The sequence below is a fragment of the Suricata suricatta genome, chromosome X, assembly GCF_006229205.1.
Source record: "Suricata suricatta isolate VVHF042 chromosome X, meerkat_22Aug2017_6uvM2_HiC, whole genome shotgun sequence".
NCBI classification, from domain to species: Eukaryota; Metazoa; Chordata; class Mammalia; order Carnivora; family Herpestidae; genus Suricata; species Suricata suricatta.
In genome coordinates this window covers 49,538,802-49,604,853 of record NC_043717.1, presented here as the reverse complement: position 1 = coordinate 49,604,853, position 66,052 = coordinate 49,538,802, and the positions used below count along the sequence as shown (strand labels likewise).

Here is a 66,052-nt window from a genome sequence, read left to right as displayed (position 1 = left end):
TCATCCATAAAATAGGTTATTAATTATAGTATTGTTGTAAAAAGTAACTGAGCTAATGCATAGAAAGTATGCAGCACTGCTTGGCGTGATCAATGCACACCAAACGTTAGAGGAAGAAAGGCATGCAAACTGTGTAAGCAGTGCTTGGCATATGGGAGGCACTGCATAAATGTTAGCTACTGTTATGTTGATGCCCACCTGAAGATTTTTTGTGAACAAATCAACTTTAGTTTATAGGAGGCAGTAAAAAGACTGAACTGGCCTCACAGACAAGTGAAACCATGAGAAAAGGCACTCCAGCTTCATTCATTCTCCCCACCCACCTCACTGACTAATATTTTCCCACCCACCCAACACTGAGTCACACAGGCCCAATTTGTTCAAATCTAGCTCCAGTACTAACTAGCTTAGTATAATATTGGGCAAGTACCTTACCTCATTTCTCTGAGCCTTAGCTTCTTTACTTCTAAAATGGGGACCAAAATATACTTACCTTCAGGGTTTTGTGAGTATCTAGTGAGAAAATAGGTATGTGAGTTTTATCAACCACACCGGAGAGAGGCTGTGTTTTATTTTTCTGATTCCTCTTTTTTTCCTTGGGCCCTGGGCCCTGCCTCCATTCTTAGCACCCTGTCCCCTACCCCCATCTCATCTTCCCACCCTACCTTCTCTTCTTCCCCTCTTCATAAAGCTGTCACAAGCCAGGACATGGCCATTTACTCCATACAAGCAGCACTTGTTTATGCCAGCATTATTTTGCGACCTGGACAATGTGTCCCACTACACGGATAAGCTGGAACCACTCATTCAGCTGCTGAGTCAAAGAAAAGAAGGCTGGGAACCTCAGGGGCTCTTCCTCCTAGTCATGAGCCCTGGACTATATTGCTTTCCTTTTGCAGCAAAGAATTTGTCCAGGTAAATAGAAACCAATTAGAGGCCCTGACAGAAATTTGCTTGCCTCTCTAGACTAGGAAGCATAGCTAGGGTAGAGTTAGAAAATGAGAAGACATATCTACACTCCAACAAGGGAGGCAAGAAGTGCCCCTACAGTTGCACATGCTAGATCACCTGCAGCACAGTCAGTCATCCAGCTGCCTAGGCCTGACTACCTTTCCCCCTGAGCTGTAATGTTTTTACTTTAATACAAGCTCTGTGCTGCCTTCTACCAGCGCCAACTTATGATTAGGCATTATAAAGGCACATTTACGGTGCCAGAAAACATTTTAGTCTTAATTTAACTTCAGAGGAAAAAAGGAGTATAATAATACCAAATATATAACAAATAGTGCAAGGCAAATAATGTTTACCTTTATACCAATGCAGTTGTAAAATATAATTTTAAATATTGCTTATAGAGGAATGGCCCATGAAAGTCCAGATGCAGCCTTCATCTCTGCTCAATCCCAGGCCCTCCCCATTGATCGAGGCACCACCTGCTTGTCTTAGAGGTGTGGTGGCAAGCCAAGGCCACCCTATAGACTTCTGAATCATTGCTGGAATCTAGGAGGCAAGGCAGGGCAGAGAAGGCCGACTCCCAGCAAGCTGTGAGGGTGGGCTGGGGGCGGAGAAGGGCAACCTCCTACATCCCTGTTCATCCTAGCATCCTTGGCCTTCTTCCCTCTCTCCTGGCCAGCATTCCTCACACACATTTCCTCCTTTGTTCAACAGCTTTCATACATACCACTCCCAGTTCACTCCCCACTGCCCCTCACAGACACACACACTCAAGCCAACAGCAGGAATTAGAAGTGTTCTATCCCTTTGCACTGGGCTCCAGTAGAATGAAGACTGGCTTAGGATGAGGCACCTGGATGGCTCAGTTGGTTGAATATCTGACTTTGGCTCAGGTCATGATCTCACGTCCATGGGTTCAAGCCCCGCATCAGGCTCTGTGCTGATAGCTCAGAGCCTGAAGCCTGCTTCTGATTCTGTGTCTCCCTCTCTGTGCCCCTGCCCCACTCATGCTCTGTCTCTGTCTCTGTCTCTCTGTCTGTCTCTCAAAAATAAAGAAACATTTAAAATTTAAAAAAAAAAAGAGAGAGGCTTAGAAGTCTGGGCAGAAGTCCCCATTCAGCCCCTTACTTGTTGTGTACTCCAGGGCAAGTCACTTTATTTCTCAGACTCTGAGATCTCCAACCAGAAAAAGAGGGTGCTAAACCTCATAGGAGACTTTTGAGGTTGAAAGGACATCTTGTATTGGAAAATGCATGGCATGGTGCCTACTCTATAGTAGGCACTCAGTATCCTTGTATTCCCTCTTAGGCAGTAGAAGGGTTTGATGCTGTTCTCACCCACTCCAGCAGGCTTCCTCAGGTTCCAGTGCACCCACCCTCACACTCCCCACCTCATACTTTCTCATGTCTCCCTGCTCCTACACACAAACACATAGCCACATTCAGCATACATTCTCTGACACTGGCTCTTCTAGACCAGATCTTGTGATGGATATTGGGGCCACAGAGATGACGCTCACTTGGTCCCTGTCCTTGATGTCATAGTGTAAGCAAAGAGACAGGCTTGTTAATTTGAGGTTTCTTGTGTGTGATAAAAAGTGGTTTTTGAGTGTCCATTCAAAAAGTGCTTCAGGAGCTCAGAAGCGGTTTGGTTAGAAAAGGCTGGCTGAGTCTGGAAAGGAGTAAATAGCTAGAGAAGTTAAAGGAGGGCATGCCAAGTAGAGGGAACCTTGTACAACAAGGGCTTGAGGTGAACAAGCCAACATAATAAAGGGTGATGAAACTCTCCCTTTATGCCCATTAAGGTACTAAGCATTGTGCTAGGTGCATGTGCTCCACTCAACACCCATTTTGCATATGAGAAAACTGAGGCTTAGAGAGCAAAGTAGCTTGCTCAAGATCACACTGCTAACAAGTGGCAAAGCCAGGACTTGAACCCACCTCTGTGTGTTTCCAGATGCTTTCCACCAAGCCTCCCTGCCTCTCTGAGGTGGGAAGTATAAAGGACTCAGAGTTGAACTTCACTACAATCCTAATCCCAGGTGCTCCTGTGCCAATGGGGGTCATGTGACTCATACCCAAAGAACCCTAAGAGGAGACATTAGCATGATGGAAGCCTTGAAACAGAGGCAAAGGGAAATGATGACACAGAAGAGGGAGTCAACAAACCTTGCCGTAAACTTTAGGGACAGCGTCATGGTGAGGATATATTGGAATTGGGCGTTGCCAGGTTGATGAGGTTTGAGGGTAATAGCACTTTGTCATAATTGACCTACATTGCTAAGTAATCTTCACATCTCTCCAAGTCTCATTTTTTATTTGGGAAAACTGGGCTCCCAAAAGGATAAAAAAAACTTGCCCACAGCCTCACAGCTAAGAACTGACAGATGATACTTGAGCCTGGGTCCTCTAAATCCAAGACAGTTCTGTGTCTCCTCATGGCAGATATAACTAAAGCAGCATTTCAGGCATATGGCTGAAGAAGGGAAGCGAAAAGAAGAAAGTTGGTGAACAGGTCAAGGCTACCTTGTGGGGTTCTGAATGTCACAGTCTGAAAAACATAGGATGACACTGGATTTTTCGAAGATTCACCTAGTACTAAGTATAGGTGGAAATGGGTGGGAGAAGAGAAAAAGGAGGTAAAAGCTTCTTCCTAATATATTGGTGGAAGAGCATGCAATATGAACTGGGTGCCTCAGACACTGGGCAAAAGCTAGGTACAGGTGACATGGTAGCTCAGACAGCACGTGGCTAACTCCCCTTTAGGCCTACATGATCTAGGCTCCTACTTACCTCTCCAATGCCATCTCCTTCTCCTCTCCCCTTGCTGTCTGCATTCCAGCATGCTAACCAGCTGCTCAGCCCCCGAAATGCCAACTTTGTCTCCACCCCAGGTCCACTGTACTTGCTCACTATTTCCTCTGCTTAGAACTCCTCCCCCTAGATCTTTGCATTGCTGATTCCTTCTCCTCTCTTAGGGCTTGGCTTACATGTCACTTCCTCAGAGGCCTTCCCTGGTCAGTCACCACTGACCTACTCTCCTCGACTGCCTTCATCACCCTTATCATAGCTGAAGTTAGCTTGTGTATGTGTTTCTTGTTGACCTCCTTCTACTCACCAATCCACTAGGATGTGTGCTAAAGGCAGGTGGGAACCTTTTCAGTCTTGGTCATTGCTGTATTCTCTGCACCTTGTATCTGGCATATGGCAGAGATTCTGCATATTGTTGAATGGCAGAATGGATGAGTGTTTGGATTGATGGATGGATGCCTGTATGCATTGGTTATGGGGGAAGGTGAGAGAGAGGGAGGAGTTCTGTCTGAGCTGTGCAGCCAGGAAGATAACAGTCCTAACAGAGGTAGACCAGGCAGCAGGGAATAGACTATGTGTGAGAAGATGAGTTTGGCTTGGACCTGGTGAGTCTGATATGCAGATGGGGTCTCCAAGTAGAGAGGCCTACTTATACAGCAGGAAATACTGACCTGAGCTCAAAAAAGTGATGGGGTTCTGGGAGTGATGGGGGGCATCTGCACAAAAGTATAAACTGGACCCATAGATGTCAGTGAGTTCCCTTATGAGCAAGCTGAGGCAGGGAGGAGGAAAAGGAAAAACTTGAGAGGAATGATTGAGGTTGAGGTGGGACCGAGGGAGAAGAGAAGTAGAAGGGGCAAAGAAAGAGGGCCAAGAGCTGCAGTCAAAGAATTGAGAAGAGTGTGGAGGAAAGAGGGCTTCGAGAGGAAAGATAAGGCCACAGAGCCAAATGCTCAAAAAGAACGTGGAGTGGAAACCAATCAATAGTTAGGATGCAAAAAGGCCACTAGGATTTTTTGAGCCTAATGAGGAGGTAGGTATGTCCAGAATGGTGGCAACTGAGGTTACAGAGGTATGAGAGCCAAGGAGGAAGATAGGGCCCTGATGCCAAGCATAACATAATGTGCATACCCACTCATCCACCCAAGCCCAAGCCCTCTGCCCAAGCCTGACTTGCAAGGAGGAGGCAGGCAGGTAGGAAGAAGGACAGGGGAGACTACCATTTATTGATGTCCATCATGTGCTAGACACTGTGCAGCCACGTTCACAGCCATTGGTTCATTTAACCCTGATGACAAAATTACAGTGTATAAACAATTGTTAACTTTATCTTCTGTGAGGAAAAGGAAATCAAAAACGTTAAGTGTCACTTAATATCACAGTCAGGAAATGATATAGCTAGATTTGAACCTGAGTCTGTCTACCATCTACCCTCAGCCACTCTAGGAACAGGGCATTGGAGACTAAAAACTCCCGACAGATTGTCTAATTCCCAAGTGAGATTGTCCCACCGTCTGGCTTCTTTGAGATGCTGGGTCAGGAGAAACACAGGAAGGGAAAATATAGGCAGCAGGATTGGGAATTTGAAGGTGAACATTGTCTAGCATCAGAAAAAGGAAGAGATCAAGTCAGGGTAGGCTGAGGTAATGACTGAGGGCTAGAAATGTTCATAAACAGTGCTTGCCATGTGTGTGGAATTGAGAGTCCCCATCATTATGACACTCACTCCAACATCTATAGGCCATGGTGGTCCATTCATTGACTGCACAGTGGGCCAGGCAGAGTTGCAGCAATGGGAACCTCTGCTTTGTTCAGGGAAACTACACTAAGGCCCAGAGAAGCTCCCTTCCTTGGGGCTAGCTCTCCCAGAATGCTGAGATGGGGAACTACACTGAATAGCTGGTCCTGGGCAAGAGTCCAGAGCTGAAAGTTTGGAGGAATTATTTGGCTCTTCCAAGAATCTCCCCCATACAGAACTCTATCTGTCTCCTAGTGACCATCACCTAGGTGGTCATTTTCATATTACCCATTAACAGCATGCTCAACTTCATCCTCTGTACCATCACTAAAGCCTCCTTCCATGACCAGGTCAGGCAGTGCTTGTGCCAGAATGTCCCCCCTGGCTGCCTGCCTCAAACTACTGGCCAGAGCTTTACACTGGTGTCCCTTAACACCAACACTGCTTGAGCCATCTCCCATATCACCCATACCCACATGTGGGGTGACTTCATTGTTTTCCCAAAGGCAAGATGCTGACAGGACCTCTGTTCCACCTTGTTCCAAAGCTAGCTGAGATCCCCAGGCAGCAGCAGTTAAGAAAGGTTAAAGGGATGTAGGGAAAATTGAACCCTAAAAAAAGAGAATGAAAGGTGACAGAGAAGTGGGACTTGACAGGTACCTCAACCTGTTCAGGCTGAGTGGGTCAGGGCAAACTGAACACTTACTGAGCCACGTTTGTGCCCACATGTTGCTGGCCTGTTTGGCCCATGAGGAGGCTGAGGTTCCGATACAGGGAGAGCAGCAGGACATTTGCCCCAGGCTAGTCAATAGCACTCTATTGGTGTAAATATAGATTGAATTGCAAAGCTTATACTCCCTCTCTAGCTGCCCTTAGGAACTTGGGAACTTTATGGCTAAAGAAGTGTGGCAAAGAAAGCCTTTTCCTATCAAGAAGTAATGACACAGGGGCCTTTCTAGCTCCCTGGGATTTTCAGGTCACCGGAGCCAGACCAGGGGCTGCCTTCAGGCACTCCAACCTTTCTTGGGCTGGCTTATGGGGAAAATGGTCTTGAAGCCTTCAGCGGCTTCACTGGGTTTCCACTCTTCATCTTTTTCTTTTTTATTATACTTTATTGTCAAGTTGGCTTCCATATAACACCCAATGCTCTTCCCCACAAGTGCCCTCCTTCATGACCATCACCCTCCTTCCCCTTTCTCCCTCCCCCTTCAGCCCTCTGTTTTCAGTATTAAAGAGTCCCTCATGATTTGCCTTCCTCCCTCTCCCTTACTCTTTTCCCCCCTTCCCCTTCCCACGGTCCTCCGTTAAGTTTCTCCCATTAGACCTATGAGTGAAAACGTATGGTATCTGTCCTTCTCTACCTGACTTACTTCGCTTAGCATGACATCCTCAAGGTCCATCCACGTTGCTATGAATGGCCAGATTTCATTCTTTCTCATTGCCATGTAGTATTCCATTGTATAGATAAACCACATCTTCTTTTTTTATATATATAATCGTTTATTGTAAAATTGGTTTCCATATAACACCCAGTGCTTCTCCCCACAAGAGCCCCCCACCATGACCATCACCCCTTCCCTCCCTCCCCCTCCCTCTTCAGTCCATGGTTCCTTTTCAGTATTCAGTAGTCTCCCTTGATCTGTGTCCCTCACTCTTCTCCACTCTCTTTCCCCCTTCCTCTCCCCATGGTCCCCTGCCAGGTCTCTCCTATTAGACCTATGAATGCAAACATATGGTATCTGTCCTTCTCTGCCTGACTTATTTCACTTAGCATGACACCCTTGAGGTCCATCCACTTTCCTACAAATGGCCACATTTCATTCTTTCTCATTACCATGTAGTACTCCATTGTATATATATATCCCCTCTTCTTGATCCATTCATCAGTTGATGGACATTGAGGCTCTTTCCATGATTTGGCTATTGTTGAAAGTGCTATGAACATTGGGGTACATGTGCCCCTATGCATCAGCACTTTTGTATCCCTTGAGGTAATCCCCAGCAGTGTTACTGCTGGGTCATAGGGGAGTTCTATTGATAGTTTTTTGAGGGACCTCCACACTGTTTTCCAGAGCGGCTGTACCAGTCTACATTCCCAGCAACAGTATAGAAAGGTACCCGCATCTATGATTTGTTCATTTTAGCCATTCTGACAGGCATGAGGTATCTCAGTGTGGTTTTGATTTGTAGTTCCCTGATGAGTGACACAGCATCATTTCATGTGTCTGTTGGCCATCTGGATGTCCTCTTTAGAGAAGTGTCTATTCATGTCTTCTGCCCATTTCTTCACTGGATTATTCATTTTTCAGGTGTGAAGTTTGGGGAGTTCCATGTAGATTTTGGATACTAACCCTTTACCCAATATTTCATTTACAACTATCTTTTCCCATTCCATCGGTTGCGTATTAGTTTCCTTTATTGTTTCCTTTGCAGTCCACTCTTCATCCTTAAGCTTCAATTGTGTGTAGCAGGTGAAGGAAGGACAACATAGCCAGGGACATTTCTCCCCAGGGCCACTGTCAGGATACCTGAGATCATGCTTGTGGGCCACTCAGACTGGGGACCCTGGCCAGATCAGTGGATGGAATCTGCAGCTTCTGCCCAAGCCTTGGATTCTTGGAGTCTCACCTTCCCCACCCTCAATTGCCTCCCAAATTGAAGAGCTGAGGCCCTCCCATTCCTCCTATGGGCTTGAGTCCTACACCAGTAATGTTCACAATTTCTGACCCTAACACCAAGCCCACATTGTAACCGACCATCAGTCCCTAACCTATCATCTCAGTAAAGACAGCCACATAGCCAGAGTGCATCTCTAGTAATGCTTTATTGTTCTGCTGAGCGGTCACATGGTTCCTGGTCTCCACTTCCCTCAGCTTAAGTGCCCTGACCCCTCAGGCTTTCAGGACCCCTGCTTGCACCCACAGATTATAATATAGTCTGGACAGAATACATATGCATATATAAATGTGCATATATATGTATCTATCTATCTATCTATACAAATACATATATATATATATTCTGACTGTACAGTGTTTTTAGGTACAAATAAAATAGGCTTAAAAATTACAACATTGCCTGGGATCCATCCCACTTCAGTTTATTGAGCTGAAATAAAAATAAAGCAGTAGTTGGCATTTGAATATCATTGGAAATTCCACATAAGCCAAGATGGGTAGGATGGATCAGGTTTGGATCAAGCCCCAGCTGGCTGAGATAACACTAGGCCCTTCCATCTGCCTGGCTGGCTGGCTGAGGCAGGGGCCAGGTCTCTGCTTGAGGAAGGGGCTGTTACGTCAGCCAGCTACCACAGGCAGGAACAGCAGGAGAAGGGATATGAACACAGATATGTGTCTCCTTACCACCATCTGTTTTTGCTTGGCCTGTGCAGTGGGAGTGAGCTTGTTGGCTCTCCAGACATAAGAGTATGTAACCAAAGGCCACACAGGACACAGGGAGTGGCAGATAAAGTATGGTGCCCAAACTAGGGAGACTGGTTCATTGGTCTCCTGAGACCTGAGAAAGGAAGCCCTCTCCCCCCACTACCATATCCCAAGCTATCCCAAATCATCATGTCACCTACTAGGAACCTGTCAGTGCTCACTCTTTAAATCAGTTTTATAAAAATCAGCATTGTATTTACACAAATATAACAGCTCATAGTGGTTGTAGCTGCCCTATGCTCATCTTCTCTAGTCGAATTTGTGTGGAAAAACAAGTTCAGGGCCAGTATTAGGCCCCAAGGCAGGATCAGAGCCTCCTGCCAACCTCAAGGGGATGCTAGCACCAAACAGGATGACTTGGCCTCTCAGAGGGGCAGACAGCATGAAGCATGTACTGCTCCGTACCTCCTTCCCCTGCAGGTGGAGGAGCTGGTAAGGCTTCAGATTGATGGTGGCTCCATGGGCCTGGAGGGAAGCAGAAGTCTTCCTGTTCTTAAAATGACTCCTCTCTCTTGGGAGGACAGAACACAAGCTTGGGAGTGGAGGTGGAGTGGGGATGGGGCACTGAAATTCTCTTCTCCTCCCCTGTATGTGTGAAGGAGTGTCAGGAAGTAGAGGGGACAGTCATCTGGAGCTTCAAGGGCCTGGCTCTGTCCCTGGAAGCAACAGCTGGGGGCTGCTCTGCTCTCTTTACCCCCTCATTCCCTTGGTGCCAGGGGGCCTGGGTGGCACCTCCCTGGGACCAAGCTGAAGCTCACAACTTTGTCTCAGGGCCAGATGCCTGCAGCGTGGGGAAGGAGTCCCGGATCTTTGCCACTTCCATGGCACACAGGTGCCCAAAGACTTTGTTGTACCAGTCAGGAGAACGACCCCTGGGGAGACAGAAGCAGGCAGGCATGAGCTGTGTGTTCTTCCCTGTAGCCCTTCCCAGGAGGAAGAAAAAGCCTTCCCCCAGCCCCCTGAGATCAGTGGCATGGGGCAGAGGTGGGAAGAGTGCCAGGGCTAAAGGGGCCTGGTACCTGAGATCAGCACGGCAGATGTGAGTGAGCCGGGAGCGGCCCAGGCCACAAGGCTCCATGAGGTACTGGGAAGTGAGCATCATGGCCCTCACCCCTGACTCTGGCACAGGTTGCTCGGGATCCAGGGACTGGGAAACAAGCAGACAGCCACCACGGGGCAGGTTGGAGCGCCACATCCTGTGGGGAAGGGACACACACATTCATGTTCCTGGTGTCCATTCCCACTCCACCTCCCTGGTCTCCCAAGCATAGAAGGATGACAAACCAGAAGCCCTTACCGGAGCACCACAAAGTCGCGGCAGGGATGGGGTGCCATGCTGTCAGTGACATAGTGGTACAGCTCCACACCTGGCATTAGGGCTTCCAACACCTGGGCCCGCAGCAGGTCCTCATCCCAGAGGGCCCTCTCCCGCAGAACACGGTGCAGCACCACAGCTGGAGGGGCTGCCACTTCTGTGGATGCCTTCCACACACGCAGGGGGTGCCCATCAGGTGCCTGGGAACCATGGGAGTGGGAATAAGGGACAACTGTCAGAGTTGAAGAACACCCACCCCACCCCCCAGTTCCAGCCTGCCCTCACTTCAGCCCCTGAAAAGGGAAGGCTGTAGGGCTACTGTGCTAACCCCAGCCAGATCCAGGCACAGATCCTGTGTGTTCCCTGTCCTCTCTCTCCTCTCTGCATATCTGCTTCTCCACCTAGTCAAAAGCATAAAGAGATGATGAGACATAAGTTTTCTGGGGCCTACTAGGCCCTACCACAAAATGGACATAGTGCTTGGAACTTCTGGAAGTGAACAGGAAGAGATGATGGTGATCATGCTCAAGGAACTCACCATCTGGTGCAGGAAGTAGAACATGGGCACAGCAACCACAGCTGTCATTTATTGGGTGTTTTGTATGTGCCAGGCACTGTGTGAGCTTCTCATCCCGATCCCATTATGGGAGTTTTAGACTGGTTTATACACAGCAAATCTCAGAATTGCAGTCTTACTTGTAATGAGAATCCAAGAAAGAAGATGGCTAGTGCCAAGAGGAGGACAGAGAAAAGTCATCTCCAGTTTGGGACATGACAGGAGGCTCTAAATGAAGGAAAGTACATATCAAGTCGAGGCTTAAAGTGGCTTGGGAAATGCAATGCTTGGCGCAGGTCAGTCCAGGCAGCAGGAAAGCAGGGGCAGAAGCACAAAGGTGGAAGTGTACGGAGCTCACTTGTGTATGACCGTGGTGCAGAAAGATATTGGGGGTGAGGTTCTGCAAGTAGTGCCTTGTCTGGAATGGGGCTTTGGTATAGGAATCCTGGCAGACAATGCCCAAAAGAAGCCTCTGGTCTCACTTGGTTCTCAACTCCTTAAGGAACTTGCTTTGCTGGCTGACACCTTCCAAGGCCAAGCTGAGGCACAGTGAGACTAGCAGGGGAGCTCCTTCCTTTGGGATTCTTGGCCTCCCCTGCATGCACCATGCCCAGCCCCATGGCAGCCACGGACAGTGTGCTACTCACTTTCCGACAAGCCAGCTCCGTGTGCTGGGGCCCTGGCATACTCATCCAACCCTTGAAGCATTCAGCAGCATCACGCAGCAGCTCCTGGACACTCTCTTCCATGTAGAGACTCAGGCTCATGCCAGCAGCTTGGGCCTGCCGCAGCTCAGCCAGGGCTGGGCCAGGAGGGCTGAGCTCAGCTGCACTGTAGGAACCACACAGTTGCAGCACCATGTCCTGGGGAACCTGGGAGAGCACACATACACGAGGACCATGGGGAGCAACAGAGGGTGAAGGACCATCATTCCCAGAGCCCACTAGCTCTCTCAGCTCCATGTTAAGGGGGTGGACAGGCCTGACTACTGCAGTGAGGCAGATGAGAAACCTTGTAGGAAAAGAGTTGGATGTTGAGGGGCATGCATCAAGTTAGGCCCTCTCCTTATCTTGGGGTACAAATCTCTGGCCTGATAGTTCCCCTAGGTGTGGGCCTAGAGTTACTCACTTGGAAAAGTTTCTTGCAGTCACTGATCATGTGTGATAGGCCCTGGGTAGCAGCCATGTTCTCACTCAGGTCCCTAAGGCCTGGCCGGCCAACCAGGCTGTGTTTATTCCTGATCCTAGAGGGAAGGGCAGGGAGGAGAGGATGGCACATGGACACAAGACAAGATGGCTGACTGGTTGGCTTCTAGCTTCCTTAAACACAAAACAACCTGCTGCACTTTTAGAAGGCCCTGCTTCAAAACATCCAACCAGTCTCAGGCCTCTGAAGTGTCAGGCTGACCCCTTGTGGTGATGCTGGGGAACTGTAGCGCCGGCCATCAAGGACCAACAGTCCAAGGAGGCCCAAACCTTCCCTGCCCGGCCCTACCCGGTTTTACCTGGGCGAGGTGCTATCCTTCTTGGAGATGTTGAGATGGAAGATGGAAGGTGCCAGGCACACTGCTAGGTTTCCAGCTGTCATCTGGTTTTCTTCAGCAGAGGCAATGTCACTTAGGAAATAGAGCAGGGTCTGTAGGACCTCTCGGTTCTCATCGGGGAGCAGCAAGGTGGCAGCTTGTGCTGCTGCCAACCATTGATCCTTGGGGAGGACTGTGAGGAAGGAATGGCAGAACAGCTCTCTTATTCCCCTAGAGCTTGTGGCAGCAAGTCTGATTCTAGGAATGCAGAGGGCACAGAGGTCCCAAGGGAGGTCAGTCAGTGAGAGGAAAGGGTAAAGATGGGCTCTGGAAGGTCTCTGGGTACTGGGTTAAGCCCCACTCTGATATACAATGTCACCTTAGGTAAGCGCCTGCCTTTCCTCAGGGCCTCAGTCTATCTTTCCATATAATGGGTTTAGGGAATCAAATGTGAATGTCCTCCAAGGGCCTTTCCAACTCTGAATAGCAAATCTTCCAATGAGCTTACGGATGTGGATAGATTTGCCCACACCACGTTTATCTTTCACAAGCCCCAGGATTCAGGGAGATTAAGAATGGAGCAGGTTATTGGGGATAGATGCACGTAACTCACACTGATAGATCTGCAGAAAAGTGGTGGTGAGCTTGCTGGTGAAGATAGGCTCTGGTAGGTCCCGGAAATACTGCTTCAACAAGTCGGCCACATCATAGGCCGACTGGCCCTCATAGCAAACATTGTCAGGGGAGGTCTCATTCATTTGGCGCAGGTTCTGGATCCTGGACTTCACCCCAGACTTGCGGAAGATGCCCACCTGGCCCATGCAGGGAAAGGAGGTAGGGAGACATGCAGGGCAGGGGTGGGGTGGGGAGGAAGATTATGAGGCCAGCCCTGGATTGGGTGTCAGGAGAGTAGGCCACCCCAGGGACTTCTAAGCCTGGCAGGTTTCTTGCTGGGCAGGGTAGGAGAAAATGGCAAAACCAAAGAGAAGGATTTTTTATAGCCTTTGGGTCAAGGAGAAAGATGGTTTTAGTGGGAATGAGCAGGAAGAGAGGGACTTAGGCTAAGGTAAGCTCCAAAAGATGGGGTCTACAGTACCTGGGCTGGAAACAAGCTGGCTGAGAGCTGGGAAGAGAGGAGCTTCAGCTCCATCCTTGCTGGGCCTTCCTAAGTCTCAGAAAGGTCTCTAGTGGGCCAGAAAGGCCATAGCAGCTCCCCTCCCCAATTCCTCAGCCTTGGATTTCCTCCCCAGTGCCATTTCTTTGTAGGTTCCCTGGCAGGACTCACCTGGTCCAGGCACTGGCTGCGTAAGTAGCGCATGGCTTGCTGAATGCTCTGTGGCAGTGGCTGGCCTGTGCGCTTCACATGGATAAGGGGTGGCACCCCAAACACGTGCTGGCCCCGGTAGTCCGGGGTCTTATTCCTTTTCATGAACTTAGGCACTGACCTGTTTGGAGGAGTGACAAGAGATCTGTGAGAGTGTGAGGTAGGCCCAGACACAGCTTGGAGACGCTGTAGTCTCAGGGGGCTCAGGAGGGAGTGAGGGAGGTAAAAAAACACCAAGTCCCCAGAGTCAACATTCACTGAGCACCTGCTGTGGGCCCGGCCCTGGGAAGTCACAGAGGAATACAAGGAGCTCTCCATCTGGTTAAGGAGATAACTGTGTTAACAGGCCAGGAGTAGACCAAGAACTTAGGGGAAGATCCATGTGGAAGGGGAACTATACCTAGTGTATCAGAGAAAGATTCAGGGAGGATGTGGAAATTCAACAGGCTCTTGAGGGATAGGTATGTGTTGTCCCAGAGGAGAAATGAGGAAAAGGCATTTCAGGCAGAGAGAACAGCATGGACAAAGGCAAAGAGGTATTCAGGGAAGGGCAACTACTTTAGTGGCCTATATGGTAGCAGTGTTTGAGAGTGGCAGGCTAGAGAACCCAACAGCTAGGGTAGGGCCAGAACATGAAAGCATCATAATGGTAAGGAAGCTAGCCCCTATTGTTTGGCAATGGGGGTGGAGACAGAAGGGTATTCATCAGGAGAGCAGCAACCAAAGCTGTATTGTAGGACAATCTCACTGGTAGCAGCCTGGAGGTTGGGATGGAGGAAGTACAGCTTGAGGACCTAAGGTCCCCTACTCCCCACTCCTCCTCACACATCGCACACATACTCATGCACATCCCATGAGCATCCTCCACAGACATACAGAAGCCACTCTGACCTCTCAGGCCATGGCCCCTCCAGCTTCCTGGCACTATTGACTTTTGGCTCCTCCTGCTTGCACCCACCTTTGGAGGATGACCCTCCCAGGGTTCTGGAGTGGGGGCAGTGAGGGGGTCAGGAGCACTCACCAGACCCATCCTGGTTTGTGGGGCACAGTGTACTTCTCCATGAAGGCAGTGAGTCGCAGCAGCGAGCCCTTGTGCAAGAGGTGGATCTGGCCAGCAAACTGCCGGTTGATCTCCAGTGACTCTGAGTTGAGGCTTGGCCGGTGTGAGTTCTGGAAGCTGTGCCAACGGAGCTTCCTGGTGAAAGACAAGGGAGTGCAGAAGGGCCAGAGGAGCAGGTCTGGATAAGCCTTAAGAATGGATGAGTTCTTCTGATCCCTTTATTCTCCCAGAAGAAAGCAAATGCAGAGAGGGAGATGGGCCCACTGTCAAAATTGCTACTGGGCCCCAGGGTGGAAAACTTTAATCTTAGTTTCCAGGGCTGCCCAATCGCTAAGATGCTGTCAGGGAGGGTGGCACAGATTTCAGGCCCATCTAGTGCCAGCAAGTAGTACCACCTCCTTACCCTTCCAAGACTGCAATGTAGGGGCAGTTCTGATAACCCAGAATGGTAAAAGTCTAGTGGACCTAGAATTTGTTCAAGGCCATAGCAGAGGCAGGCCCTGAACTTAAACTGGAGACAATCAAGAACCTGCCCCTGGGCCTGGGGACCACGAAATGTCTTGAAAGAGAGTAGTGTAGAGAAGAAAAGGAGGGAGTGGAGACAGGGGAAAGAAGAAAGAGAGGAGGAGGGATGGGGAGCAGGAGAGACTAAGAGACACAACAGAGTCCTCTGCCCCCACCCCAACTCAAAACTCCCACCTGAACGGTCTAGTAAGTGAGGCCCCAACGCCTGAATCTCGTCGTTCACATGGTGCTGATGCCTGAAGTCCAGTTGGTGAGCCTGCAGCCTCAGCCTCATTCATGGAGTTTCCACTACTGTCCAGTTCACTGGAGGAGGCCACAGTGTCAGAAATGGAGTGTCTTTCTTCCACAGACAGGCTGGAGGCAGAGGTGGGTTCCCCACCTGAATTTGCCTCCTGCTCATTATCCTGGGCTGGGCCTGGGGCCTTGACATAGACCTCGGCCTGTGCCTGTTTTAGGGGCTCAGCCTGAGCCTGAGTCTGAACCTGAACTGGGACTACTGGTTGAACATAAGCCTGGCCCAGGGCTGAGGACTGTCTATGGGCCAGAGACTCTGATTGGGCTAGAGTCCCAGCCTGCCCTTCGACCTCAACTGTGGCTATTTCTACTGATGAAGTGACCTCCTCCTCTGCTTCCTCATCTTCTTCCTCTTCCTTATCCCTAGTCCCCAGGTCTGGGTAGACGGCCTGAGTCCAGAGCTCTACCCGTTGCTGAAGCCCCCACACATGCTGGAGAATGTCATCTAGGTGGGTGGAGCTGCCCCCACCCTCCTCATCTTCGGCTTCAGCCCCAGCCACTACAGGCTCAGCTGGGTACAGCTCAGGCATGTTGTCATAGGTGCTGGCATGACTGCCTGTGGAGCCACAGGAGCCCCGGCGCCCTTCATAGCCCCAGGGCCTACCTGGCTGCCAATCTGCCAGGCAGTGTCCATCCTCAGGAAACAGGCTCTCAATGGACAGGGAGCGAGGGAATGTGCCTGGTTTGTGGTCCCTGGGCACATGCACGAGGCAGTCACCCCGGTGCACCTGTTGAGTATGCCGAAACATGGCCACAGGCCAGGCCTCCCAAGCCCTCTGAGCCTTAGTGCCACTGTCACCAGCTGAGGTGGCTGTCCTCTTCTTGGCCCTGTAGAATCCAGCTGAGAGGAAGCCATGGCGACTGCAGAAAGAGGAGGCTTTGGTGGTCTTCTTTGAGGTGGCTAGGCTACACTCAGGCTCTGCTTGCTGGCTGCCACTCTTTTCCTTCCGCCTCAGAGAATCGAGGTGCTTAAGGAAGCTATGAGAACAGTGCTTCTTGGCTTTGTCCTGGAGACCATCTTGGCCCTGGGTGGGCCTGAGGAATTGCTGGTCACTTGGGCTGGGGGCACAGCTTAGAAAGGGCAGTTCCGCTGGTTCGGGCAATAGGCTCACGGTGATGGCTGGCAGGGAAGTGGCACTAATCTCAGTGAGGATGCTCTCACAGCAGGAGGTCATTGGAAGGCCAGGGCTCAGTGGGGCCAGTAGGTCAGAGGAGCCCACATGAGACCAGCAATTACTTTCTCGCTTGAAAGCCCAATGGTTGCTGATGGTACACTGCTTTTCCTCTTCCGAGTCTTCATTCTGGGGAGGGAACCACAGGGTCAGATCAAAGTAGTCCTCAAGTACTTATTTGTACTCCACTCCGTGTTTCCAAACTCTTAGAGGACTTTGAGATAAAGGGCACCAATTTCTGACTCAAGACACGTCCTAGATAGGGAGCTGGCTCTGGGAGTATCAAAGTAAGCCAGGAGTCAGAGACAGAGCCCAGATGGATGGTAATGGTCATCTCATTAATCTAATCCCTCCTCATTTTACAGATAGGAAAACTCAGACCCACAAATGAGAAGTCACCTGCCTAAGGTCATGCAATGTCTTGTAAGTCAGTGACAGAGCCAGGGTTAGAATCCAGGTTGCTCAAGGCCACTAAGCAGTCAGTTGGTCGAGTTGGGATTGGGCCCCAGGGGTTGTTTCCTGCTTCCCAGGCTAGGGCTCTGGCTGCTTCGCTGACCCTCCTGGCTCTAGACCTCTGGTGGCGAAAGCTCCAGAGGAAACTAACAAAGCCTGACCCCATGGAAAGGTGAGGTCATCAGGCCAGCATTCGAAGGGCTACATGTGAACTAATAGTCCTCTCAGTTTCTGCAATCCCACATTGGCAGAGTCAGAAAGGCCTCTTGAGTGTAAAAATGGGGAAAATGGGGCTCAGGGGTGTAAGACCTCCTGGAGACACAGTTGGGGATCTTGACTTCTAAGATCATATAGGCCATGATTTTCCCACCATGTTATTCTGTCTCTACTCTCTAGTGAAGGAACTGTCACCATCACAAAGCAAGTAGTGGGGGCAGATAGATTTCCCTGAGGAAGGGTCATCACTCCGTTATTAGTAATCTCGATGTCGATAGGTGTGCTGAAAGGGGTGGGTATGGCATGGTGTTTATTCTCATACTCTAAAACTCTAGGCCAGGCTTGCCAAAGCCCATTAGGCTCATAAGAGCCTCCTATACCGCACTCCCACGCTGGAGCAAGGGACTGCTCTGTATATTCCAGACACCCAAGACACTGGATCTAGTTTTGCAAGTGGTCCATGTATATCCTGGGTTCCCCATGGTGCCACAAGACCCCAGACCCCGTCCTTGTCATGACTCACCTGTTTGCATTGAAAGTGAACTTCCAGTTTCATCGAAGCACAATTGTTCAAGGTCATCAGCCTTCTATAAGAAAATAAAGCAGTGCTCACCCAAGCTTCACAACAAAAGCTTGCAGGGCAAACCTATCGAGATGGTCCCAAGACGCCCTCCATGACTTTATATGCTAAAGCCATCAAAACCTCTCCCAAGACTCAGTGATCATGAAGGTGTGCCAGACACAATGCTAGGAAAATTATGGCATCTGTCCTCTGGAAGCTTATATGTGTAAGAAACCACTGAAGAGATGGCACAGGTTTGAGAACTGCATAGATAGAATACATGGTAAGCACACAGAGAATGAGATAAGGAGGTTCCATGAAGAGGGGGTGGGCAGTCAGAGGAGGCTTCCTGGTGGGCAGAAATGGGATTTGAGCGGGGAGCAGGGACTCCTATCCCAGGCTCCCACAAGAGGCTGTGACAAGGTAGAGAGGGAAACAGTAAACTGACCAGTACTAATGTGACAGAGGAGACTGAGGCTGATAAGGTCAGTCAAAGCCAGACTGAAAAGGTGTCTCGTGCTAAAAAAGTTTTACTTTTCTCTGCAGGTAGTTGCACACTCTAAGCAGAAGAGTGCCTGCTTGGAGGCTGAATCTAGTGACTGTAAAGAGTCTGGATCAAGGCGAGGAGGGAACAGCATGAAGGCCAGTTAGTTGGCTACTGTAATGGATCCAAAAAGTCATGGTTTGGCCTCAAACAAGGCCCAAACTAGTGTAAGCAGAGAGGGGGCAAATCAGAGGAATGTCTCAGGAATCTAACTGAAGGGAGAAAAGAATCAAAACTAGATTTTTGACTTCCCAGCTAGAGTGCCTGGGTAGTGAGGTGTCACAGACACAGAAGACAGCTTTGTTACAGGTTGGGCCCCTCTTCTGTTAGAGGGGATGGGGATTTTTTTCTTTCCATGAAGAAGCTGCAAGCCAGGCCCTGACCTCTCAGGCCTGGCCCTTAGTGCCCCCTACCTGCACAGAGCCCACAAAGAGTCCTCGTCCAGAAAACCGTGGTCCTTCTTCACAGAGCCAATATCCAGGGGAAATAGACCTTCTGTATGGCAGAGAAAAGCCAAGATGAGTTGAGGGCAGTATAAGTCAGAAACTCAGTGCCAGCAGCCCTTGAGTCGCAAGGGAGGGGGCAGGGAAGGGAAGAGGCAGAAAGGTAAAATCTGAGCAGAAGAAGCAAGACTAGAGTAAAGGAAGAGCCCAGGGAACTTGGGTTGACCATTGGGGACAAGTCCAGGGCTGAAGGAAAGGAGGGCTGAGCCTGGATAAGAGGACCCAAGAAAAGACAGGTCCATGGGAGATGGCAGGGCTGAGGCCTTGGGTGGCTGCCAAGAGCCAAGCTGGGCTCCTCCAGTCCCCTTTAAATCCTGGGTACTAAGACAAGGAAGCTCCTCTCTGGCCCAAGATGAATTGGGGGGAGTAGGAAGAGAGTGAGGACAGAAAGGATAGTGTGAAGCCAAACAGCACCTCATTTCTTCCTGCTGCTCAAAGCAAGGGAGCCCACTCCTTGGGATTTAGGAAGGGGAAAGGAGAGAGGAAGATGCAGTAAGAGGATAGAGCATCCAGGAAATTCCATACCTCTCTCTGCCTTACTGGTAAAGCATTCTCATTTATTCACTTAACTAATATTAATTGAGCACCGACTTGGTACCAGGTACTGGGGCTACAACAGTGAATGAGATAAAAAATGATCCCTGCCTTGATGGAGTTTACACTCTTATGGGGACAAACAATAATAGCAATATGGGAAACAAGATAATATGGTTCTGAATGCCATGAAAGACATTAGCCGGGTGATGGGGTAAGAGAGGCTGGAGGGGTGAGTGCTACTCATAGAGAGGTGGTCAACAGAAGGCTTTCTGAGGTGGTGACCTCTGAGCTGAGTCCTGCAGAACAAGAAGGGGCTGGCCATGTCTAGATCCTGGGAGGAGGGTTCCAAACAGGACTAACATTAAGGCTTCGAGGAAAGAAAGAACATGGTATGAGCAAGTGAGCAAGAAAGGAGCCTGGAATGTAGTGAGCGAAGGGAAGAGGAGTAAACAGTAGTTGGGTCATATAGTCTTGTCAGTCAGAATGAAACATGTGAGCTTGCCTCATTCTGAGTGTCCTGGGAAACAGCAGAGGAGTGACAGAGCACAGAAGTGACAGAGTGAAGCCCGAGGCTCACAAGGTCCTTCTGGCTGCTGTGCATTGCAGAGTAGAGGTGGGAGATGCCTGAGTGGCTCAGTTGGTTAGGCTGCCAACTCTTGGTTTTGGCTCAGGTCATGATTTCACAGTTAGTGAGTTCAAGCCCCACGTCAGGCTGTGTGCTGACAGGGCACAGCCTGCTTGGGATTCCCTCTCTACCCCTTCCCTGCTCTTGCTCTCTCTCTCTCTCTTTAAATAAATAAATAAACTTTAAAAAAATTTTTAAAAGAGTGGAGGAGGAAGCACAGGAAAGAAGCTGGTGCACTATGGCAGGTATGTGATGACAGCAGGTCACACAGGATGCAGCAGTGAAAGTAGCAGGAACTGCATTGATCCTAGACATACTGTGGAGGGAGAAGGAACTTGCTGAAAGATCAGATATAGAGGATGAAAGAAAAGAGGAATAGAGGGTGATTCCCGGATGCAGGGCTTGAATATGTGGTGGTGCCCTCAGGAGTTGGAATTTAGACCTGTTACATTTGAGATGCCTGTAAGACATCCAAGGAGATACTGAACTGCTGGCTGAAAAGACAAATCTTGAACTTGGGAATGAGGCCTCACAGAAATATTTGGGAGTCTCCAGAATATAGGTGGTACTTGGAGACAGATCTCTTGGGAAAGAAATGTTGAGAGGTAAGAGGGACCCAGATTGAGCTTTGGGACATCCCAACATTTAGACATCAGTGAGAGAAAGCAGAGTTCTCTATAAGAAGACTAAAAGCAGCATCTAGAGAGACAGCAAAGACAGGTAAGTGTTCCAGAAAATGAAGTGAGTGGCCAAATGCTATTGAGAGATTAAGTAAGGACTGGGATGTGATCAGTGAATTTGATCATATGGAGGTCACTGGTGACCTGGACAAGGATTATTTTATTGGCAAGGTGGGGTTGAAGGTAGGGTACAGTGGGAAGTGTGGGAAGAAGGAAAGTGGAAATGACAAGTACAACCAACACTAAAGAAAAACAGAAAAATGAAGGAAACAGAGAAATGAGGCCATGGGGAAGTGAAGATAAGATCATGGACACAAATGGCATCCTCAGAAGTGGTACTATGCAAGGGCCCTGGTCAAACACAGTACTTTAACACATGGGTGACATCAGAGCTTATGAGAGCCAGAGTGATCCAGTAGACATGATAATGTAACTATAGGAGCAGGGCCAAGGTACACAGCTTCCTGTGTGGTTGGAGAAAGGATCTGATTGGCACCATTTTACAGATGAGAAACAGAGGGATATGGCAGGTTGGGGTAGAGAAGGGGTAGCAGCTGAGTACCTTTACCTTCAAACAGCTGAGCATACTGAGGGAATCCTGTTGCTCGGAGCCACTTGCATGCTCTTTTGGCCTCAACTTCTAAAATGGAACAGAAGGAGAGAAATAGGCAGAGAAATGGTTAGGTGGGTGCTGGCGCTGAGTCACCCTGGGTGTATGCTGCCTCACCTCCAGAAGACAAGCACCTTTAGTTGTCATGATCTGGAAATGGCAAGAAAAGCATGGAGAGGGCTGGCATATTTGCTCCATATCACAGCCAGCAAGGATTTACCCTGTGTTCCCCATACCCTACCCTCTGTATGTCCTGCGAGGCCTTTTGTGACCCTCATTTCCCTGCCTGTCTCAATACCCCCCTCACTCTCCCGTCCCTGCCCAAGAATAGAACCCACCAGCAGCAACTCTTAGGAAACTCTGGAGTCAAGGAGTACTGCTGGGGGAGGAAGCCACAGCTATGTCTTCACCTTCCCCTCCTTCAGGGAGCCATCTGCTTCCATGGCCCTGGGTAGACTATCCTAGTCCAGCTAGGGACACAATTATCATTCTCTTTCCCACCATCATACAGCACATTCTCTAGCACTTTGATAACCAAATCTCACTTAACACAAACAATATGCTGTGAAAGAGGTTTTACTATCCACATTTTATAGATCTCCAGACAGTCTCAGAAAGGAAGAACTCATCTACAGTCTCACAGCTGACCAAGGCAGCAATGCTTGGGGCCACAGTTCAAGCTCAGTCTCCCTTCCTCAAGGCCCCTACCTTTCTTACGTGGCAGCTTCCCCAGTGCTTACCCTTCCCCATCTCTCATAGGTTTCCACCCCTCCCTCCCCAGGGAGCCTCCCAAGACTGCTCCAGCTCTCCCCCGTGGCTAGACTCAGTGTGTACCTGTGGGAATCTGGGAGGGCAATGGCTGGGTTAGCCTCCCACCTCAGCTCTAGGAGTACCCAGCACCACTGCCAGCCTCAGTGTAAACATGCAGCTGGACCAAAGGAGGCTCTCCTGGCCAGGATAGGCTGAGTGCCAGCAGCAAAATCCTGGGACTGCTCAGGCAGCCATTTGTCTCCTACCCCCAAGCACTGCCAGGGAATTGTCGATCTGGGACTATGGGATCATGCACTGTGGGGTTTGGGGGTGAGGGAGGCTGCCAGCTCAGCAGAGCTGCTCTGGCCACAGAGTCATACTCCCAACATCTCCTTGATTTCCTTAGTGCCTGTGACCAGGTGACTCCAAGGAGGCTATTGGGGTTTTTCTGAGACAGAAGGAGCTCTTTCTTTCCAGTGCTCTCCCACAGGGAAATCCAGGATGAGATCCTGGCAGCTGAGACGGAGAAGTTAAAAGAGAAAACAGCATTTCAGAGGACGCCAGGTGGGCACACAAGGGAGGGAAGAGTGCAGGAAGATGGAAGTTGGTCAGAAAAAACAATGGGGTTCTCAAAGGTCACACACTGATGAGTATTTGAGGGGGCAGAAGAGAAGGCTCTGGAGCCCCTGGAGGCCCTGAAGGCTTTTGGGGCAAATAGGATTGGGGCAGGGATGAAGAATATCTGTGCATTTCCCAGAGTGAGTGCATCAGGTCAGTGCCACCCCAGCATCTGCCTCAGCACATAGCTGTAGCCATGTTTGCTCATGTCTGTGATCCATGAAGATTGATGTGAGGCGGTGCACCTGTGCACACCTCACTATAAGGTTCCTCAGTCTGTGCACACACTTGAATCTGTGTGGGCATGTGCTCATGTTTTTCATTACTGCAGCTCTCCGACCTATGATAAAGGAATCTAGGATCTAGGAATCATCAGGATTTCAGAGAGGTCCTGGAAAGTGTTTGTTCCCACAGAGCTTAGCTAACAGTACCTCAGACCCTCTGGCAGGGGGCAATGCAGACCTAGCAGAGGATACAGGTCCCTAGGCAAGTGGTGGTGTGGAGGAACTGTGGTAAGAGCTGTTGGAAAGGACCTCATACAAGCCCAGGAAGCATCTGAGGGACATGGTTTTGCTGGAGGACAGCTGAGTCAGCTGCCACAACCACCTCCCTGTCTCCTGATCCTACCACACCCCCAGGAGAAGGCCGTTATTCATCTAGAGCCCCTCCTAGCAGCCAGCTCTGCTTTCCCATCATTAGGACAGAGAGAAGGTACCAAAGGAAGGACCTGATAGGAGTTCCCAGAAACACAGGCACAGGCATAGAAGGAAATAGTGACCCCTAAAGGGCCATGAGTCTGGTACCCCAGGTAGGGAAGCCAATCCCCACAGTTAGTCCTGCATGCCAAGAACACACGCTTGAAGTCCACTGCAGCCCTTAGTCATTCATGGCTACAGGTAGAACAAAGAGGAGAGGGAAGGAGAGAGGCACTTGCCTGCCCATTAGTCCCGAGCTCCTTCCTAAGCCTGAAGAAGGTGGGAGAGTGCAGTAAGAAAGTCCTGCATTTTATACATCTGCACCATCTACCTGAGCCACAGAGGCAGAGCCCACAGGAGAGTGGTGAGTGCCTGCTTCTCTAATGCTAGGCAGTGGCCCTAGCCAGGGCTGGTGGGAAGGAAACCAGTGCACCTGAGTGGGCACCAAGTTCTTTTGCTTCTACTTAGAACCTCTAACCCAGTGCTATTCTGTGATTCCTGGATCAGCAGCATCAGCATCACCAGGGAGCTGGTTAGAAATGCAGAATCCCAGACCTACTGAATCAGAATTTACATTTAACTAGATCCTGAGTTGATCTGCATGCACACTAAAGTTTGAGAAGCACTGGCCTCCATCACTTAGGTCAAGGATATTGATGCACATTAAAATCATCTAGGAAGCTTAAAAAATATCAATTTCTTGGGACCACATCCTCAGAGGCTGATTTAATCATTCTTTGGTGAGGCTTTCCATGCCAGCACTTTTAAAAAGCTACAGTATGGGGCATATTGAGGACCAAGGAACATTCCCAATTCCCAGAGTTACATGTCACAGCTGAGACTATGACCCTAATCTTCTATTTTTTAAGTTTTTATATAAAATTAATTATTAATTTAATTAATTAAATTTTAATTTTAAATTAAAATAATTCCAGTTACTTAACATACAGTATTATTTTAGTTTCAGGTGTACAACATAATGAGTCAACAATTCCATACATCACCCAGAGCTCATCACAAGTACACTCCTTAATCCCCACTCCCCTATTTCACCCCCCCCCACCAACTCCCCTCTGGTAACCATCAGTGTGTTCTCAGTAATTAAGAGTCTATTTCTTGTGTGTGTGCTTTCTTGTGCTTTCTCTCTTTACCTTTGCCATCTGTTGTTCCCTAACTTCCACATATGAGTAAAATCATATGGTAATTATCTTTTTCTGACTTATTTCACTTAGCATAACACTCTCTAGCTCCATCTATGTCATTGCAAACAAATGGCAAGATTTCATTCTTTTTGATCACTGAGTAATATTCTTCTGTGTGTGTGTGTGTGTGTGTGTGTGTGTGTGTGTGTGTAAGATGTTATATATCTTCTTTACCCATTCATCAATTGATGGACATGGGCTACTTCCATATCTTGGCTGTTGTAAATAATGCTGCCATAAACATAGGGGTGCCTTATTCCTTTGAATTAGTGTTTTTGGATAAATAGTAGTGCATCTGCTGGATCATGGGGTAGTTCTATTTTTAACTTTTTGAGGAAACTTCATATGTTTTTCCACAGTGGCTGCATTACCACCAACAGTGCACGAGAGTTCCTCTTTCTCCACATCCTCACCAACATCTGTTGTTTCTGGTGTTGTTGATTTTAGCCATTCTGACCAGTATGAGGTGATATCTCATTATAGTTTTGGTTTGCATTTCCCTGATGGTAAGTGATGAACATCTTTTCATGCATCTGTTGGCCATTTGTATGTCTTCTTTGGAGAAATGTCTTTTCATGTGTGACATTGACCCCTTAATTTCCTGTACAGCTTTCTCCTTCCCATTGTATTATGCCACTTGCCCTCAGAGGCCAGGTAAACAAAGGGCTTAGACTCAAAAGAACAAACTTCAGGTACCCAAACTTTTCCAACCTCCTGATGTAGTGGAGTTACAAGCCTGAGTTGAAATCCTGGTGCTGTCAGTCACTAGCTATCTGACCTTGGGCAAGTTGTTTAACCTCTATAAGACTCAGTTTCCCCCTCTGTAAAATGGAGGTAATAGAGTTGACTTGGAATAGCTACTGAGAGCATTAAATAAAGTACTGGAGAGGGGGGGAAATCCTGACACATAGAGCAAGTACTCCCCACCAACTAAAGAGTCCCAGGAAAGAAAGACAAAGGAGAAAGAGGCCCAATTAGCATTCCCTTTGGGTCTAGAAAGTGGCTGCATCCACATTACTGTCAAAATTGCATCTAAATGGCTGCAGGAAGTGAGGTTAGTTAAGAGGCAGAAGTTTCAAAGTAGCCACAATAGCTCCAAAAGACAAAGGATCTAAGGAGTTTGAATTGGGGCTATGAGTTGAATCCCCAGCAAGTACTCCCTGGCAGGAATCTGGAGAACATAATGAGTTATTACCCAACAGGATGACAGGGACACTGGTTCCCAACAATATACCACCTCATGGAGGGTTTGGGAGGCCCTGAGGCTCCCTCCCAAATGGAGCAGTCAGAGATAAGGGATGAGCTAAAGTGCTTTGCCCTCATCCCTCCCACCCATCCCAGTCTGTCCAGGCTGGAACCAGGAGTGACCACTCACCCCGAGTAGAGTCCACTCACCTGAGGTTGGGGCCCAGGTATCCTGGACTGAGGACCGCCTTACATGCCTGGTGGGGAGAGTGACACCAGGCAGCCTGAGGTGAGTAATATAGGAATGTCTGTGACCCCTAGTCCTGCTTCTATGTACAGATTTCAGCAGTTTCAACCACTTAATTCTGCAGGTCATGCTCTGGCCAAGGCTAGGTTGATATGCTGGGACAGGTCAAGGATGGTACTCATCTGGCACAAGCAGGATTTCACTGAGATTTTTTTAATGTTTATTTATTTGTGGGAGAGAGAGAGAGAGAGAGAGAGAGAGAGAGAGAGAGAGAGCATGAGCAGGGGAGGGGCAGAGAGAGAGGGAGACACAGAATCTGAAGCAGGCTCCAGGCTCTGAGCTGTCAGCACAGAACCTGATGCGGGGCTCAAACTCAGGAACTGTGAGATCATGACCTGAGCCGAAGCTAGACACTCAACCAAATGAGTCACCCAGGCGCCTCAGGATTCCACTGAGATTTAAGCCCAGACTCTTTCTCTGGGGAGGGTCTCAGCTAATCTGAGCCATAAAAGTTGGGGGAAAGGGCATAAAGGAAAGCTCCAATGTCATTTCAGGCCTCAATGCCATACCCACGAGTCTCCTGGAGGGAGTGTCAAGGAAACATGGTTGAGCAGCAACAGATGACTTCAGAGGCCAATGACAGGATGTGCACCTACACTGACATAGGTCATGCACCAGCGATCCTCTCAGCACAAAGCTTTTTTTCCTATTCAGAGAAGGATGGAATGGGGAGAAAAGCAGGGCTTTTGTTCTTGAGAAATGCTATGTGAACAAGAATAGAGTTTATGCGCTCAGGAAAGAAGCAGCAACATCCACACTGAGGAAATGCAGTAATGCTCAGAGATGATAACTGAGTGGAAGAAAGAGCTTTTTGCAATGAAGTGGGCTCCCCGACCTGCTGCTTAGTTATTTTAGGCAACTTGCTTCATTCCCTAAGCTTTGGATTTTGATCTATACAGTGAGGACTAACAACGTTCCTGCCTCCCTTCACAGTTACTGTGTGGATTCGGTCAGCTTTTGCCTGGTTTTGCAAGTGGCTATGTGAAAGCTATCATTAGAGAGTGTTAACTTTTGTTAAGGTTACTTGAACTTGGCCTCTCTTTCCTGAAACTAATATTACACTATATGTTAACTAACTGGAATTTAAATAAAAACTTTTTAAAAAGACTACCTGAACTTGGTATTCACACATTCACATTCTTTAATAAGGCTCAGTTCAGATTGTGTCCTGGTTTTAAAACAGTAAGAATGAGCTGGGAGGAAAATAAAAGGCAACTGGCAACTAAACTGAGGTAGGTCAGGCCACACCCACTCTCTTCATGCCACATTCGGGGGACTCCCACCTTGTGGTCACTCAGTGGGCTGCGAGAGAGCCGCTCAGACTCTACTTCTGCCGACTCTTTCCCAACCCAAAAGCCAGCTCAGGCATGGATACCAGGTAAGACTCAGGGCCCAGGATAAGCAGTGTGGATGTCACAGAGGCCCAGATCAAAGGATCCTTGTCACTGCCGAAGCAGTAACCTCTCAACTCGGACTGCACATTATAATACGGGAACTTTAAAATGGTGGCGCCTGGGTGGCTCAGTCAGTTGAGTGTCCAATTTCAGCTCAGGTCATGATCTCATCATCTATGAGTTCGAGCCCCATGTCAGGCTCTGAGCTATCAGAGCATGCTTCAGATTCTGTGTCTCCCTCTCTCTCTGCAGCTCCCTTACTCATATCCCCTCTCCCTCTCTCTCAAAAAAAATAATAAATAAACATTTTTAAAAATTTAAAAATTCCAGTGCCTGGGCCCCTGTCATGACCAATTAAATTAGAACGTCTGGGAATAGGAATGGTTAGTTTTCATTTGTTTTTGAGAGCTTTCCAGATGATTCTAAAGTGTAGGCAATATAGAGAACCACTGCCCTAAACAAACGTGGCCAGCTAAAAAGCCACAGCATAGGTTTATGGAAAGATTCTAGCCACAGGAAAGAATTAGGCCTATTCTAATCACTGGTTCACGTTCTCTCAGCCAGAGTGAAGGAGCAAGAAAGCAATGAGCATATGGTAGGACAGGGGAGGGCAAACCTGTGAGTATTTGTGAAGGTAATTCAAACAGCTGACCATAAGGAAGCTTCCAGCAATTGTGTTGATTTCCTTTACCTTACTTTTTTTCTTATTTGGAAAGGCATCTCCTTCAGGGCCCTCAACATAGGAGTGTCTTCAAAATAAGGTCTAGTATCATCATCGTCTCTCCCACCTTTAGTGAGCACAGGTAGAAAAGCCACCATTGTGAGGGAGTGGAGAAAGATCTGGGGTGCCACTGTCTGTGTGATGACCCAAGTGTCTAAGGTGAGTTTCGTGAGGTCAAGCTGGTATTCAAGGTAGGCAGAGGGGCCCCCCACCACTCCAGGCCCTGCTACTACACCTGGGAAATGCTATGTCCTGGAAAAAGGCTTCTCAGATCATTTCTCTTGGTTGGTGCAACACCCTTTTCCTTTGCCTATCTCCATTCCTAGAGAGGGGTCCTGCTTAAGGAAGAGTTATTGGCTTTTTAGCAGATGGCTTGGATCTCACTTGGCCCTAAGTGGCTATTACCAGCTCCTTTCACCCTCCCATTAGGATACATCTAAGGACCCCAGGCCACAAAAAGTGTGCCTACCCAGCCTGGATCCTTGGATTCCTCAGAAGTGGGTCTTCATTCAAATTTTCACACATGCTGCAATAGGTGATTGTCTGGCTATGCCCCTAACTCTCCCTGAGGAACAGTGGGAGGGGAGCCTTCAAAAGAGCTCATACTAACAGCTGTCATGAATTTCAAGATGCCAAGACTTCTTTTCCTGATCTTGGAAGGGACATTTGAGAGGTCTGCAACACTCTGTCCACAGGAAATTGGGTATGCTCGTTGTCTCCCTGCTACTGCTGCTCTTAGCTGTAATTACAATTCTTACTAGATTCTTACAGGAGAGGGGCACAAATGGAGGAAAAGAGACAAGACCAAAATAGCTCTCATCCCACATTCCAAACCTCACAGGAGGGGTACCATGGTAAGAGCTGTTGGATTTCAAGCAACTAGCTTGGCTGTACTAATCACTGGCTGGCCTCTGGCTTGTTAGGTCACAGGCAGAACTTAGGGCCCCTACTGCACCTGTTTGGACTGCAGCCTCAATCTCAACCAGAGCTACAGCTGGATACCAAGCTCCTGGGCCCATATGAGCAACACTTTTGGAATCTGCCTGTCAGAACTGAGGCACCACCAAGGCACACAGCCCAGGAAGGGACAGTACCATGGGACAGAATGGCAACATTAGTGAAGCCACTGAATCTTCTTGCTGGCTAGTGGCAGGTTCACACGTGTGGCTCTCCATTCTAATACCCTTCTCTACTTAACACTCAATGTCTACACCAAAGCCACAGGGCCTCAGGGATTCTCAACCAGAGACAATGTTATGCCCCAGGGGACATGTGGCAATATCTAGAAACATTTTTGGCCATCACAACCAGGGAGAAATGCTATTAGCATCTATTGAATAGAGGCCAGGGATGCCACTAAATATGCTACAGGTCACAGGACAATCCACACAACAATAGAACGGTTGACTCCAGACCTGATGTGTGAAACTATGAGGGTCAGCTCCACCTTACCTGAGGTCCTCAAGCATTTCCAGGTATCCCCATCCCTCCTCGAGGATGTCCTGAGGGATGAGGCAAAGAATGGATGCATGATTCAGTGCAAGTCCCTTGTCTATGGACACTGTCAATCCTTTGGAGGCAGGGTCAGGTTAGTCAGGGACTGGTGGAAGTTCTACTTTGGAGTTTTCATAAATATGGAAGTCATACAAGAAACCCCCAACCTTACACCTCTCCCCATAGAAGCTGTAGTCTGAGATTTGGTATGTAGCTTTAAGTGAGGGAGGCTCATGAAGGTTCTGTGGCTAAATAAGACCTCTGGCCTGCTGGGGCTGCTTGAAAATTTGGGTACAGTCTGTGGTCTCCTAAACTGTAACTTGATACAGCAAGGTTAAAACAGACAGCTGACATTCTTGCCTAGCCCAGGGCTTCCTTGCGACAGTGAAGGTCAAAGCTGCCACCTTCTCTATTGCAGTGGCTCCATTAGCTTTCTTGCCACCAGGGGATCCTACCCAAAACCCAGTCCCCAAGTGCTCTGACAAAGTCATGGTGATAATGAAAGACAGGTGTTTTAATAAGTCATGTACTACTCCCTCACTTCCAGTTCCCAGCCTGGAGGCAAGAGCTGCTAGCCTAACTGGTCTGATGCAAGTGTTAGACCAGTAGTAACTGCTCTCCACTGTGGTATGGGTGGAAAGATTACTGAATTGAAGGTCAGGAGAACTATATTCTAGCCCCAAGTGTACTAGAAACTTGTTGGGTGACCTTGGGAAAGCCACCAACACTGTCTGGGCCTGTTTCCCCATCTTCAAATAGCCACTGACCAAATCTAGATCCAGAGCAGGGTTGTGTGTGATTAGCAGTGGCTGAATCAGTAGAGGGAGCTGTCCTCCTATGCATTCTCTTCTGGGAGACTCCAGCAAAAGTCTTGGATGGAGACCAAGACCTAACTCATCTTTCCCCTCCAACCTGGCTTTCTCTCCAGAATTCCTGCCTCCAAAGGCACTAAACTCCCAGGCTTGAAACACTAGTCATCCTGTTCTGTCCTTTCTCAGCTCATGTATTTAGTCACCAAGTTCTATCAACTTTTCTATCAGGTGGTCACGGTTTCCCGCACCCAACCATGTTCTAGGTTCTCATGCCTGGGTTACTTAAGCCTTCCAAGTTCCCAGGCCCTAGTCTCTCCTTTCAATAGATTTTCCTGCCAGCTTCTTCTTAAAAGAGCCCAGCTCTGACCTGGCCACTCTCTTACTCTGCAACCTAGGAGGCTCCCCACTGCCCACAGCCCAGGGTAGACACCAAACTGTTTTCCCCCGGCACTTGAGGCCTTCTACACTTTAGACCCAGCCTGACTTGAAGCTGCAAACTCACATTATGCATCAGGATTGAGGTAAAACATTCCCTCCTATGAAATCTTCCTTCCCTAACCTCTCACTAACCTCCTACCACCCAATGGCTCATTTAAATTAAATGACCCCTTACACATTTCCATTACCTTCTCAGCAGCAGATGAGACTGTCTCCCCCATTGAACTGGAGTTTAACTGGGTCCTCTTGGTCTCAGTATCCCCACTGCAGTGTCATCAGAGCTACAGAATGTTCTGGCAACACCAAGATAGGAAGTCCTGTTTTCCAACTAAACAGTGTGCAGACCTGTGACTCCACCCATTTCTCTGGCATCACTATAGCAGAGACACAGAACTGAGGACACACCTATAACTCAGCCAACTAGATAACTTAGCAGAATACCTTGCTCCAGTGTAGAAACCACAGGGCCAGGAACCAAGGCCCAAAGGTGTAAAAAGGGAAAATAACCTCTGTGTGAGGGTGAAGGCATTCTGGCCTCAAGGAACACTGAGCTCTTCCATCCCAAGCTCCTATGAGGGCATCCAGGCCCACTTGAGAAGGGACATGTGCCATCTCTCACTTCCTCTCTTGGCCTGAAATGTCTTGGCACACACCCTTTTTGACCCTGTGCCACCACTTCTACCTCCCACCCCCCTTAGTTACTTCCTTTTCCTTTTGCTGAAGCCAAATATAAACTCCTGGGCAGGAAATGCCTTGAAGGAGCCTGGCCCCACCCTAAGACCCAGAGAAAATTGCCTCTTACAGGAAGAAAATGGGCCTGAGAGAAGTAGCCTTTCCAAGAGGGGTCTGTTCCCTCTCTGGAAGCCAGTAGATACAGGCCTCCCTTAAACCCTGTTGCCAAAAAGAGGGCTTTGATTCTGAGCATAAAAGAGAAGGCAGGGGTATTGGCTTTGTGGGCAAGGGGTGACAACATACATGTTTAGGCCATATGGAATGAAAGGAAGGAGAATCCAAAATGGTGGTCTAACAGCTGTGTAGTGTAGAAGCATAGAGGTTTTGGGATACAGAGGGAAGACTAACAGGCTAGCAATCTGCAAATGTGGTTTTTAGCCTTGACTCTTGCTACTTCTTAATTTTAGTTGTGTTCATTATTGATAACGATATTTATGATAGTGAATGTAATTATTAATAATAATTAATATGAAACACTAATATTTACTGAGCATGTACTATGTGCCAGGCCCTGAGCTAAGGACTTTACACAGATCACATTGGGCAAGACTTAACTTCCCTGGGCTTCAGTGTTCTCATCTGTAAAATAAGGATATGGTTATAGCACTGATAACATGAGGTTTCTGCAAGTATAAAATGAGATAATATTTATGTCCCAGGCATAGGTACTTTTTATATGGTTTATATCACTGATTTTAACAACACCCCCATGGGGTAATTGCTATATTTCTATTTGACAGATGAGAAAACTGAGGCCCAGAGATAGCTAGTGACTTGCCCAAAGTCAGTAGCTAGGAAGTGGTGTGTCAAGATGCAAATCCAGGCAGTCCAGTTCCAGAGTCCTCCAAGTCCACCAAGGTAGAATACTCTTCATAAAACAGGAGAAATCACCTTGGCCATAGACACAAACAACATATATAGGGATTTTTGCAGTATGAACCCTTAGCCTGAAGTGACTTCCCATCAGTAGAGAAGACATTTGACTATCCACATCACATTTGGTCCCAATGACAGACCTGTCCAAAGCAGGCCTACTGCACAAATGGAGGAGCTGAAGCTACAAAAGGTCAGCTGGCTTCTATTGGACTACAGATGGGGACCAGGAGCTTGTCTAAATGACCATAGCCATTCTGTTGATCTGTTCCCATGTCAGTCTCCCTAGGCTCTCCCCTCCAAATCCACTCCTACTTGGTTGTGCACTTATTCAACCAGTATTACCTGAGCATCTACTTGGTGCCAACAACTATGCTAGGCACCAAGGTCTAAAACTGAACAAAAGCCAAATTCCCCTGGAGTACCTGGCCAGAGCTGCTACCAGGTCCATACTTACCAGGGAGGCGGAAGCTAAGATGGGCTGTCCTTTGAAGCACTCCCTGGAGCTTGTTTGACAGTAAGATAGCAGAGAATGAGCTCAAAAGCAAGGGAGCTGACAGCTGGTACAGCCTGGGGAATGGAAGACTGTAGCACCCAAGGGTCCTAAGATGGGAACACTGTGGGGAGGGCTAGAGCTTCTGGGCAAAAGCTTACCTCTCTATATTCCTAATACCATCATGGGCCACACCAGCTGAAGAAGGTCATAAAAGTTAATCCAGCCAGTCTCCTGCCTTCCCCTAACCACCCACACCATAATGAAATATCATTGTCAGTAGAGCTCATTATAATGTCTCTTCTTCCCTGATGCCACCCAGCACCCAGTTCTCTGCCCCCAGTGCTGGAAGATGCTAATCAGGCAGGCCTACTGCTGTCAGAACTACCTCCCCAACTTTCTCCTGATCACCCTCCCCCAACAGTACAGCTCTGCTATAGAGCATCAATACTCAGCCTTTTGCTTTTTCTCTCCTCTCCAACTGTCCACCTTGGTAGGGAAGGGGCAGGCAAGGACCTAGGGGCTATCTGCCTAGGAGTGACTGATGACTGGTGGGTACAATAAGCAGTTAGGGGCAGAAGGGAGGCACAAGCCTCAGCTCTTGTCCCCTGGCCAGGCATCTGGGAAAGGGAGAAGGAGAAGTGTGGCACTATTGTTAAGGGTGTGAGTGGTAGAGTCGGCCTGCTTGGGTTCTGATCTCAGCTCCATCATTCTCTAGCTATGGGAGCTTGAGTACCTTCTTGATTTAACCTTTCCTTACCACTGTTTCTTCTGTTTCCTCTCCTGCCCCAAGCTCCACTTTACAAAGTGGGGATGATGATAGCAGAATTACAGAATTATCATAGGAGCTAAATAAGTTCAAATGTGCCAAGCAGGTGTTATCAGGGTTACTAAAGCCTGTTGCAGTGCCATAAATGCCACTAGAGGAGGCCAGAGGGAGGGATCCCCCTATAGGTGGGTATGATCAAGGAATGCTTTCCTGGCGAAGGTGGGATCTGAAGTGACAGAGAAGTCCAGATGTAATGCCTAGGGGGCAGCATGTTTAAACTCTGCACATCCCTAGGTCAGTGAAAAACAGCAAGTGACTACTAAACAATAATAGTGAGAATTCTTTTTATATTATTGTATTTAATACTCAGCAACCCAATGAGGTAGGTACATATCGCCATTTTATAGCTGACAAAATGGAGGCTCACAGAGGTCAAGTAATTTGCCCAAAGTCACCCAGTGCTGTTTATACCAGAGCCCCTGCTCCTCACCATGACACTTTCCTGCCCCATCCATGTATACAACTCAGCATGTGTTTTGCTTCATCTCCACTCTAGCCCCTTTCCCACATGCCCCTCTACAAATGTTGTTCCCATTTAGATAGCCTTGCTCAGGTGGGGGCTGTTCAGGCCAGATGTCTGGGGCCAAGTGCTTCCCAAGCTCCGTGCTCCTAGCCCCAGCCTGACTTGACCTCGTACTGGAGCAGAAAAGCTGGCTGCAAGCGCATGTCTCACACCTCAGACAGGCCAACCTTTGGCCAGCCAAGATAAAGGACAGGAAATCCTTGGCCACCTCCCCTGGAGACTGTTTTCTCTACCATGGGAACAGAGTTGCGGCCTGGGCAGAGGTTCCTCTGTGGTGAGGAAGCTGCCGAGTCAGCCCCAGATGCCTTGGCTGCTAGGAGCCGTTAGGGGAAACAGGGATGGCTGAACATCAGAAGACCTGCGTTCTAAATCTTCCCTCTTTGGAGACTATGTCCTTCGCCTTTCTGGGCCACAGGCATGTATCAGCAAAGATCACACTGCTTATCTTACTGGGCTGCTCTTAGAACAGAATGGAATCATAAAAGTGAAAGTGCCTTGGAAATGAAAAGAAATGGGAAGACTCATCGTTTTCATCATCATCAACTGCAGAGGACAAATGGCTGAGTTGGTATTTCTCCTTGTCTAATTGACCCTTCTAGGCCTGACTTCTGGCTCATACTCATTTCCAACTTCAATGCTCCTTAAAATATCCCCTTCCCCCCACCTCCACCAGCTCATGGGAAGAAAGCATGTGGCAGGAAAACAGGATATACTGGCAGCCCCCACAGAATACACTATAGTCAACTTGTCAAAGGTGAGCACCTCCTCTCACCAGCCTTGCTCTTTGCTACAAGGACAACAAGAAGCAAGTCCTAGCCCTCGAGGGCTCCCCAGTCACGAAAGCTGGCTGGACCTGACCAACAAACAGATCAGAGAGCTGTATGAGGTGCTTGGTCCCAGGACTCTGGGGATTCACCTGTTAGAGTCACCAGAAAAAGATGATAGAGAAACCTTAACAGAAAAGCTCAGACTAGAAATAGAGAGGAGAATAAAGGGCTTCCAGAGCCCCATTTCCCATCCCCAGGGCCACAAATAGTAGCATGTGCAGATGGCAATAACGAGGCTGACAAGGGGACTGGCCCCAAATCCCTGGAGGAACTGAGGGTGTTTGGCCTAGAGAAGATGCAGGAGGGTGTGGATTCTATCCTCAGACCTCTGAAAGTCAGAGAAGACAATTGCTAGGTGGTCCTAGGGGGCAGAGCTGGGATCCAGCATTACAGAAGCAACAGGGATACAGAATTCAATCCAACATAATTATGCAAACACTTTTGGATAGTCTATAAATGAAAGCAACTGCTTTGAAACATCATGCTCCCACATAGTGAAGATGGGGGAACAAGAGCTGCACAAATATTTGGCAGGAAGATTGAGGTTCACAAGGATATTTGGACCTCTAAAGGCCCTTCTCCCCTGAGCTCTGTCTGCTTCCTACCTCTGGGGTATTATGGGAGAAAACACAAAGGTGTTTGGGGCTAGCTAAGCCCTTGGCCACTTCCCACAGAGACTCGGGATCCCAGGAGCATGTTAGGCTGATACTACCCAGGGAGAGCAGGTCACTCATTAACTTGTGGCAGAATGGGTCAGAGGGTAGCCCCTTGCGATGGATGGATACAAACATGGGGAGGGGGCTAGAGAGCAAACTGTACAAAAGCTCATGCTCAAAGAAAATCCAAGCTGTGGCAGTTCAAGGCCTGGCCAGCCCAAACTGATCAGCCAACTGGGACTATTTAGTGACCAAGCCTGGCAGAATTTAAAGCGAATTGACTTTTTCCTTGTGGATAAGCGAAAGGTTTTGACTGGGAATACATAATTTTACAGGTGGAATGGAACCTGAGAGACCACCGAGTCCATGCCACTTGCCCTGACGATTTTACAGGTGTGGAAACTGAGGCACAGAGAAAGCAATGTCTTCTCTAAAGTCACTCATGTAGAGGCAGCTACAGAGAAGCACAACCAGATGCCTGGCTTTCTGACTCTATAGTAGGCTTACATGGTGAATGTTGGTTCCTTCTCTTCTCACTGAAACTGCAGAAAACTGCTTGTGGTCCAAAGCTTTCCAAACTGGACCTGTCCTGACCCTTCTCAATTCCCACTGCTTGTCAAGATACAGGCTCTTGGAGGAAGGTCTCCTCCTCTACTATGGAGGCCTCAGCCTTATAGCAGCAGTGTGGCTAACAGTTTATGCCCCTGCCTTGTGCACAGGAACCCAGAGCTGTACTGAAAAGAGACACATGCACATAGCCCCACTAATGGGACAGGTCCTTTGGGTGGGCATTCAAATTGACATTAGGGGCTCAGGTGTTCCTGGAAACATCCCCAGCCTCTTCTGACTCTGATGCCTAAAATCCCCCTTACCCCACTGCCCATCTGAATCCCTATCAACTCAAAATCCCTGACCCTCTCAGTACCACCCAAATAAATGTGTGTCCTTCAGTAATGTTAACAACAGCTTCTGTTTGCCCAAACAAAGACAAAAGGGTAATTGGCCCCAGAAGTTCCTGTGAAGGAATGTTTAATGTCCTCTTGGGGGAGGTGAGGGTTTATATGGGATCCCCTTAAGGGCTGGGGTGGACAGGGAGTTACTTAATGGCCTTTCCCCAGAGGTGACTTTTCAAGTTGGTTATTATGTGGCTCAATCATTAACCAAACAGTGGCAGGACCCCAGGCTTGCTGGAAAGGAGCCACTCCTTTTTCAAGGACAGCCCAAGAGCAGGAGGCTGCAGCCAGGGAGAGCACTCGTGGGGTCTTTCCATCCCTCTCACAACCTGCTCTGGGGCAGTGGGAAGAGAGGCCTGGATGAGGGAAGCTGTCCCTCAGCTCCACATGGGGTGGAGAAGGGCTGGCCCGGATGTGGAGGAAGTCAGCACACTTACTGAGGCGGAGGGAAAAGGGAGACAGTGAGGGTTTTTTATCATGAATGAGAAAGGAAGCTCCAGGTTAGGCCTTGGTGATTAGGTGACAAGCTGGGAAAAATGGCTCATCCTGAATGCATCCTGTTTTGCTCCAAAGTGGCCTCAGGAGCCAGGGGAGAGGCCAGGAGGAAAGGAGCCTCCCAGGAATTCTCCCAGGCCTGCTGACCTAAGGCTCCTGGGTGGCCCTGGAGCTGGCGAAGCAAGTGGGAAAGTTTACCCCATTTACTGCTTGCGAAGCAAGGCACAAAGTTTCCACAAGAAGCTTCCACAAGTCAGCCTCAGTAACTGCAGCCCCAGAGACCGGCCAAGTGCTATAAGATGCGGAAGCAGGACTCTCTAACTGCTCCAGCTCGAACTTTCCCTGGGCTTCTCTTCAAAGGTTCAGCTCAAATGTCACTGCCTCACCTCTGTCAGCCACCTTCCCCTCACTCAAAAGCAATGGCTCCTAGTCAGGCCTCCCAGGGCAAAACAGCCCCCTCAACAATTGGAAGGATGAACACTGTCAGGATATTTGATGATATTAAAGGGCTGTTTTAGATGTGCTAATGGTTCAGTGGCTATTTTTTAGAATCCTTATCTTTTAGAGATATATACTGAACTACTTACATATAAATTGGTAAGATGCCTGAGATTTGTTTCTAAATAAGAAAGAAGGTGAAGGAGGTGGAGGTATTAATAGTCAAGATTGGCCATGGGCTATTGGCTGTTGCAGCTGAGTGATGAGTACATGGGGCTTATTACACTAATTGTCTCTACTTTTATGTATGTTTGAAAGTCTTTATAATCTTTTAAAAAGTCCTCACTGAAGTAGACACTTAATACGCCATACACATTATTTATGCCACTAACCCTCAAACTAGATGGTAGATTCCCTGAAGGTGAAAGTTACACTGTGTCCTCCACAAAACATAGCCAAGCCTGAACTTAATGACTAATAATTTGTATAGCACTTGGTAGTTTACAAGGCACTTAGCCATGGATCCCCCCGTTTAATACAGTGAAGTGGAAAGAGTGGAGAGAAACCAAGAGTCTGAGAGGTCACTAGTGGAACAGCAGAGCTTGGATTTAAACCTCACATATCCAGGGGTGCCTGGGTGGCTCAGGTAGTTGAGTGGCTGACTTGGGGTCAGGTCATGATCTTGTGGTTGGTGAGTTCGAGCCCTGCATCCGGCTCTGTGCCAACAACTCAGAGCCTGGAGCCTCCTTCAGATTCTGTGTCTTCTCCCTCTCTCTGCCCCTTCCCTGCCCTCTCTCTCTCTCTCAAAAATAAATAAATACTAAAAAAAATTTAAACTTCATATAGCCAGATCTCAGTCCCCTGTGTTTTGCCCCATACCTCCCTGGACTCCTGAGAGCCTGAGGAACTTAACATCCAGTTCTACAGTCCCTGAGAATTGGAGTAAACAGGCACAACAATTGTTAATGTGTGAGCTCCCAAGGTGGAAGGCTGGGGAAGAGGAGACTTCAACACACGAACACAGCATTTGAGACTGGTGACAGACTGATTCAAGGATGGTCCCTGCTCCTCACCTACACCAAAGACTTCAAAGATTTCAAGTCACAGGTAAGAAGAGCCTTAACAAATACTTGACATCAGCAACTGTGTGCTCAGGCCTATGCTCAACTACTTCCTATCCTAGAGCCCTTGCATTTTTGAGATCTCTTATCTCTATTATATCTAATAACAGAACCTCAAGAGCCCAGAGCCCAGGGCCCTGACACTTGATCTTACCCAAACTTGAAGCCCAAAGGAAAAAAAAAACATATTTTATACAAGCCAGAGGCAACTCCTTCCTCCAGCCAAAGACCCCTTGCCCCACCTTCTTGAGAAAGGTGGGGGAAGAGTCTGCCTTTGTTAGGCCTACCATCTATTGAGCCTGAACATTTTCCTTGGCTAGAACAGGGAGCTCCAAGAGTGTTCTAGCAGAAAAGCACGGGCAGCTGCAAGCGCATCAACTAGAGACTTCATCTGCTCCTCCCTTTGGAACCTTCTTGTTTTTGTGTTGTTGCAGGGATTCCTATACCTTGCTGCATGGGTCCTCTGCTCCCTCTCCAATCCCTAGCCCTAAGAATAGAATTTTAAAACTTCAAGAAGACAGAGAGGGTCAAAGTTCAGGCCTCTTTGGGCCACTTTCTTTGCTCTTATTCTCAAACTCTGGAGGTGTGCCCATAAGGAAGGCCCTTCCATCGGCCCTGCCCAACTCATGTTCCACTCCTCAGCACTCACACAAGATACACAGCTTCTTTGTGCACCTTCTGCTCCTCTTCACGCTCTAAACACCTCCAGATATCTCTCAACAATGTCTCCCTTCCAGGTGGGGGAGGGGAGCTGCCGATGCATAGGGAGGTTTAGCATACTTCTCAAAGAGTTGCTTAAGAGGTGGACAGAAGGCAAGCGAAGAGGGGAAACAGGATTCTATTCATGTGGTGTTTCCTAGGCCTGGTTACAGGAATCCAGGGAGCAGGAATTCTAACCCTAAACCTAGAACAAAACTGGACAAAGACCAAATCCTGGAAATGAGGACCAAGCCCAGAATGTCCATTGATATGGTAGCTGTGGCTTTAGGGTAAAAGAGCCCCCAATCCCCAATACCATCATTCCCATCACACTCTTACCCACTTGCCCTGTCAACCATTCATAAACCGCCTGCATCCGTGCCTCTTTCCCTATGTCCTTGGACACTCTGCCTTCACATACCCAGATAGAAACTGCCTCTCTTTTATTCTTGGCAGACGTAAATGTGGGGAAAATTCAGAGAGCAATAAGACAAGATGGTGGGTGGTGACAGCAACCCTTAGAATGGAGACATGAACAGGTCTCACAGTAGGAGTCAGGGTTTGAAAACAGCCCTGGTGGGATTCATCACCTTCTCCTCCTGGGTGGGCAGACCTGGGCGCTCCAAGTGGGAAAGAGACAAGCCAGGCTTCTCCAGCCCAACTTCTGGGGTCCCCGGCTCTGACTTGGCCCCACTTCTCTCCACATTCAGTCTGACTGTAATCCTGCTCACCCTTCCCACCACTACTAGTTACAGCTGGCTTGGCTGCATACCACCACAGATTTCCATCTGCATATAGTTCCTGTCACCCCAAGCATCTCAAAGACAACCTCCCACCATGTTACAGATCACCAAATGGAAAGAGACTGGTTTTTTAGATACTGAAATCCAGCTCACCACCTGAAGTGCAGTTGAAAACACTGTGGCTCCCAGAAATAGCATGACTCATGAATTAGTGGCTGAACCCCAGTTTCCTGAGTTCTATTTCAGTGCTTAAGTTTAAAGAGTCTTGAGGGGAGAAAAATGGAGAGAACCCCAGCCTACCTAATTTGGAAATCCCAAAAATTTCCATTAAAAGGCTTTTCGTGAGAGCTTCTGTAATCCAAATCCATTTTGGACTACATGGAGAAACTGAGCCCTGAAAGATGCGACTTACCCAAAGGTTTTTGCTTAATCCCCACAGCTACCTTAACTACCAGGAAAGTCTAGAGTATTTCTCAGAAGGGAGGACAGTGGCCAAGAGGAAAGCCCATGGGGCCAGACTGGGGTTTTCTGGAAACGCCCTCAAACGCAGAGGAAGGAAAAGGGTAGGCGAAGTGGCGCAGAGCCCAAAAGGCCTGCCACCCCTGCCTGATTCCAGTTCCCCTCCAAAGCCCCACAGCTACGCCTCCTGACTCTGGCCAGGCCCCAAGTAACGGGCAGAAAGCCTCCTTCTACTACCCGACTTGCGGATCTTCCCTGGGGAGAAGTGCTGTCAGCGGGCTCAGGGGATCCCCCAGTTTCGGCGACTCCGACCCCAAATCCCAGGGGGGAAGGTGGCTGGGCTTGCTTCCTCCACCCCTCCTGCGTCCGCCGCCCAGCCGAACCGCTAAGAGAGGGGCCGGGCCAGAGCACGCCAGAGACTAGGCCAGACAAGGTTGGCCCAGGAGGCCCCGCTGGTCCGGATTTCTCCCTGCCGTTACCCCAACTCCTACCTGGAGGCCACGTCCACCACTTTGGGTTCAAAACCCTAACACAGCGACCAGTGGGCAGGAGGAGAGTGCTGGAGGGACTGTTCTGTCCGGGGCACGCGCGCAGCCTGGGGTCGGGCGGAGGTAATGGTGCCAGCCAGAAGAGCAGCTGCCACGGCTGCTTAGCTGTTGTCAATCCGAGGCCACTTCTGGCGCAGGTGGGGAGGGATCCGCGGCGAGTTGGGCGGCAGGGACGCCCCGCCCACCTACAGGACCCTCGACCAATGAAGGCACAGTCCGGCCCACCGGACTCCCCAGAAAGTAGCCCAAATTGTGCTGTGCTGGGCGGGGCTCTGCCTTCTAGCTCCTCCAATATCCACGCCCGCTGCCTCTTCCTCAGGTCACACCGCTAGTGAGGAGGGGGTAGGCAGGGAGCCAGAGGAGCGACTGAAAGTGAGGGAGCGAATTGGCCAGACGCAGAGATTATTTATTGGGCTCTGTCTGTGCCTGGAACCGTATGGGGGATTTAAATACATGTACCATGAGCACGTGAAGATTCAGTGGCTTGCTGAGGATAATTTACGGGGATTTCAGAAGACAACGTCAGTGAGATCTCTGATTAGTATGGGCAGTCAAGAAAGAATCTTCGACATTAAATATGTGAGCAAGAAGTTGCCATTCCCACCTTGCTCAGGCCCCAGCATTCTGCAACTTTCCCACTACCCCAGCTCTCTGTCTCAAGTCCAAATGCTACCCCCGCGGGGAAATGCATGGAAAACTTGGAGCATATGCATTAATCATGGAAGGTGAGGGCTCCCAAGAGTGTGTCAGCGAGTACCATCAGAGAGCTGGTTTAAATTCAATGATAAACAGAGTGTTAAGATTGATCTCTCTTGCCTTTCCTCACAAAGGTCCAATACATGTTCACAACCATGATTTCACTGTTGAATTGAGGACTCCTATTAACTGGGGACTTGGAGTACTCAAGCTGCCATGCCATCCAGTCACCATCTTCCACATTTATTTACAAATACAGAAACTGAGAAAAGATGACTCGCTCAAGTTGACCCGCCAAATTGATAGCAGGGATAATACCTGCACATTGGTTATTTTCTCTATACCTAACAGGTGGAAAGCAGGCATCACATCCATCTAATTTGTTTGCCAAAGTACCCAACTCAGATGAGCCCAATAATTCATGTTTCTTAGCACAGAAACTTTCTTAAGGTCACCCAGGCAATGGCAATGACAGACATAGCCCCAGGTGTCCCCCTCCTTTCTGGTCTTCTGACACCCTGGAATTCTCCCACCTTACTTCCCTATTGGCTCTGATGAGAATCAGAGGAGAAGTAATGAAGCAAGGCTACCTCCAGTGACTGGAGCTGGCACTTTAAAATGAGCCATGTACCTGTGTGTCTTGGATGTAGATGAGGCCTGTAAAAGAGAACTCACTTCTGGAAACAAAATCTTATCCAGAGTCAGGAACTCCTATGATGGGTGGGAAGGTAGATGACCTCCTTCCTGAGGCTGCACTGTTATGTTTGTATGCACCCATAAGGCTTTGAGTTGGAGCCAAACTTATCTTGCTTTTGAAAAATGCTAAAAGGATATCCTATAGCTTCCCTAAGGGCAGGAAACCATGCCAGAGCTGATTCCATTCACCTCATAGCACAAGCACCAGGCACTACTATGCCTACAGTAGTTTCTCAGTAGTGTTTGCTAATGGGTGAATGAATGTTGAAAGATATTCCAGGGACAACCTGAATAAATTGCATTCATAAATAATGACCGAATCTCACTTACCTTTTAGTAGATAAATTTTACTTAATTAGATATGAAGGGCTCTGAGACACCCAGTTATACTTTTAAGGCAATCAAAGCAGAAAACTAAAAAGGGGAAAACTACAGAAAGTACAAAAACTACAAAAAAGCACATAAACTACAAAAGAGGCAATTGCTATAATTAAGTAGAACAAGAGCTTCACAGTGCCTGGCATAGAGTATGTGTGTACTCAATAAAAATATCTGTTGAATGACTAAGTGAACACAATAGCCAGAGAAAGCTATAATCCTAATATTTGCTATGTATATTGTGACATTGTACAATGGCCCAATCAATAAATAAATAGAAATGTATTTTAATGTTTATTTATTTTTGAAAGAGAGGAAGAGAGGGAGGGAGAGAGACAGAGCACGAGAGAGGGGGTCAGAGACAGAGGGAAACAGAATCGAAAGCGGGTTCCAGGCTCTGAGCAGTCAGCACAGAGCCTGACATGGGCTTCAAACTCATTAACTGTGAGATTATGAACTGAGCCAAAGTCAGATGCTCAACTGACTATGCCACCCAGGTACCCCCCTCCCTAAACAATCAATAGCCCAAACAATGTCTAGGCTGTTTCTTTGGGTCTTTTTTTTTTTATTTTATTTATTTTTGATACAGAGCATGAGAGGGGGAGAAGCACAGAGAGAAGGAGACACAGAATCTGAAGCAGGCTCCAGGCTCTGAGCCAGCTTCTTTGGGTCTTTCTTAATCTCCTTCTCTTATCCCATGAGCTTCAGAAAGGCAAGAACTCAGCCTCTTTAAAAGGAGATAGCTCATTCTCTTCAGTCCTTGCTCTCTGATCTGCTCCCATGCTCTGATCTAAACCAGAGTTAAATGGAACAGATATACAATAATAGTGCCTGGAACAGATGAAGAAATAGTAACTTTTCACAATCTCCTTTCTGGGTTGCATCTGGAGTGGCTCTGGTGATAACTGGAGCCTTTAGATCCTGGGTGTCCCTTTTTCCACACACACCCACTATTTATTGCCTGTATGCTGTATAGTGCTGCTGCTGTGGCTGTTGCTACCCTGGATGCCAGCTCAACCATTAAGCAAAGAAATGTAGAGTGTGTGACGGCAGGCTGAGGGCAGATGGGAAAGCCTTGGAATGCATGTATGCATTTCCATGCCCTAGACTTGGGGTTTCCATCTTTCTACCACTATGAAAGCCCAGCTGTGTCATACAAAGAGCAGTATGATGGATTCTGGAGCCATACAGCCTAAGAGCAAAGCCCAGTTCTGGTAGGTACTATCCAACTTTCTGTGCTTCAGTTTCCTCACCTATAAAGTGTGGATGATAATCACAGTCCTGACCTTATATGGCTGTTGAGTGGATCCACTGGACTAAATCCCACTTAGAATGGTGGCTAGTACATAATAAGTGCTCCTAAGTGTTATATTAGTGGTGACAGAGTAACTGAGCAATGGAAAAAGCCCTGGATCAGGAAGTAGGAGAGTTGGGTTTACTCCCAGTTCTACCATTTTCTGGCTGTGTCACTGAGGGGGGTGTGGTTGTACCACCAACCATCAGTTTCTTCACCTGTAAAATGAGGGTAGAGCATAATCCCTACCAGGCAAAACTAAGACAATGGAAATGAGTATGCACTGTAAAGGGCAGGTAACAGGATAGCACTGAAGGTGTTAAACAGCTCAGTTTTTTTCCAAGGCCAATTGGCCCTTTTCTTCTTTGAGATGGTAGAGACAAACTCCATGTGCTGTTACAAGCCACATGGGTCCCAATAAGTGCTGATCTGATCTGGACTTATAACAGCTCTCACACCCCTCCCCACTGTGGTGGGGACCATTTCATAGCAGGACGGTTGGCTTTACTGGCCACTCTCAAAAGTACCAGAGGTTTTCTGTTGCAGGCCATTGAAGCACCCCCACTATTCCATCAGGGAATGCCTCAGCTAAAATGAATAGATGGGGGTCACCCTGGGCTGAGCATTTGGTGTATCTGGCACAGACACTCAGAGCAGGATGTCCATTCCCACCCTCCCATCCCATTCCTGCCCTTCAGAAAACACTCATAGTATGGTGAGGAGAGATCAGCAAAGGCAGGTCAACTTCTAACACAAATCCTCTCACCTTGCCCCACTCCCATCCCCAGAGGAACCTTCCTTGTGCCCCTCAATAGTCCCCTCTACCTGACTTAGTTTCAGCCCTTGAGCTTTCTCGTTCCTGACTAGGCTCAGTGTCCTCATCTAGAAAAAAGGGCTGGGTCCTATTTTCTTGGGTACCCTCTTTCCATAACATTCTCTGCTTCTGTAAGCTTCTCTGTGTGTTCTTGCAGGGGTGAGGCTCACAGAAACCCACTATCCATGTGGCTTCTGAAGAGGAAGGGAGTGCTGGGGTTGTGAGAGCCCTGTGAGGATGAGGAAAAAGAGCAAAGTAAGAAAAAGGAAGGAGGAAGACTGAAGTGAAAGGCAGAGAAAGAGGGGATGGGTGCTGAGGCCAAACAAGCCCAGAAGTCTAGAGACCTGCCCCCCACCTCCAGCACTGCCTCCAGCTCACCAAGTGGCAGTGGACACACAGAGCCCATGAACAGAACTCAGGATCCTGCCCACTTGTCTGGGACTTTTCCACATGTCCCTCAGGGGAAACAGCTCTCAGAACAAAACTGAAAGGGTGAAGAGAAGATGGAGGAGAATGAGAAAGGGAGCTTTTCCTTCCCACTCACAGGCTACCACATCAGTCCACCATGGCCTGGCCTAATGCTGCGACCAGATATAGTGTCCACAAAGTTGGACAGCTGCTGGCAGGAGGTGAGGGAGGGGGATTAGCTTTCACAGGCCTGCCCAGTGCCTGGCCCAGTTCAACCCTGTGATTATGGGTCTCTGGGGTTTGGTAATTCAAGCAGACAGAGCCATCCCCTGGCCACCTGCCCTGTCTGTTTTCTCTGACAAATAGCCCTCAGTGGCCCCTGGATAACATCAGAGGAGATACAGGATGTGTGGTATGGCTCGAGGGCCACTCAGCTGAGGGTGTGGGCTCTTGTGCCCTTCCCCCTTCTGTACTCCTATACACACACACACACACACACACACACACACACACATTCTAACTAAATAAAAACTCTGAGCTGATCTTCACCAGGGCTAGGGCTTCCCTACACATACACATCAAACCATCAGTCAACATGGGTACCCAGGCACTGACTGGGGGACTGGAGCAGAGAACAGGGCAAGTAGGCCCAACAGCCAGGGTCCCTGTCTTCTGGAGCTCCCATGCCAATGGAAGAGGCAACAGCTGCCCCCAGATAGAGAATACCCAACCCAGGCAGGTGGGCTGCCAGTTCTGGTCCCAGAGATCAAGGAGAGAGATGACAGTCAGGCTCCCAGGTTGGACACCTATCTCTGGATCAACAGACCTCCAGGGAACACCAGGAAAGTAGCTCCTGGGCCCCACCCCCACCAAGGCTCCTGCAACAAGGGCCAGGACACTGCAACTCTGGCTTTTACTCTGCTTGTAAAGCTCCTCTACTGAGGAGCTGTGTGACTTGGCTGAGAACCTTGCCCTGTCTGGGCCTCAGAGTTCACATATGTACAATCAGAGAGTCTGCTTTGAGGATTTCTGTGGACCCTGCCCTATAAATGTGTTCATGATCCATGACAAACCCATTTCGAGAAATCCAACGCATTTTGCTATTTCCACCCTGCTATTTGGGCAGCAGCAAGGGAGGACTTACTGGGGAAAAGGAAGGAGCAGAGCCTAGGGAGTTTTTTAACTGCTCAGAGAAATACATACTTTTTCCATTTTTAAAAAGACAAAGTGCCAGGTAGTCTGGGAGACCCGCTGGAGTCACAACACACTCCAGCAATTTAGGGGCTTTAGGCAATGCAAGATGATTAACAAGGTGCTGCCAGGGTAGCTGGGCTGCATCATGCAATGAGGGGACAGAGTGAGGCAACAAGGGTCGCTTGGAGTGAGAGGGGGTGTGTGGAGCTACCAGCTAGGTAAGTAAGACCCAAGGATAGGGAGACAAAAAGAGGAATAGAAGGGCAGACTGTAGGATGAAGTAAAAATATAAGCAGAAGGTCAGACATACAGTAAGACAAGCAGACCAAAGGGTGGAAGTGCGAAAGCAGAGGCAGAGACAAAGAAAGTGCTGGAGGAATAGGGGTAAGGGACCTACCGTTTATTAAATGCCTACTATGTGTAGACAACCAAAATGTTGCTCTTCCTTGAGTGGGGGATGAAGGCAGAGGGAGACAGGTGGGTGGGAACGAAGCCAGATAGACAGGTGGGATAAAAGGATAAGGCACCATGAGAAAGAACAAGAGCTGGCTAAGAATTTGAAAAAACCCAGCGGGTGGGGATGGAAGGTCTGAAAAAAGGAGCCTGCCAGGCAGAGGTGAGGTTCAGACAAAGGGACATAGGGCTAGTAGATCAAAACGGGACTGGAACCAAAGACGAGGAGGCGAGGGGTCTCAAGTTTTGCCTCGCCAGAAGGCAGCGCAGCACCCAGGCTCTCGGCAAAGTGCAAGCCTAGCCCTGACCTCCCGCCCAGCCCGCCCAACCCGCCCATTTCTGTTCACCTGGTTTCCAGCGCAGCGCCTCCCATCGTGTGCTCTTCACACCCCACGGCTTCCAGGGCATCCATGTCCGGGACTTTGGGAGCCGCAAGGCTGGCTCCCAGTCCCCTGCCTCAGCCATGTTTTCAAGAGTGAGCCACTCCCTAGAGGAGCGCTGCGCCTCTGGTGGTCACACCCGGACTAAGCCTACAACTAGGGCTGCGCCTGAGAGAGGGAGGAAGGAGCTAAGGGAACGACTGCCTGGATTGCTCCACCCCTCCGTAGTAGCGACTAGAAAGTTCCAAGCCCCCACCTTGAGCAGGACACTACCCTTCTCTATCCCACACTAGCCTCAAGTCATTTAGCTCAGCTAGGGTGCCTCTCCCGTTGCCATTGGGCCTCCTCTTCTGGGTTGGAGTCACCCTTCGGCCTTTTCCACACTGGCCTCCGATTTGAGGGGTGTCTCACCACTGATCTCCCTCCTTTTTGCTGTCCTATGCCAGTGCCAGTTAGTGTCTTCCCCATATCTCACCAACCACTTTACAAGGCAGAAAACCTTGTGCAACAGCCAGATGAAGAGGGGACCAATGGCTCCAGGTTGGCCCACTCCAAGCTCCAGCTTGGCACACTGACTCCCTCACTGACTCCTCAGCCTCCTCCAGGCCCTGTTTTTTCACTACCCTTCTAGCCCTGTTTATTGTCTGTCTGACAGAACAAGAAGACCCAGAGTTCTAACAAGACACCTTGAAATCGTTTTAGTACCAAGAATATCCTAGACCTTATGAGCACAAGCATTGCTTTCTTACAGACTCTCTCACATTAGAGAAGCAAAACTGAGGCCCAAGGATGTAAATGACTTGGTCACCACTTCAGCAGGAACAATAATGTCTGTTGCAGTGCTGTTATGAGGATCTAAAGCAACTGAGCATGGTGCCCAGTACAGAGTAGTCTCCATGAAAAAAGGCTAACTTTTATTCTCAAAGAAATTGGCACTGAGGATGTACCACAAGAAAAACATTGACCAGGACCCTAAATTACATGACCCCTTCCCTTAAACCCTAGCCTCCATCCATAGCAAGGAAACTTGCATTCCCTGTTCAGGGATGGTAGGGAGTCTCTATCTATCTTTGTTTACAATGAAGGAAAGGCAGAAAGTGTCAGCTCTCAGACCTGGTCATTTCCACTCCACTTGTGGTGGTGGCCAGTAAGAAGGGAAGATTCTAATAGTGGCGCTGCACTAATTGGACAAAGCCAGGGCCATTTTCCCTCTCTGAGCTTCCATTTCCTCATCTGTAACATGAGCATAATCCCATGACTCAATCAGAATAATGATAAGGGTATACGCAGGTGAAGACAAGGGCTCAGCACCACGATTTATGAGGGATAGGCTAGGAAAAGGAAGAGGAGTTTTTGAATTGATATGTGCTTGTTTGCATGAGATTTACACTCACCTTTCATAGACTCAGTGTCAGAACTGTAAAGGAATGAGAGATTAACAAGTTGATTTCCATGCCATTCACCCTTTTACCCAGGATATGCTGGCACACAGTAGGTGTTCACAAAATATGGAAGGAGTATGTTCTTCACATGGGGAAGAGAACTTGCCCAAAGCCACACACTGAGTCTATTTAACAATCAAGTCAGATCTCCTGTCTATTCCTCCTTCTATTAGGCCATGCAACTTAATGGAATTTCCCCCCCCCCATATGATCATAAATCAGTGGGGAACTCATTCCTCTGCTCCAGTACCCTTTGGTCTATCAGCAATTCTCACTCTGGATGAGACCAGCCAGGGTAAACAGCCACTGGGAAGTGGCTGTCTTTGTCCAGCTTGGTACTGCCAAGCCTTTGACATCTGAGTTTCCAACAGCCCTTACACTGCCTCTGCCCCAGGGGCAAGTCCCTCTCTGCGGAAAAGGATGCCCAAGTCAGTTTCCTCCAAGCACAGGAGTTTCCCTTTTGCTTTCTTGTGGGGTGGGAGTACAGGACACCACAGCCTCTCAGTGCAGCAGCCTAGAAGGAAGTGGTGCAGCAGCTATTTCCTACCCTGCTAAGGCATCTCCCTCCCTGGCTAGTCCCTCCCATTTCCTGAGTTCTGCTGCTTCAGCCCCAGCCAGAATAGTGATATGAAAGGGCTCCCGGTTTTTGACATGAATCACAGAAGGTTGGAACTGGAAAGGACCTCAGAGTTCATTTATTCCCACCTCTTTCCCACTGCAGAGATGCCCTCTATTAGCAAAGAGGAAGGGGGCATGTGATCTAACCTCATACAGCTTCAATTTCCTCCTTCATACAATAAACATGATGATACCTACCTAACAATGTTGTTGTGAGAGGGAATGTGAGAATGGATTTGATAAAAGCTAATGTGCATTGAGCACTAACTCTATGCCCACTATTGTTCCAAGTGCTTTTTGGGGATTCATCTATGTAATTTTTACCACAACCCACTAAAGTAGATGCTGTTATTATTATCATCATTATCATCACGATCGCTCCCTTTTTATAGATGGAGAAACTGAGCGATGACAAAGGTAATATGACTTGCTAAGTTCACAAAGCTAATGAGTGCTAATGGCAGAACTTGACCACTGAACCTCAGGTTTCACGCATATAATGGCAGTGATCACCCTCACCTCAGAGAATAATCCATGTTAATGTTTCATAAGCTTACATGTGTCTGTGTTACTGGAACTTTTGTACCCAAAAGTACCCCACCCCAACCTAAGGACTGAGGGGAAGAATGTGTAGAAACCCTGAAACCCTCACCCTGCAGAGAATGCCTTTGAAGTCTCCACTCTTATTTTAAACATCTACTTGAATTTCCTGGTTAAGTCTGGTACACATCCATGTTGTTGTCTTATAAAAATGGGTGTTTTTCTCCTTTAAGCCTTTGAGGAAAGTTGACACTCCAGGAAGATGGGCTACATTCGTCCTGGGCATTTTTGTGTTCTAAACCACTGCCCTTTACCCCAGGGGTACCACATACCTGGCACACTGTAGACCCTTAGTCACTGGGAAGAGCTAGTGTTAATGAAGTGCTTATTATTTGAACCAACATTCTAAACAGTTCCAAAATATGATTTACTCATCATGACAATTCTATGAGGAGGTATAATTATTCTCATTGCCCTAATTTTCTAGTGGGAAAACTGCAGCACAGAGAGATTAAGCAACTTATTCAAGGTCACACAGTTTGTAAGTGACCACTAGGCTTTAAACCCTGGCAGCCTTTGGGGCACCTGGGTGGCTCAGTTGGTTAAGCATCCAACTTCAGCTCAGGTCATGATCTCATGGTTTGTGAATTTGGGCCCTGCATCGGGGTCTGTGCTGAAGGCTCAGAGCCTGGAACCTGATTCAGATCTTGCTGGCCAAATGCACTTTGTGGGAAAGTAGAAGGAAATTTGGGCACAACTCTGGTCTCAAGTCCTGCTTCTATTATTCAGTAGCTGTGTAACCTTTGGCAAGTTAACTGAACCTAGAAAATGGAAATAATTTTTTTCTGCCCTGCAAACAAACACTAAGATAATGGATCTGAGAGGCTTTGTAAGTGAAAAATGACCCAAAGCAGAGACAATGGCAGTGGGAGTGCTACTTTAGCAGTGTTTTGCAGCTTTCCAATTGACGGCAGACAGGTGAGAGACCTGAGCCTCAGCCTCTCCCCTCTCTTGCCCTGCCTGAATATAATTCTGGCACAATCATTAGCCTTTCCTCAGCCTTTGTAAAACTGGAAGGAAAATCCTTAAGCCCTTGCAGCCAAGTCTTATAAGGGTTGCTGGATGTGAAGCAACAGTGTATATGTGTATGAACTGGATCAGCTCCAGAGAAAGGGATCTCTGAGCACTGTGACTCTCAAAGCAGCCTTGGGTTTGAACCAGCTTTAGCACTTACTTCATGACATGTCACAACACCTCTCTGGGCCTCAGTTTCCTCACTTATTAAGTGGAAACAATAACACCTCGCAAAAATGTTACATGGATCAAAAGTGCAGGTATAAATGAGATGCCTTTATCAGTGGCAAGATTGCCTCTTTGTCCTTTATCCTGTTTCATTGCTTTCTTCTTGCCCTTGAATCATATAGGCTGCATAGTTCAAAACTTCATTGACTCTTTGTGCCTTTATCTGGGTCCATCTCTAGTCACCTTCCACCCTAACTCCCCGGCATTAGTACATACACCTTTATCTTGGTCAAAACTTGCAGAAGTTCTTCCTCTTCTTCCCATCATCTAGTGGGGTACAGCACATATCTCACATATCTCACACTATGGCCCAGGGGTTCAGGGCTCTGCGCATTTGAGCAACTGGCCTGGCCATGAGGAAAAGCTGCTCTTATGTCAGAAGAGTAGTTTGCAAGTTAAGGGTCATTAATCGGTCTCCTGCATCCCCACCTTCTTGTGTATAGTCCAAAGGGCCAGCAAACCATGGAAGTGGGGAGGCTTTGTTTACGTCCATCACTTGGTATGTTCCACTGGGATTCTACGCCAGCACATGAGGGAGTACCCAAATGGTGAGAGCCTCCACAGAAGCCCAGCCTGGAGCTGGTGGGTCCTCAGAAAGTATCCACTCCACTCCTTCATGGTCCAGATAAAGATCTTGAGGCCTACCAAAGGAGGGTCAAGCAACTCATGGCCCTGCACCCAGGCTTTGCCCTCCAGTATTTGCCTCAGGATGATTCAGTCTTCTAGAGCTCTCATGGGTCCTGAGTTGCTCAAATGATTAGGTCAGAAGAGGGGATTCCAGAGAAGTCCCAAAGTTCTTCTATAATTTCTCCTCCATGTGGTGTTCTCAGGTACACCATGGTGAAGTCTAGAAATAAAAGTTGGCAACACAGTATAGGGGCACCTGGGTGACTCAGTTTGTTGGACATCCAACTTCAGCTTAGGTCATGATCTCACTGTTCGTGGGTTCGAGCCTTGTGTCAAGCTCTGTGCTGACAGGTCAGAGCCTACAGCCTGCTTGGGATTGTGTGTCTCCTTCTCTCTCTGCCCCTCCCCCACTTGCTCTCTTTCTCTCTCTTTGTCAAATATAAATAAAAGCATTTTTAAAAAGTTGGCAACACACAAGTTCTTGGATAAAAAGTAGCACACCTTGAACTGATAGGGACACCCACATCAAGATCACACCAATGATGAGAGGAACAACTGGGGTTTAAGTCCACGCAGTTTGGATCTGGGGCCCTCATTCTTCCATCAGTACAACTATTGGTTTTCAATACATATGTAGCTATTTGTATTCTTCTTGTGTTCTTATCATTTTCATTGGTAAATTATGTTACCCACTCCTCTGTAAAATGGGCTGAGTTCACCTCAGAATGTGTCTGTGTGCCTAAAATCAGATCGTGGCTGTATAGTGAGTGCATTCCCACTCTGACAACCAGCCCAGGCTGTATGGTGCCCTCGTGTGCCAAATCTGAAGCAAAACCTACAGTCTTGGGTCACTTTTCCATACAACACAGTGGGAAAATGCTGCATCTGCTAGGAGAATAAGGACTGGCTTGCATGCTTAGAGTCTAAATGGAACTAGGCAACAAACCTGGTGGGAACTTAGAAAGTTCTAGATGTCCTTCATGCAACAAGACTCTACCGACTGCTATGCACACCCTTTACTGAGCCTACCACTTTAAATATTTTCCATCTGCTTGCTTTAGTTTTCATTCTCCCCTCTTCTCCTTTTCTGGCCCCCTCTATTTTTCCTCTTCCTCTCTCCTCCCTCTCCTTGCTCATCAAGACTCATAATAACTTGCTAAACCACAATCCTCATGTTTCTCATATTTCCACCTTCCAGGAGAATTTTGCAGTTGGTCCAAACTGCTTCTCCTGATTGAACCCCCCTATCTGCTCACATTCATCTCTTTTTGTGTTCCACACACTTTCCCCAGGTTAGTTTCCTCAACTTGAGTCCCCTCAGCCCAGAGGTTTCCCTTTTTCCTCCTTAATTTGGCTGTCAGATCCAATAGCTCCCTGGGAAAATCCCTTCCCTTTTCTGGGTCTCAGTTTCCCCAGCTGCTAAAGGTTAGATAGTGATTGGACTAAACGATACCTGATGAGCTTTCCAGCTCTCATTTTCTACCATTCTGCAGCTGGTCCATTTAGAAAAAAATGGAGTCTTCTTGGACAACTGGGTGATTCAGTTGATTGAGCATCTCACTCTTGATTTCAGCTCAGGTTATGATCCCAGGGTCATGGGATCCAGCCCCATATCAGGTTCCATGCTGAGTGAAGAGCATGCTTAAGATTATCTTTCTCCCACTGCTCCTGTCCTCTGCTCACACATCCTAAATTTAAAAAAATGGAATTCTCTCTCTCTCTCTCTCTCTCTCTCTCTCTCTCTCTCTCTCTCTCTCTCTCTCTTTCACCTATATTTGTATCTATATCTACATCCACATGGTCACACATGGGGAACTCCAAAAGCATTAAGTGGGCCAGCATCTGAGGAACTGGAAGCTGAGGGAGGTAGAGGCTGGAAATAGCACTTGTAGGATTTTCAAAGTAGAGCATGATTTTGAAAGGCAAGTAACTTTTCCCCTTCCCTTTCCTATGGTCCTCTGTTAGGTTTGTCCTGTTAGACCTATGAGTGCAAACATATGGTATCTGTCCTTCTCTGGAGAGTGAGGGACACAAATCATGAGAGACTATTGAATACTGAAAACGAACTGTGGACTGAAGGGGGAGTGGGAGGGAGGGAAGGGGGTGATGGTCATGGTGGGGGCCACCTGTGGGGAGAAGCACTGGGTGTTATATGGAAACCAATTTGTCAATAAACTATTATAAAAATTACATTATAATACAAAAAGAAAGGCAAGTAACTTTAGAAAAATGGTCCTCTCAGCTGGGCTTGTCTCCAAAGGAAAGTCAAAGAACCATGTGCCCAGAAGCAGGAAAGGAGTAAAGCACCAACCTCTGGGATTCAGTTCCACATCTCCCATCATTCACCCCCTGCTTGTTCTAGACAAGTTTTCGGAGCTAAGGGTAATGGGAACTCAGCCCCAGTGGACCAAGGTTTCTGTTCTCAAGGTGCTTACATTCAAGTTGCAGACACAAGCATGGAGATAAATAGAGCACCCCTTACAGTTGCAAAAAAAAAAAACTTTTATTTCTTTTGTCTCATGTGGTCTTTACAATAATTCTGTGAGATAGTAGGAGAAGGATTGTTATTTCATTTTATAGAGCAGAGGACTGACAAAGAGGAGACAGAATTCACACAAGCTGATCTGACTAGAAAATGGAGAGCTGAGGCACAAACATAAATGTTTAGTCTCCAGAGCCATCACTCTGTCCAAAGTAACATGCTCTGGCATTTTCAATAGCTTTGACAATAGGACCTTTCCAGGAAGCTGCAAAGAAACCCTCAAACGGTTGTTAATTATGGAAAGTGGGAATGAGGGATTATAGGACTTTGGCTCTCTATTTTATATTCAGACATACAGATTTAAATTTTTCCTTGGAGAATGTATTTTATTTCTAATTCCATATGTGAAAGGAAATAGCTCTAAGATGAGACAGAATTTGATCCATACTATAAGACAGATACGTAGCATGCTGGGGATTTGATGGGGGAGGCAGTAGTATTTGAAATGAGCTTTGAAAGCTGGCAAAGGTCTAAAGAGGCTGAGATGGGGGTGGGGAGTCTCAGAATCCCAGATACTGAAGCAGTCAGCTTTCCAGCTTAGCAGCTGTTCTGACTTCTGAGACAATGAGCTGGCCTAGAAGGAATTCTTCCTGAACAATTAGGTGTATATAGTGGGCAGGATTTCCTTTCCCTTACCTCATTTTATATTGTGAAGTACCTGGGTCAGAGCTCAGGGCTTGGGAAACACCTGCTTTATCCACACACCCCTCACCTGGACTGTGATCCCAGATTTCCAGTCCAGCAAGACACAGCAGACTTACAAAGACAACAGAGCTCCAGCCAGGCCTCTTCACATGCTTTTCACTGTTTTTCACTGGGGCCCAGTATCAAACTATCAGATGATCAGATTGATCACCTTTTTTTTTTGAAAATTATGATCAACCACCTTTTCTGTTAAGGATTATATAACCATAGTGTGTAGGAGGTCAATGGCCTTAGTCTACACTTTCCAATATCTTCATTTTAATGATGAGGAAGTCAGGGCCTTGAAGGAGAAGATACTTTCCCAAGGTCACATAGCTTGTTAGCAGCCAAGTCATCATGCCTGGTTGTACTTTAGCCCCTACTGACGAAAGACCCTTGCTATGAGCCAGGCCACCAAGGAGCTCATTGGCAGACAGGAGAAAGCAAGCACGTTTGGTCTTTGGAGACCTGAGATGTGTCCAGCACATCTGCTCCTTCCATCATTCCGCCAGAAGTTGCCTTCTGGCCTGTGCAAATGCTTCCTTGAAGTGGGGGTGGAGCTCTAGAGTCATGATTCAACATTGACCTCCCCATCCCAGAGGCCCAGAGGCCCAGAGGCTCATTCCTGAGGCCTCAGCTGCTGCCTTCTTAATCCCAAATCAGACTTCTAGGCTGCATAAAATATCTTTCCCTTCCCTCACCCTACTGCCAAGGCTAGTCATGGTGTTCATTTTATAATCTTAATAACTATTATTTGCATGTTGCCTAAGAACTAATAAAGCACACTATTTTTAACATTTAAGAAAATTATTGTTTTTCAATTTTTGTTTAAATTCTAGTTAGTTAACATATAGTGTAATATTGGTTTCGAGTAGAATTTAGTGATTCATCATTTATATATAACACCCAATGCTGATCATAGCAAATGCCCTCCTTAATGCCCATCACCTATTTAGCCCATCCCCCCACTACCACACTTAGTTCCCACAACAACCCAGGAGATGAATATTGGATCCACATTTTAAAACTGAGAAAACTGAGGCTCAAGGAGATAATCACACAGCTAATAAGTGACACAGAATTCAGACCCAGAGCTGTCTGAAATCTCCAAAAACTGAGTTCTTTCCACCACTTTAAAGCTGCCTTTTTTTGCAGCCTTAGGTGGATGGAAAGGTGCAACAAATAGTTCTTGAGCACAGTCTTTCTGTGAGGTGCTCTGTATTGTGCATGAAGATACAGAGGGGTGTGAAACAAAGTTTCTACCCTCAGGGAACCCACCATTTCAGTTAGTGCTTCTCAAACTTTTGCACCAAACTACCAAATGGCTGAACAGAGTGAACTCATTCCCCACACATCCCCCAAAGAGCTGGAGAAGCCCATGTAGTCAGCCACAAGTGTGAAATTTCTTTGAGGTCTCCACTTTTATCTCACAAATTCAGGTGAATTTTGCATGCTATTCCATTACATATACCTGTGTTTGTTTTAACATAAAAACAATGCTCCTCCACCCAGATCTTTTACGAAGAATGAGCCATCCCAATCAGATGTTCTGGAAAGCATTTTCCAAGAAGAGGTTCTGCTTACTTCTGACCCAAGAGCACACATATTCCCCTTTGAGAAACAAGAGACAGTGGTACATTTTTGGTTTTGGAAGCAGCTGTTACTCTGCAGAACTAATATTTTGGTAAAGATATTATGTGTGCGTGTGTGTGTGTGCATGCATACATCCATGTCATATGTGTTCATGTGTGCCTATAGAAGTTCCAAAAGTGACCAGAACTGTTTCTTTGCAGGACCATGTTTCTTTGGCACACGAATGATCCCCATTTTTACTCTGCCAATTACCTGTCAACTAGTCATGTTTCTCAATGCAAAAACAAAAACTGGAAAGGACCCAAGAGGTTCTAGGAGGTTTTCTTCTTTCTTTTTATAAAGAGATGGCTTTAGTTTCATTTATTTGTTTGTTTGTTTTGAGAGAGAGAGAGAGAGAGAGAGAGAGAGAGGAAGAGAGAGCAGGGGAGGGAAGGGGCAGAGAGAGGGCAAGATAGAATACCAAGGAGGCTCTGTACTGACAGCACCTACATGGTGCTCAATTTCACCAACCATGAGATCATGACCTGAGCCAATATCAAGAGTTGTATGCTTAACTGACTGAGCCACCTGGGTGCCCCTGAAATATTTTTATTTTTCTAAAAGACCTTTTGCATTGGCTCTTTTGGTAACTGTGGTTGGGAAAAAAGCAACAGAAAACTAAGAGGGAAAAAAGCCAGGCAAACCAACAGCAGTTCATATGTAGCAACGAAATAGTTATCCTGAAAGATGATTGGGAACTGGCAAAGTGCTTTCCACCTTTTGCTGGCTTTAAGATAAGAGACTTTACTTTGTAAAGCCTGAATGTTGTTCTGCTGTTTGTGAGTTCTCTAATTAATCTATGTCTGTTTTTTCTTGGTTTTAAAGTAAGGTTCTGAGTGACAGCTTGCTTTGATGATCCTCAGAGAAACAAGAAAAGAGGCTTGGACCTTCTTCTGGGCCATAGGTTAAAGGGAGCAGGGCATCTCTGGGAGCCAGATGTGCTGATAACAGCAGTGAGATCAAAGTACCACAGCTCCAAGAGGTGGATAGGAGAGAAGAGTTGGAGATTCTGAAACAGCTGCCCCTCCCTTCCTTAAGAGTTTCCTTCTGGCCTTTTTCTCTTTCCAAACCTTGAAGGGCTTTCTGTTTTGTTTTTTAATAAGGAGGTCATTCCCTTCTCTTGTGGAATGTATTCTCTGAAATATCCTGTTCCAGGGACATATGCACACCGAGTTGGAAGCCTCTGTTCTCAGGCGCCCCACTTCCTATGTTTTCATTTTCTTCTTAAAATGTAAACCAAACCAACTCTTCCTGTTTCTGGGTTTGAGATGTGGAAGGGGCCTCTGAAAACTGGCTCTTGGATGCCCTGCCATGGGAGAAGCACTGTTTGCATGGAATTTAGTCCTATGGAAAGAAGAGAAGGAGAGCAGCATCCAGGATGCAGTGAGGGAACAGCTCTATTTCTGATGTCAGTTTGCTTGCCTTTGCCTTTGCCTTTGCCTTTGCCTTTACCCCAGGCCAACCAAAGCCTAGGTGCCATAGAACATCCACCAGCTGAGCTGCTGATCCTGAGCCATTGGTTAGTGTTAACCAGGAGTAATTTTAGGGAATAGTCATCAGGACTGTGAGAAATAATTTTAGGAGTTGGAGCTATTTACTCAGGGGAAAGACAGATTCAGGGAAGGACATTAGAGAAGAGTGGGAACTTGGCTTCTGATCTCAATTTTACCACTGTTGAGTTGTGGTTAAACAGTAGTCTGTTGTTCTATAGATCACTTGGCTTTGAGCTCCACAAATACAATGAAGGCATATAAATTACGAAGTCACTTCCATCTAAGGTTTTGGGAAATTCTAAATGCCAGTAGATTGGTCATAGGGAAGAAGGAACGACTTCCATGAGACTCCAAGGAGTGAAAATGGGACAACTGGGTGGAAGTTGTAAAGCAGATTCTGGTTCTATATAGAAAAGAACTTTCAACTAAGTACAGAATGAAAAGGGATACTTGACCATACCTGGAGAGTTTGGGCCAAGCCTGAGTGAACACATAGCAGGAATGGTATAAAAGGGAGGCTGTTAGCAATTGAGCACTGGACTAAAGCAGTATCTCCAACATCTACTTTTATGTGCCCAACTCCAGTCTCCAAATGAAATCCTCATGAAATCTCCAAAAGGTAAAAGAGATTTGGTTGAATGAAGCACCCCTCAACTCTTTCACATTCCCCAATGAATCTCTTGGAACTCTATAGTTCCTCAGTGTTTGGTTTGAAAGCCACTGGTTAATAAGGTCCTTAAGTGCCCTTCCTGCCTTGAGATTAAGGCATTTTTGAAGATTCAAGGGTTCAGTGGAAATGTGCTTTACATCAATCTGCACCATTAACTTGAATTACAAGACCTTAAAGGCCTTGTCTCAATATAGTTTTACATCTGGAGACAGTGGGGACTGTGTATCAATTTGTAATAACTAGTTCAGAGCTGACATGATAGAGAGGAAGTCTGCTGAGTTGAAGAAGGAATTAGCCTTATTATGCTATCAAAAATAAACAACAATCTTTGGCAGATTCATTGTTTATATGAGGCCCTGTGCTTAGTTCTGGGAACACAGGAATCAGTGAGATGTCACTCTTATACATTCATCGTCTCTGGGAGATACAAGAAAGAAAAGAAGAAGATGAAGAACAATACGATGTGTTACAATAGAGATATGGACATGATGGAAAGGGAGTCCAGAGAACGGCTTAACAGGCCAAATGTTCGTGGGGGTGAGCGCTGGCAAAGACACATCCAGTAAAGAGTTCAATAAGAGTGTTCATTGTATGTATAGGAAATAAGAAGTTGTCCCATGGAGCTCAGAAATGTGAGGATGTGGTGGGAAATGAAAGAAAGATAGTTGTTTAAGTTGTGAAGGACCTTAAATGCCAGTGCAAAGAGTTTGGACTTTGACCAAAGGTAGAGAACAATCAAAGTTTTTTTGAGCATGACCAAATTGTTTTCTTAAAGACAGAACTCTGTCCATGTATGGGAAATGGACTGGAAGGGAAAGCATGGTGGCAGAGAGACCAGTTAAGAAGCTAAAGCAACCATCCATGCCAGAGCTGCAAAGGGCTGAGGTGGAGGGCTATCCTAGTGTGGATGGAAAAGAAGGGGCAGAAGTAGGAAATATTACAAAGAAGTTTCATGGCCATGATTTGATGATTGGATGACAGCAAATGAGAGAGATGGAGGTGTCCAAATGGTTCTCATGATTTTTGCTTGACTGGTAAATGATGGTGCATTAACCAAGAAAGTCTTACAGAAGGAGGGGTTTCCAGGAGAATAATGATGAATAATGATTTTTAATGTTGACTTTGAATCATTTATAGGGTCTTCTGGGAGAGGTATCCAAAATAATTTTTCCAAGTTCCTTTCCGTACCTGTCATTCCTCCTACAATTCTCATTTTTCCCCTAGCCCCTAGGTAGCTATCCCATGCCATCCAGCTCTGGCTCTGATATTCTGGATTGGTCCAGGCTATAAAAATGTTCCACTATTATGTGCCTCAGGACATTTGCCTGACCTGTGTCTGTAAGCCTGGGCCTGACTTTCTGTTTTGCACTCCTGAAAACAGGCATTGGGCACCTGGGCTTCCCAGCCCCTTTTTACACAAAAGGAAGCTGTTATACTCCTCCCACAGGTCTGGAAATCCTTCTCCCATTGCAACAAACATCTTGAAATTGCCCTTTCCACTTACCCTATCTCCTCCTTTCCTTCCTTTCAGTCCGACTGTGGCAGGGATGGAGGGTAGAGGATGACACAGAATCAGAGTGCAGAGAACTTTGGGACCTTTGATTTTAACCTTTTCATTTTTCAGGCAGGAAAATAAAGGCCCAGGGAAAGGAAACAACTAAGTCAAGGTCACAGAAGGAGTTAATGTCAGACCTGGGACTAGATCTTAGAATTCTCAACTCACAGTACAGTGTTTTTGCCTTGGCTGAATTCATTGTAGAACACAGTTGAAAGATTTTCTGCCTCAAATGATAATCAATTTCAGATATCCCCTAACTAAGTCAATTTTTATACTATCCCAAGTTGCTGGATAAACAATTTGACAAATGCTAGATAAGCTATACCCTGAAAATATTCTTCATGAAATAGGAAATGTTAAATGCCAAATCTGTCAAGAAATAGTTACAGGAATGATTTATCATTTTAAAAGGAAAGGAATATTATTATTATTATTATTATTATTATTATTATTATTATTGTTATCCTGTTTTTCTCAGGCTCAGTATTTCAGTCTCCTGCCCTGTTGAGCCTTGGAAGTGATACCAAACAGCAACTTAAATAAATGTACTGAAATTAATATATTTGTTTCTATTTTTTTTCCCTATTAAACTGGTCTCCCTGCCCACTTTAGAGCTGGAGGGAGGGGTCTGGGGCAACTGATAGACAAGTCTGGTGCTAAGAACATGCTTGCAGCCAGGACAAAGCCAGTTGGGTTGGGGAACCAGGCTCTTGTTACCCGTCAACTATTACCCCACAGGTTGCCTCAGCCACCTCAGCAGGAGCATGGAGAGAAACCCTGATGTCTTCAGGCAACAAAAAGAGTTTTGTGCACCGGGAGCAATGGGCCTCAGGGAGGATTTGGTACAAGGTTGGTGGGAGGTCAAGTCAGCAGCCTCCTTACCTCTGCAAGCAACTGGGAGCCAATGGGTTAAGCAGAAGTGTGAGGTCTACGAGTGAAGGAGTCATTGAATTTCAGAGCAGTCATTGAATTTCAAGGTCATTAGACCAAATTACTCATTTTTTAAAAGTTTATGTATTTTTGAGAGAGAAAGAGAGATAAAGAGAGCATGTGGGGGAGGAGCAGAGAGAGGGAGAGACAGATAATCTTAAGCAGACTTCACACTGTCAGTGTGGAACCCGATATGGGACTTGAACCCACAAACTGCAAGATCATAACTTGAGCCAAAGTCAGACACTTAACACACTGACCCACCCAGGAACCCCCAAATTATTCATAGTTGGGGACACTAAGGCCCAGGGAGAGAATGGGAATAGTCTAAGGTCACAAACTTGGCAAATGGCAGAGCCAAAACTGGAACCTAAAATTTCTTGTTTCCTAGTCAAGTGTTCTCACTTCATTTCCTGTGAGGCCATTCAGAATTGTGGATGTTGTTTGGAGGGAGGGAGTTTCTTTTAGGCTTCAGAACCTACTTCCATCTCAGGAGCAATTTGCACTTGCATAATAGAATATAAGGACTTGGAAGTAGTGTGAAGTATGGCAGGGAGCCCAAGAGTACCTAGTGAGTCGTGGAGTGAGCCATGAAGGCCTGAGCCCCCTTCTGACCTGGTTTGTGTTATTGCTACCTCTGTGTTTTCCAGTGCTTGTATATACAAATGGGATGATTTGGAGTGATATATTGACATTTTGAATCATGATAGACACATACTGAATTAAACGTGTTAGGAAAGATGTAACTAGTACTTCAAACACTAATTTCAGAGCTATTATGGCTTAAAGCAAGCCTATTGTTTAAAATCAGATTGATGTAAAGAAAAAATTAAGTGCAAACTTTTGGCAAAGGATGAAGTGATGGTTAAAATTGTGAAGTTGGTTCACAAATATGTAAAATTTGGGAAACATTGTGCTAGTGGATTCTTGAACTGTCAAAGGTCCTTCAGGTCATCTTCTTGGGCCTGGGCAGCACGACATATGTTGAAGCAAGTTGGACATTCCTAAGGTTCTCCAGTTAAAACTGTACCAAAGGTTTGCACTGTCAGTGAGACCACTAGAACAAAAGCAATAGCATGTCAGAGAAGCCTTTGACTGATCTTAACATGAAGAAGATTACATATGCAAATCACATTTAACTGTCAGATTTGATTCAAGGTCTCAGCTTTTTCTTCTCCAACATATCCCTGGTCCTCTCCTCTACCACATCTGTTCAACTCTGGTAGAACTTGTAAGAATGGCATGTGAGAACATAATAGTTTTAATGTGCAGATGGAACATTGAGGATCAGAGAGGGGAGAGTTCTTAAGATCATTCAACCATGAGTGGAGCAGTCAATACTGGATCCTAGGCCTCTTGACACTCAAACTAGTGCTTATTCCACCACTGCCCACATTTCCTGCCCCATAATTGCTTCTCCATTGCCTTTTCTGCACATTCTGATCAGCCATTCCCCCACCCCAAATCAGGCAGCCACAGCCTCCACTGATGTCTTAGCAAACTCACTTTAGACCTTCTAAATTCATCAAGGACCCAAGATAACATTGGTCACCTCTAAGAGGATTTCTGGGTGTTTGGGAGACAAGGGTGGGAAGACTTTTTATTTTCATATCTCTTGAAGTTTGAGACATGTGAAGATATTACATATTCCAAAAATAAATGAATTTTAAAAAAAGAATTCTGCTCCTTCCCTGAGCTAGATCTCAGAAATAATTACATTTGTTCAGCACTTTAACATTTTACCGCACTATCTTGTATGATTCATACAAGAGTCTCATACAATAAGCTCCATTTTGTAGATGTGGACCACAGTCCAGAGATAAGAAGTTTATTATCTGGGCTCACAAAATGAATTGGCAATGAAATTTAGATAAAAATCTAGGTTCCCTGATTCTCAGGGCCTTGCTGCTTCCATTGCTGCATCCACATAAAGTCATAATTTGTGCCAGATAGACCTTGGATTGGCCTGAGACAATGTGTTCATGTTTGCCCTTAAACAGACGTTTTCAAACATCAACCTAAAGAAGTTGCACAAAAATTAGTCCCAGATCAGCTTTGTAGGTGGCAACCTCTTCTGCCTGGCCGCATCCCCTAAAAGACCCTTCTCTTTCCTCTAGAAGTCACAGAACTCTCGGCCACCTAGTGCCCACCCTTCCAAGATTCAGCACTGTTGACTGAGCTTGGCACAGACATTCAGCTGACGCAACTTAGCAGCGAGTGCATTCATCTGAGGGGGTCACTATTTCAGGGTATGAGGGGTTTCTTTTTAGCCTCTGCAGCTGGTGTGTCTGAAATATAGAAGTTTGTTCTTCTCCCAGCGTGGACAGACCATAGATCTTGTGCCCCCAGAAGTCTCTTTTGCAAAGCAGGAACTGTACTCAGTCAGATATCCTGGAATGGTGATGGGGGAAGAGGTGGGGAGTGGAGGAACAGATGTATGCTGTATGCTGATCAATGCAGCGTTCCCACTTCAAAATAGTCCCCTCTTGTCTGCTCATGGCAATGCAAATAAACACCTCACTCTGCCAACTCTCCTTTTCTAGCAGCCTCAACCCAAGAACTCAAGATCCTAAGGTGGAAAAGTACCTGAAGGAAGTCACCAGATCCCCTCTCTGCCTCCAGGTAAAGCTGTGCCCAAACTGACTCCAATTACTTGGAGTAGTCTTCAGGAGCAAGAGCTCAAGGCATCTCTTCCAATGTCTCCCCAAGATGCCTCACATAGGCCTTTAGCAGTCCACTTGTTCATTGATGCCTTTCAGTTTCTGTGACCTTTAGCCTGAACTGCCACCCTTGAAATCATGCTCATTCAAGTGATGAGCTCATCCTTATGAAAAACTGTAGCCAGTGGGAGTGGCTGAGGTCAGGCTAGAGCCTAGGATGGCCTAAATGATGTCAGTAAAACCCAGCCAATGCCAGGAGTTCAGACTGTGAACTCCTGGCTAGTATCCTTCTTTCTCTTCTTCACCAAACTAGGCATCTCCTTCTAGAAAACTGTTTCCTCCTCAATGAGAGGGAGTAGTTACCAGAATGCTACTATCTTGCCCACACCCAAGTAGGACACCAGAGACTGAAGACACATATGCAGTAAGGTTCAAAGAAACTTGTTAGAGAGGAAAAGGAGGGAACTTTCTCCCTCAAGGCTATATATATATTCCCTCAGTCCTAATTAACTCTCTTAGAAGCCTTCTAGATAAAGAGTGTTGGGAATATTACATTGAACTCTAAATGTCATGTTTCTTTTTTCAATGTTAACTTATTTGAGAGAGAGAGAGAGAGACAGGAGAGAGAGAGAGAGAGAGAGAGAAAGGGGGGTTGCAAAGAGAGAGAATCCCAAGAGGGCTCTGCACTGTCAGCACAGAGCCAGATGTGGATGCAAGACTCAATCTCAGGAACCCATGAGATCATGACCTGAGCCAAAATCAAGAGTCTGATGCTTAAACAGCTGAGCCACCCAGGGGCCCCCTAAATGTCATGTTTCTTTCCTTTACTTTCCACTTACTTAATCCTTTTCTCAACATATCTCCCACCCCTAATATACTTCCTAGTGGAAAGAAAGCATCTGAGAACAAGGAAAGCATATGGGTGGCGGCCACTTGCTGATAGTTCTTCAGGGAAATCCTCCCCTGGCTCCCCGACCAGAGAAAAACAACCTGAGAAATAAAGAAGTTCGGCATACTCATTCTCTTTCAAACAGAAAGGCTGGAAGAGCTCAGGAAATGCCCACTGGAGGGAGACAGAGAGGATGTTGCCAGATTTTAGATCTAGGCCATTGGTCAGGAACCAGATCAGCCAGCCCATGAGGACCACTGAGAAGCTCAGACCCATTGCATGCCACTTGTGATCCCCACTTCACACACTTACCTGTTTTCTTCCTTCTTTGCAGCAGTGGGAAGCACTGAAAAGGAAACAGAAAAAATCAACACATTGAAATCAACACACACAATGTCAGAACTGTAAGGGAACTTTGAAGTCAGCAAGTTCAATCTACTCATTTTATATAAACACACTGAAGCTTACAGAAAAGGAAAATAGAATACAGTAGGGAGCAAAGTAGAGTCTAGAAGCCCAGACTCTTGCTACTTGATGTACAATACTTTCTGCCACTCCACAGACTAATTCCTCCGGTTCACTTTACTCTCATTGATTGTGGAATACCCTCAAGTCAAGAGACTGGAGACAGTCTGCAAAGCCTCACAGTGCTGTCCCAAGAACTGACAATAAGGATTACCAAAGAATCAGTCAACATTTCCTTG

General features: G+C 47.3%; 1 protein-coding gene across 4 annotated transcripts; it reads right to left on the bottom strand.

Annotated features, from left to right (window-relative positions):
- Nucleotides 1-8,307: 8,307 nt before the first annotated feature.
- STARD8 (StAR related lipid transfer domain containing 8) lies at nt 8,308-47,827 on the bottom strand. 4 transcript variants are annotated; one of them, XM_029930539.1, is made up of 15 exons: nt 47,729-47,827; nt 21,402-21,473; nt 18,902-18,983; nt 17,906-17,969; nt 15,422-16,842; nt 14,684-14,857; nt 13,624-13,783; nt 13,435-13,503; nt 12,952-13,150; nt 12,321-12,531; nt 11,945-12,059; nt 11,464-11,688; nt 10,243-10,460; nt 9,965-10,141; nt 8,308-9,817 (listed from the first exon to the last, which is right to left on the bottom strand). In XM_029930539.1, exons 1-15 carry the CDS (start codon nt 47,787-47,789, stop codon nt 9,700-9,702), a joined length of 3,366 nt encoding a protein of 1,121 aa, XP_029786399.1. In that variant the 5' UTR covers nt 47,790-47,827; the 3' UTR covers nt 8,308-9,699. The 4 variants fall into 4 exon arrangements, with proteins under 4 accessions (XP_029786399.1, XP_029786402.1, XP_029786401.1 ...); XM_029930542.1 differs by lacking the exon at nt 47,729-47,827 and adding an exon at nt 41,392-41,624; XM_029930541.1 differs by lacking the exons at nt 18,902-18,983; nt 47,729-47,827 and adding an exon at nt 41,392-41,411.
- Nucleotides 47,828-66,052: the final 18,225 nt, after the last annotated feature.

Coding starts and splice junctions, on each gene's coding strand:
- STARD8 (XM_029930539.1), bottom strand. CDS start 47,789: ATGCCCTGGAAGCCGTGGGGTGTGAAGAGCACACGATGGGAGGCGCTG. Junction 14,858..15,421: donor TCACTTACTAGACCGTTCAG/GTGGGAGTTTTG, acceptor GTCTTTCACCAG/GAAGCTCCGTTGGCACAGCT. Junction 12,060..12,320: donor AAGGATAGCACCTCGCCCAG/GTAAAACCGGGT, acceptor CCTTCCCTCTAG/GATCAGGAATAAACACAGCC.